The 72,089-nt window shown below is 36.1% G+C and overlaps 3 protein-coding genes and 2 non-coding genes across 8 annotated transcripts; 1 reads left to right on the top strand and 4 right to left on the bottom strand.

Annotated features, from left to right (window-relative positions):
• The first annotated feature begins 261 nt into the window (after positions 1 to 261).
• b3gnt7 (UDP-GlcNAc:betaGal beta-1,3-N-acetylglucosaminyltransferase 7) lies at positions 262 to 4,690 on the top strand. Its single transcript, XM_048169503.1, has 2 exons — positions 262 to 492; positions 2,569 to 4,690. Coding segments are annotated over exons 1-2 (1,230 nt in total). The 5' UTR covers positions 262 to 490; the 3' UTR covers positions 3,797 to 4,690.
• Positions 4,691 to 10,399: 5,709 nt separating this feature from the next.
• ncl (nucleolin) lies at positions 10,400 to 27,608 on the bottom strand. Of its 4 annotated transcripts, none has more exons than XM_048169538.1 (17): positions 27,459 to 27,608; positions 25,804 to 25,899; positions 25,599 to 25,731; positions 25,392 to 25,502; positions 18,292 to 18,405; positions 18,046 to 18,180; positions 17,747 to 17,911; positions 17,534 to 17,623; positions 17,230 to 17,353; positions 16,989 to 17,125; positions 16,647 to 16,773; positions 16,428 to 16,558; positions 16,181 to 16,310; positions 13,410 to 13,552; positions 11,812 to 11,938; positions 11,283 to 11,557; positions 10,400 to 11,034 (listed from the first exon to the last, which is right to left on the bottom strand). In XM_048169538.1, exons 1-17 carry the CDS (start codon positions 27,474 to 27,476, stop codon positions 10,976 to 10,978), a joined length of 2,115 nt encoding a protein of 704 aa, XP_048025495.1. In that variant the 5' UTR covers positions 27,477 to 27,608; the 3' UTR covers positions 10,400 to 10,975. The 4 variants fall into 4 exon arrangements, with proteins under 4 accessions (XP_048025495.1, XP_048025479.1, XP_048025486.1 ...); XM_048169522.1 differs by having other exon boundaries at positions 25,368 to 25,502; XM_048169529.1 differs by having other exon boundaries at positions 25,599 to 25,734.
• On the bottom strand, positions 11,638 to 11,772 carry LOC125263864. The gene has a single exon (XR_007183932.1). It is a non-coding gene; the product is annotated as a small nucleolar RNA SNORA75 (small nucleolar RNA).
• Positions 17,421 to 17,492, bottom strand: LOC125263870. Its single transcript, XR_007183938.1, has one exon. It is a non-coding gene; the product is annotated as a small nucleolar RNA SNORD82 (small nucleolar RNA).
• A 21,854-nt stretch (positions 27,609 to 49,462) lies between the features above and the next one.
• nppc (natriuretic peptide C) lies at positions 49,463 to 53,694 on the bottom strand. Its single transcript, XM_048181712.1, has 3 exons — positions 53,401 to 53,694; positions 51,432 to 51,730; positions 49,463 to 49,933 (listed from the first exon to the last, which is right to left on the bottom strand). Coding segments are annotated over exons 1-3 (393 nt in total). The 5' UTR covers positions 53,494 to 53,694; the 3' UTR covers positions 49,463 to 49,932.
• Positions 53,695 to 72,089: the final 18,395 nt, after the last annotated feature.

Genomic DNA, 72,089 nt, shown 5'->3' on the forward strand with positions numbered 1-72,089 from the left:
TGAATATTAGAGAAATGTTCATAGTTTTAATTCAGACCGCTGGGGTCAAATTTGCACAGTTTAAGATTGAGTATAAACAAATATATCAGATGTAAATCCACTTTTGCATTTCTCTGTTTATATATACTTTTTCCAAGTCATCTCAATCGCAAAATAACTCGGTTTTGCCTGAAGCAACAATATTTTAATTTGAAAGGTTCTTCTGGTTTTGGGTGTGAGCTTGTGGTGGGCGGAGTCATCTATCCCCTTATTTGCATCTGAGGCACGCACGCTTTAAAAGAAACCGGCAGACATTTCAAGTATGTAGTGCATTCACATCTTCACGTGAAACTCCGTGTTTCGGAGTTATTTTTTATCGTCTTTTGTCGCGTTTCTTTTCAATCTGAAACTATGCACCGGATTGTCTAAAGAGACTGTTTCATCTGAAGAGCAGAAGACCTATTTCACTTATCTTATATAAAATAAAACACAGACAAGACAAACTCTCAAAATGTGAGTATATGTTCGATAAGTGTTTGTTTGTTATGTCGTTGGTAACACTTTAAAATACGGTTTAATTTGTTACCATTAGACTACATTATTTCATCATTTACGTATACATAAATATATAAAAAGTTGTGTGTGTTAATTAGTTAGCTAATACATTATGAAGTAACATGAACAAACGATGGCCAATTATATTTAAGTAACATTAACAAAGATTAATAAATGCTTTAAATCTGTATTGCTCATAGTTAGTTCTTGTTAACTAATGCATTGAATAATGTTAACAAATCAGACCATATTGCAAAATGTTAACGTTTTGTTAATATTCATTTGGTTACACTTTATTTTAAGATGTCCTTGTTACAGTGTAGGCTAATTATACGTTTAAGTACCGAGTAATAATAATTAACATGTACTTACTCAAGGGTTGGGGTTTGGTTAAGTTGTTAAAGATTAACGATTTTATTAGTCTTTATATTACCTAAATGAAACTCAAAATTTGCCTAGCTTGGCGATTGGCGACATAAATTTTTAATATTATAAAATTTATGACATAATGGAATATGGGTTAGCAACAGCATCTGTGGTTTGCAATGTTCAAATCCACACCTCATTCAGTTTGTCATTCAGTACTGTAAAATATTATGATATATGTAAATACACTTCATTGAACGCTGTCACGCTATATATATAGCCTATATATACAGTCAAACCAAAAATTATTCAGACATTTTTGATATATTTTTACTAGTGGGTGCAGGACACTATAGTTCATTTATGTAAGTGAGGATAGCAAAATAAAGTAAACTGTGACATATCATACACAAAAATTCTTCATGCAGTGGATTACCAGTAAAATTTATAAAAAATTTGGAACCAAAAATTATTCAGACACTTTGACCTGACCATGTTTTGTTTAAGTGTTATCTGACATAATTAAGATTATTTTAAGTTTTTGCATCAGAGTAAGTCTATCCTAATTCTTTCTGCTGATTCAAACATTTGCATTTCCACACACATAAAGCAATCTTCCAGTAGAGAAGGAGTGTTTGACGCACAACCTTTTGGTAATTTATTGACATACGTCAATTCATAAATCCTGACCTAAGCAAGGTGAATATTAGAGAAATGTTCATAGTTTTACTTCAGACCGCTATAGGACACAATAGATCATTTATGTAAGTGAGGAGAGCAAAATAAAGTAAACTGTGACATATTATACACAAAAATTCTTCATGCAGTGGATTACCAGTAAAATTTATAAAAAATTTGGAACCAAAAATTATTCAGACACTTTGACCTGACCATGTTTTGTTTAAGTGTTATCTGACATAATTAAGATTATTTTATTCTGACACAGTTTAACTCTTGTCAGATCTTGTCATATTTTATTACAATTTTTTTTTTAGTGAATAAACTGTATTAATGAATGAAATGTTGAAGGTGTCCGAATAAATTTTGGTTTGACTGTATGTATGTATATATATATATATATATATATATATATATATACACACATACACACACACACACACACACATTACACAATTGACAAATTTTTAATGTTAATGTTTAATGTAACATTTCAGGCATAGTTGAATTCAAATACTCAGATTTAACTTGAAACATTGTTTTTGTCATTTTTATAACTGAACAAATGATCACATTTGACTCCAGACATTATGTAATGTTATGCAACACTTTTTTTAGTGATTATAGATATTTTTAACTGAAAACAATTTAATTTTCACCATGAACAGTCTGCGGTCAGATCATCTGTATCTGTAATAAGACCGAAACCCTTTGAAAAAACAAAGACAATTATTCCATGTAAAAGAAACTAAATAAATGTTTCCTATAATGCAGCCCATTGGTTTATGCCAAGAACTGTGGTTGTTTTAATGACAAACACTGATCATTTATAGGATAAAATTTCTATTGTTTGGATGTAAAGCTGCATTTGAATGGAATTCATTATAATTTGCTCATGTTTCGAGGCTTTTAATAGGCCTATTGCTTAAGCCGTTTGTGCATTATGTAGAAGGAGATCACATTTCTTGCTTTTCTCGTTTTTGACTCTAGGATGACCACAAGAGAACGATGGAGAGTTTACAAGCGCATTAGCCTGATGTTCTTCCTGGCTATAGTCACACTTACTGTGGTTCACAAAGGAAACATCACCTCATTACAAGACTTCCAGACAGACAGGATCGAGAGGCAAACACGGATGGAGCTCATGGCGGAAGGCGAGCTGCAGAAAAGGGGCTTGGTTACTATAAACTTCTGGAAGAGTATGCAAAGACTGGAGTCCAACACAGAAGGTCCAAGAACAACCCAAAGGCAAAGGCCTACAACCTGGGACGTCACCGCCTCCAACTGCAGCATCAACCTCAACTTCTCTTCATCAGATTGGTTCACAGGTCTCGAAGCCAACTTCAAGCAGTTTCTGGTCTACAGGCACTGCCGATACTTTCCCATCCTCATGAATCATCCAGAGAAGTGCGCTGGAGACGTAGACTTGCTGATGGTCATCAAGTCAGTAATAACACAGTATGATCGAAGGGAGGTCATAAGGCAAACTTGGGGCAAAGAACAAGTGATCAACGGAAAAAGAATCAAAACCATTTTCCTTCTCGGAGTGTCGTCCAACGAAGAAGAACGGGCGAACCATCAGAAGCTTCTGGAATATGAGGATTACATTTACGGAGATATCCTGCAATGGGACTTCATGGATAGCTTCTTCAATCTTACCCTCAAGGAGATCCACTTCCTAAAATGGTTCTCCATCTACTGCGGAAGCACCCGCTACATCTTCAAAGGAGACGATGATGTGTTTGTCAGTGTTCCCAACATCTTGGAGTATCTGGAAGTCAGCAAAGACTTGAAGGACCTGTTTGTTGGCGACGTTCTCTTCAAAGCCAAGCCCATTCGCAAAAAGCATAACAAGTATTACATCCCTCAAGCCTTGTATAATAAGACGCTGTACCCACCGTATGCCGGTGGAGGTGGTTTCCTGATGGATGGCCCTTTGGCACGGAAACTCTACGATGCTTGCGAAACTCTGGAACTTTATCCTATCGATGATGTGTTTCTTGGAATGTGTTTGGAGGTGCTTCAAGTAACTCCAATAAAACACGAAGCTTTCAAAACGTTTGGGCTTGTGAAGAACAAAACCAGTCGACTGAACAGGGAGCCGTGTTTCTTTAAGAGCATGATAGTGGTTCATAAATTGCTTCCGCCGGATCTAATAAACATGTGGAAACTGGTCAACAGTGACTTGATCTGTTCGCAGAAAATGGAATTCTTATAGTCTAAGGCGTTGCTACTGTTTCTAAATCTGAAGGATCTCAGAATTCAATCATAATTGAAGAAAACGAAATGAAGGATCTGCAGAGAGAACTTTGAGGTTACTCAAAGACAAAGTACTCCTTTTTTGAGGAGATTTCTGGACAATATTTTAATTTAAGTTATGTATCAAATGACATACTATGTAAGTTGGAACGTCCAAACCTGTTGGACGTTCTTTCTTCTGTGGAACCCAAAAATATTTTGGTCCATGCAATGAAAGTCAAAGAGGTCTAATATTTTGGACTCCATTTACATTTAATGTATTAAAAAAAGACATAAGGTGTGTGAATGATGGCAGAATTTTTATTTTTGAGTGAACAGTCACTTTAAGTCATACATCAAAAACAAATAGAAGGAAACTAGTCTCTACCTCACCGCTTTTGTTTTAGTCTGCCCCTCTGTGGATGAATGTTACCTTAACATGCTTTCAGAGTGCATTCAATAAATAAGACCATGTTATTTTTGCTGCAATGGTGTACTAAAATTACATTACATAATGTACATATATTTTAATGATAGTTGTTCTTCAAGAGGTTATATCATTTTTAAAGCTTGTTCTTTTCAGCTCTACACATTGGCATTGTTCGATTTGCCCATAGACTTGAGATGCATTTGGTAGAGGGTTTACTTTAAAACTGTGAAACATCAAACTGTCTGGTACATGTACGTTTTGTCTTAATTTATGAAATACCTCCTTGAATCAGAGGGGGCGGATTCTGGTGTATGATATTTAATTGTACTTGAAGGTTACGCAAAACACTACATGGTCTGATTGTGTAAAAAAATGACTAGAATGAACAAACTAAGGTGAAAATGGATTGTTATGTGTAAATAAACATTTATTCAAAAAGAAAAACAGTGTATCTTTTTTGAAGTGTCAAAACTACACATTTTTAGAGTTTAAAAATGAGCATTAGTTAGAATTTTTTCTTTCATTTATGTATTTGTATTTAATTGCAATTCATCAAGATGTTTTTAAAAGCTTTTCATAATGTATATATTTCAACACAATTCAAATATATTTAAAATTTCATATTATATAACTTACAAGTAATATTTCAAATATAAAATACACATTATTCTCAAATTTGATTTCCAAAATTCAGTTTCACATAATGTATATACTTATGTATTTAATTGAAGTATTAGAAATGATGTAACATAGAAGAATATATAATTTTTGTATATAAATGTACAATATGTTGTCTCTTGTGAGTTTTTCATAGTTTTTCTAATGTAAAAATTTAAACACAATTCAAATATATATTTAAAATATAATAGTATATATTTCATAATATTGCATATATAAAATACACAATATATATTTGAAATATAACAATATATCATATAGTTCATATATGAAATAGTTAATTTATGAAATTTACAATATATTTAATATGTATTCACAACATTTCCACCTTCTAACCCTTTGAAACAAATCCCACAACAGTCTATTTTGATATTATTTTGCATATTTTCCTAAAACGAAGATGTACGCAACTAAACAGTGTTGAAGTAGATACAAGTCAAATAGTAGATTTTCTTGAATACTAAGATATTCAAGAAAAAAAAATAAAGTTCACAGTATTTGCGTTTGGGTTGGTACTAGGGCTGCACGATATATTGTTTTAGCATCGAAATCGCGATGTGCGCATCCATGATATGTGCAATGTGGACCAGACAGCATGGTTCAAAACGTAGGCAGGTTGATTCTCTGATTAATTGCAAAGTTTGACCATCAGATGCACGTGATGCAAGTTAAAATGCATTTAAAAGATCGCATATCTTTGTAAACACAATTGATTATGGCTTATGATTATGTAAGAAAACCGGATGTGTAACAGTATTTTGGATCCACGCCGTGCGTTCGGTCTTAAAGTGACAGAAGCCCCTGCTGCTTTCTGTGTCATGAATGTTAATCAAACAACAAAAGACTAAGAGAAAAATCACTTTTGTAGTTTTAACACAGATTAATTATATGTATTATATTATACAATTGATGTACCAGAATACTGTTAGACTTACCTGAAACATTTACATTTACGCATTTGGCAGACGCTTTTATCCAAAGCGACTTACATTGCATTATACTATACATTTGTATCTGAGTATGTGCAATCCCTGGGATCAAACCCATGACCTTGGCATTGCTAGTGCCATGCTCTAAACACTGAGCTACAGGAAAGCATTTATTTTATTTAATTTGTATCTGAGTTCTATTATATTTATCTATGCTTGTGATTTGTTCATTATTTACTCTGCATATTCACTCACCCCAAAAACCATACCAATGATCCTAGAATGATTAATTCTTTCCAAATAGAGCTATTCAAATCATCTGGTGATTTTTTTTCCATACATATATATATATATCACAGAAAAACAAAATATCGCAATGTCAGTTTTTTTCCAATATCGTGCAGTCCTAGTTGGTACACCCAGTAAAAATGGTGTAGGATTTCTTGTTCATTGTGCTTGTTAAAAAGTCAAATTACTGTTGAAAATAACACACAAAAGGACAAAAATGAAAAACAAAACAAAAAAGAAAAAAAACCCATAAAACCGTCTATAAACTACTATACAGAAAGATAGACATCTTGACATTTGACGCCTGAGGGTTCAGCTACCCTTTATTTGACTATGCAGTAACATAGTACCTATGAATGGTGATTCTGTAAACTCAGATCAAGTTATGCCTGATCAAGTTATGTCACATGACTGAGAATTCATAAGCACAATGAATGAAGCAGTACAGGTTTCAGAGTTAACTCGAACTAAAGAGATCTAATCAGATGTGCTACTTTAAAGTTAGTAATGAATGGGTTTGGCAAGGCCCTTTAATTCCAATAATAATAAAAAACAATATTCAAACAGCAACGTGCTTCCAAATTTGTCAATTTTGTAAAGAGTGCCCAATGAGATGCCCATAAAGAGATGACATCTTGGCAATAAAGCTCTCTGATTATGATTGGGATTTTTATTTCCGGAGTCTGGATCAGTGTTGGGGGTAGCTCATTACAAGTAACACGAGTTACGTAATCAGATTACTTTTTTCAAGTAACAAGTAACACATTACTTTTAAATGTACAAAAAGTGTTAAATAATAAATATACTTCCCCCAGCGGTTTTCACAGACAAGTCTTAATAGTCCTAGACTAAAATGCATGATTGAGATGTTTTAACTGAAAGCAACTTGCACTGACATGACTAAAATATGTCAGTGCCATTGTTTTGTCTCAACATTCACAGCAGTATGTTTTTTAGTTTTTTTTTCCTAGGGTACGTTTTTAAAAGCTACTTAAATGCACTAATTGAACTAAGGCCTAATCCTGGCTTAGTCTAAACCTTGTCTGTGAAACCGGGCCTTTATGTATTTAATCTCACTTTATAAACCAATTTCTTCGCTCCTGACCTTCGATGATCCAATTCAAAAATGACTTTAGATAAACATCACATTTGTGTTTAATGTCATTGTTTTTATTGCTGTAAGAAGTACGTCCTATTCTTCTGCAGTCCAGAATGCCAGCACAGCTGAAAGGTTACGCAAGCAGTAATGCAAAAGTAACGCCACACATTACTTTCTATAAAAAGTAACTAAGTAATGCAATTAGTTACTTTTTAGAGAGTAACACATTATTGTAATGCATTACTTTTCAAAGTAACTACTCTGGATTGGAAAAACTTCACTTGTCTGCACCTGAAACCGATAGGAACCCTTTTGGGATGAATTGCCATGTTCCAACATGTAGTAGAAAACCTTTCCAGTATCCCAGAAGCTGTTACAAAGTAGCATCTCCCTATTAATGACACTGGATCTGAAATAAAATACTCATCGAGCAGATATGCATGTGGCTTTCAAGTGTCCACATACTTTTGGCCATATAGTGACTTTTTTTCCTCGCAATTATGAGTTTTTATCTCACAGTTCTAGAAAAAATGTCAGAATTTTGAGTTATAAACTCGCAGTTCTCACTTTTTGACATTTCTATAACTTTTCTAGTCCCTCGTGATTATTTGTTATTGGATAAGTATTTTGTTTTTGTTTTTTTGCTGTGCACATTTTTATTCATATGTCAGATATGCATATTTTTTTAAATATTTATTAATAGATTTCAATACAATAAAAACAGTAACATTATGAAATATTATTACAAATTAAACTTAATTAACTTTTTTTTGAAGGTGTTAAAATGTAATTTATTCCTGTGATCAAAGCTGAATTTGCAGCATCATTGCTGTCTTCAGTGTCACATGATCCTTCAGAAATCATTCTAAAATGATGATTTGCTGCTCGAGAAACATTTCTTATGCTGAAACAGCCACTTAATATTTCTGTGGAAACATTTTTTTATTTAATGCATCCATGCTGAATAAAAGTATTAATTTCTTTAAAAACATCTTACCCAAATATTTGAAAGGTAGTATATATCTTTTTTTAATCAGATATTTTTAATTTTAAATCATTCATTTGAATGTGACCATCCGCACTTTCCGCAGGGCTTATTTATGACATACTGAAAAAACAATTTAAAAGTCAAATATGACCAAAAGTATCAGGTATGATCGCCACGTTGTATTTCAACTTTGCAACATTTTTTGAAGTTTTCAAAAAGTTGAAATTATGACAAAAAGTCAATATTATGACATACTAAGTCAAATTATGACAAAATTCAAAATTATGACTTAGTATAATTATGACATATAAAATTGACATACTAAGTCAAATTATGAGACCAAAAAGGCATGTCATAATATTGACTTTTTATGTCACAAATATGAGACCAAAAAGTCGAAATTAAGATAAAAAGTAATAATTATGCGATTAAAATTCAAAATTGACAAAAAGTCACAAAAAAAAAAAAAAAAAAAATTGTGACAAAAAGTCAAAATTATGACAAAGTCTGACGAAAAAATAATTACTAAATCGTAATTATGGGGTCAAAAAGTCAAAATTGACAAAAACCCAAAATTATAACACTAACTCAGAATTGACTACATATACTCAATAATAATTAATAGATCAAAAGACGAAATTAAGATATCATAATTGATATACCAAGTCGAAATTATGACACAAGTCAATTATGACATGAATATGACATTAAAAAGTAAAAATTATGACTTTGTCTTTCATAATTGTAAGTTGTTGTTTTTTTGTTTTGTTTTTGTTATAACTTTTTGTCTTCGCGTGTCATAACTTGTCACAATTTCGACCTATTATGTCATAAGTATAGCTAATTATGCAAGTGGCCGAAATGGAGCCATACAACACCCCACATCTTATTGAACGTTGTTGTATTAGACACAAATGATTTAAAGAAAAACGGCACAAGCACGAACGTGTTTAGTGTTTGAAAACCAGACCATAAATTATCAGCAGATGCTGCCATGAATAAATCAACAAAACAGAATCTGTGGGGAAATAAGTTTCGTTTACCTTTCAGACAAGGTACAAGGACCATAACAAACCCCATTTTCTTTAAACGTTCAATGTGTCGTTTTTTTTAAATGCATTTCTCTTTGTGATCTTCTTTCTTGAGGAGTCCGCCATCACCTGGCCATCTGGCATTGCAGCAGGTGATTATATGTAATACAACCGTTGTTAAACTTATAACAGGCATATTTTTCAGTAAGACTGTGTAAACTAGTTTTTAATCTTGTCAGTAAAAGCAAATAATTAGCGATGTACCGAATTCCCCAGACAAAAATTCCCTTCCGTGCTTCGAGCAACAGGAGCATTAGCGCCCCCTTGTGTTCGTTCTACATCCTACTGGCAGCTCTGTCAAAGGCCTAACGTTAAACATTTTAGACATACTGCACAAAATAAGTGCTCTTAATTTTAAAGTTCGCGTTTGTCTCATTCACACTCTACATATGTAATATGGATAAGATGTTAAATTAGCGAAAACCATATTGCTCAACGAAAGAAAAATATTATATTGCATGCTTATTAAAACAACGTTAATATAATAATTTAATTAAAGGAAATATTATAGGCCTATCCATTATTTCAGGTTGATATGGTCGCGCAGGTTGTTCACACAAATATAGATGGCGTTACAACATATGATTGAGGCCACGACATAAATGTCATTACCTCGACAAAATGATCTCGTGGCCACGACTAATCACGTTCTCACGAGTTTATATGTCGTCGCCAAGACAAAACTAAGTGAACCGAACATGTCTCCTCCCGGTCACCGTAAGCTTGCTTATTTTTGTTCAAGATAATGATTTAAGTCCACGTTATAAAAACAGGAAACAATGCTAACACCGCTCGAGAGCTCTCGCGCCAACCACATGTTTGCGATGCTGTTTGACAAATGTTCGTTTGAACTATGGTATCTGGAAACACCAAATCGTTGAACTGTTCGACGGCTAAACATGCTTTTGGGGAAACTCGCCCCTGATTGACAGATTGGGAAAAGTTGCCACCGGTTTGGTCTTTAATACATGATAAAATTTAGGAATATATCTAAAAAGGGTCCGATTTCCGTTTGTAGTATTTCCTTATTTGCACCACACACACACGTTGAATAATACCTTAAAATCATGACAAACCAAATAGTTTAAAAACCACATTTAATCAAAATGGTTCTTTACATTATGAAAAATCTGAACTGGAAAAAGAAAAAGCCTTGAGTCACAAGCCAAATTTAATGCATACATAAATTTGACATCCTCACAGAGCTGTTGCCCGTCTTAATTATTCAAATCTTTCTTATAGATTTACATCTCTAAATACTACTAAATAGGCAACAAACTTATGTATACGTTACAATATGCTTTGCACATTAAAAAGGTACTGCACATTAAACTTGCACCTAAAACAAACTTAAAAAAAGAGAAAAGAAAAAAAGAAAAGAAAATTAAATTAAAAAAAAGGGGGAGGGGGGTGTTAGGGTGGGTTTGAGAGTGGAAAAATGCACAACAACAAAAGAAACCAAAACAAACTTGTACAACATGTACCTAAACCAGCAGAGCATAATTACAACATTCACATTTAATTTTTACGCGGATGGTCGGGACATCTCAGAGGGGTCGGGAGTCACTGTACAGTTACTGATGCTTTCTGGAATGTCCTAGAAATGCTCTGACAAAGTGGACTTAAGCAATGAAAACAGTTCATTCAAATACAGATTTAATTATCAAACTTAATCTTCTTTCCTTGTGGCCTGTCCCCAAATCCACCTCGTCCACCTGATGGGGGAAAAAAAAAAAAAAAAAAAAAAAAAAGATTTTAAAATTTACAACTTAATTCAGTAGTTATAATGCTAAAACATTCAGACCAGCACACTGCCAAATTTGAGAAGTTACACAAGACTACTAAATTTTGTACATGAAACTTTGCTATTTTGGTGCTTCAAAACCTTATTAAATAATACAATAGTGTTAGTTTTTCCATTACAAATGATGTTTTTGAATCAAATTAATCAGATGACACCTACCGCCTCTCCCTCCTCTGAAGCCACCGCCCCTTCCTCCTCGTCCTCCCCTGAAGCCGCCTCCTCTACCGCCTCTACCGCCTCCTCGGCCACCGAAACCCCCCCGTCCACCACCTCGTCCTCCAAAACCTCTGCCTCCGAAACCACCCCCTCGGCCGCCCTCACCCTTGGGCTTAGCATAGTCCAGTGTGACCTTGCTTCCATCGACCTCTCCGTCATCCATGGCTTCTTTGGCCGCCTTGCAGTCTTCTTCACTGTCGAAGTCTACGAAACCGAAACTGAGGGAGAAAACCGTATTTGGTAAACATTCAGGAGGACAAACAGCAGCAGCAGCAGCTTTCTAGATCTAAACTGCTTAAAATGTCTCACATCAGACATGGGCATGTTCCAATATAACATCTGGAAACACCTGTTTAAGTGTGAATTTGAATCTACTTCTCTTGCGAATCCATACACCGCCACTGAACTGACAGAGAGGAGCTCATGAGAAGCAAAAAAACATGGTTTGTGAGAGAATCAAACATAGCAGTACCCTTTTGACGATCCAGTTTCTCTGTCCATGGCAATTCTGGCAGCGATGGCGCCTTCAAAAGAGTCTTTCAGAGTCTGATCTGTGGTCTCTTCTGACAGACCTTTGACAAACAGGGTTTTTGTAGGTCCTAAATAGAGCAGGTAAAAAATAAAAAATAAATCAGTTGGCACTTGGGGGCAAAAATATTTTTTTTTTTGTTGCTGAGGTCACCGTTGGCGACCATACAAATTCACATGTTATGACTAAAATTTGCATGTTATTTGTGTGTTCTGTGACCAGCAGCCTATCACATCATTTGCTGGGTTGACAATTAAACAAGATGCTGCGTGTGAATGTTTCACTGAGTTAGAGCGCTGAAATATGAACAGGTAGGGAAAAATTCACACCAAACAGATGCCAAAGAACTAGAGCTGATGAAAGCTGACTGTGTTGTTGCCTCGCCTGCGTCGGTGCAAAACGGCTGCTTTTGAACACACCGTTCTGCTCCTGCATTAAGGAGACAACTGCCTATTTCTCCATAAATTAGTCTATATTCGTCATTCAAAAGGGGAAACCGGCACTGCAGATTCACAATGCAGCTCGTGCTTACCGTTTTGAATATCAATCATGCTGATCACTTTCATTAATCCACTCTGCTCTCATCAGAAATTTAAACTTTAGTGCCTTAAATAGTATAGCAAGAGTATAAACGATCATTTTAAGGCGTGCTATATTTTGTGGCTGGAAAAACAAGTTGTGATACTCCCTAATGTGATTATTAATTTCATTAAATAAATGTGAGCGCTGCATGTTTTAAAGTCAAAAGATGGCGCTGTTGCGTGTTCAGAGCAGCTCGCATTCAATTAGCGCACATTTGTCAACCGATTGCTTATGAACTAATGCTGACCAATTAACAAAGTTTACTTTATATTATATTGTGTTATAAACCGTTGTAGCAACAATTTAATCCTCATCTGAACTTGAATGAGCAGCAAAAGTAAAGCAAAGACATTTCAAAGTAACCAAAGTCAAGCAGTATGCATATCAATTTCCCCTGTTATTTGTAATTTTATACATTTCCATAGATTTATATTTTTATTTGATTCAAATTAAACTTGTAGCTTCAGGAAGGAAGGACTAAAGAACATTTGTCATATTCAATATAAAAGATTACTAGCATTACCAATTATAATTAACTAAAACCATTAAAAACATTTTTATTGCTCAAAATAAAATACTAAAAATGTATACAAACTGTTTAAAAACAAAACTAAAAATAAAATTTTAAAAAATGAAAGCAGAAAATATAAAAATCTGATTCAAAATATTAACAAAAACTATAGTATTAAATGAAAATAGTGACATTCATTTCCCAGAAAAGTCACAAGATGAAAAATCTGAAACACTAAAACAAACAGGATGACTAAAAGTAAGTGATTTAAAATTTTAAAGTTCATTGTTGTGTGGCTCTTAAAATTATTTGGCGCCTGTTTTTTTCCCCCTGTAGGAGCCAATGGATCCTTAATGAAGTTTTTTTGTCTGGGGAACTGATTATATATATTTATATATTATATTACATTATAATAAGATAGAACTTCAGTCAAAAGCAATCTACAAACCAGAGTTTCCTCTTCCACCGCCTCGCTCTCTCTCGTTCTGACTGAACTCTAATCTGATGCTTCTGCCCTCAATGTCTGTGTTGTTTAAATTCTCCAGCGCCTCCTTGGCATCCTCCATGCTCCCAAATTCCAAAAACGCAAATCTAGAAAGATTTAAAAAAAAAAAAAAAAAAAAAAAAAAAAAAAAAAGACATTAGACCAGTCCAATAAGCAGGCAAAAACATCCAAAATGTGCATCCAACTTTATGGCCTGTTCACTCCAACATATCTGGTCCAAACTTTGATGCAATAAACATTTTACTTGAATGAATGGTTGCTAATGAGTATTCAGACAGACACGAAAACCTGCATGCATCAATACATTTCTTTACTGAAAAACATTCTTAGCACTGCGAAGAAAACAGGCCAACCAATCCACCATATTTATTGTAAGAGTAGTAGAGGCCATTTTTAAGTTGAATTTGTCTGGCTTCCAGTGTCATTTGCTTTTTTTCCCTAAAAAAAAAAAAAAAAAAAAAAAAAAAAAAAAAAAAAAAAGGACAAACCACAACTTTATGTTGCTTGACATTGCAAACTGGCATTTCACAATATTTTAACTTATAATTGTAAACCCATTTTACAATGCATATGGTTTCATTTTTATACTTTGTTATTCAACCAATTTTTTACCTACAGCAGCTGATGAAATGGAAGTCTAGCATATGAAGTGTTAACAGCAGTATGAACTGACGGCATATCTATGTACTTTCAGGTAATCAGCGAAACCACCTAGTTCACATTGTTATAGGCATTTTATTCTATTAAATGTGTGAAGAAAAATGAAAAACTTAATATCAATCTGCATATGTGGGGGACATCGGTTATGCTCATCTTTGCTTGCTCCTTTTAAGTTATCTTGCTTTCAAATTCAACTTTCAATTCAAACATTTCTGTGCGCTTTCATACACTCCCGTGCGTTGAACACTGCAGCCAATCACATTCATAATCATGTGAACAACAGCCTAACAGGTGTTTATGAATCTGGTCAACAGCACTCAAAGGGTCACATTTTTAAAATTTCAGTACCAACTAAGTATTAACAATGACATGAACCCTTCAAGACATTTGCGCGTCTCTTTAAGAGCCAATAAAAACTGAACACAGGTTGTAGAGGTTGACCTATTTGATCGTCTGGCTGACATATCGGGCCGATTTTTGGCTTTTTTCACTTCTTTTTTTGGTCCTTTATTCCACCGGCATAAATTACCAGTTATACTTAATTTTCTGCGTTCTGCTGCATCTCGCGCAGTTGAGCACGCAAGCCTTTCAAAGTATACTCCTTTGCCCGTGAGCACGGAAAAGGGATTTAGCGGACTGCTGTTTTGAAGCTCTCAAGTCACACACATGCCCTGTTGTACACGCGGATCATCCTGCACACGGACAGGATGTGCGAGCCTTTAATCAGCTGTAGTTTAGGCTACAGGTAGGCGCAGGTACCAAAACCTGGTAACAAGCCCAGCAGCTAAATTATTATACAAGTCAGCGTTATAGATAAACTCTGACGTTATCAATTCTGTTTCTGTACGTTACTGGAGAATCTCTCTCCCTATGAGGCTGCGTGTGAGATGGAGCAACTCACTCTGCAGCCGTGCCTTTTTGACACAGCTTCAACGAACAATGGCAGGGGAAAACACCGTTTTGAAAGTAATTACATTGAAGCCTACCAGAATTGATGCCGACCACGTTTATCTTAAGTGCAACAAGTTATTTGCATGTGAAAGTAGAAACGTGCAATTCAGACAAAACTTCTGGCTAAAACGTGCATATTAACTTTCCTCATTAAATGGGTCTGTGGATCCGACACATAGCCTCCATGACGTCATCATTCGTGGCCAATGCACTCTATGCAGTTATGAGCAGCAAGCTGTGTAAAATGGGTGAACTCTTATTTGTTATCACTTAGATTATAGCTATTTGACTTACAGTATAGAAGCATGCTTCAGAATATAGTTTTGAGAAGGTTCTTAAAAAGTTGAGCCATGTTATTACTATGAATTAGGCTACTAAGTTAATTTGACAGTCTAGATTTTTGATTACCTGTTTTGTGCATTTAATATTTAACGTAGAAATTATTTTTAGTGCACTGATTGGAGAGGCTTGTGTTCAATAAATGTTTAGTTTAAGCAATTTTCTGTATGATTTATTTCTTAACTGTTAGATTTCATGAGACGAAGGGAAAAAAGAAATCAGCATTATATATCTGCCATCGGCTGCCCTGATTTCTAAATATCGGTCAACCTAATAGGTAGCACAAAATTCTTTTCGCATACAAAACCAGAGACTTTACACATTCAGATCAAGCCTCCGACATGCTTCTCTTGTGTTGTTTTCACCCTGAGTAATATGCGAGAGTCTGAGTAATATGCATTTGCAACAAAAACAGCACAGATGCTAACTGAATACAAATATGTAGATTTCACGTGCTCATAACTTCATGAAAAATGCACAGATCATAGAAAAGGGTACATTTAAATCAGATTCTCATGATTAAAATGAAGCATCACCCAAAAAAAAAAAAAAAAAAAAAAGAATTCTCTGATCTTATTGCCTTCCTGAGTTATTCCATGTCAAATAATGGGGGGAATAACTTTGCTGATAAAAGATGGGGGAATAACTCAGTTTCTCAGCAAGAAAATGTCCAAATGTAATGCAATTTATATTTTCTAAAAATTTAGGGGGGACCACCTCTAAAGCCTTCAGGTCTTAAAGGGTTAATGAAGCAACTGACGTACCCCTTCGGCCTGCCATTGTTCTGTGGTATTCTGATGGACACTGCCTTCTCAAACACACTCTGGAGGGAATCTTCAGTTGCGCTGAATGCTAGATTGTTCACGACGAGGACTTTGCTTGTAGAACCAGTGGCTGAAAGGGATAGAAAACAAGAGTGGCCTTAGCATTCATGATAAAACAAGGACAGATGAGAACTAAAAGAGATTTAGTCTAGAGCCAAACTGCAGGAACAAAGATTGCATCACTCACATCTCCCGCCCTGCCGACTCTTTTCTCCTGTGAAGTCTACCATGATAGGACGGCCCTGAACATCTGCCCCTTGTGCCTCCCCCAGCATCTTCTCAGCAATTTCCTCTGTCTTGAACTCGATGTAGGCGATTCTGTCGCCAAAGCAGAGGATGTCAGTGAACCATTAGTTTGAAACCATATGCATGCGTTATAACGCAAACAGTCATGGCTGAGTCTTACCCTCTGCTAGAACCGTTGTTGCCCATTGGTATTCTAATATCAACAGCCTGGTCAAAGACTTCCTTCAGTTCATCTTGCGTCACGGAGTACGGAAGGTTCTTTACAAACAAAGTGCGTGAATCTCTCTCTGAGGAAAAAAAAAAAAAAAAAAAAAAAAAAAAAAAAAAAAAAAGATAAAACGTTGGCTTCTGCAAGCTCAATGTTAACACACAACATAGTGATGGATCCAGATCAGTACTTGACCATCTTAATTTCCACATAGGAGTTCAGGTAAGTAATAAGCTGTCATCATTTCTAGACACTGTCGGATTAACGTTCAAAGAGGCAGCTGTAGGTCGTTACCTTTTTTGTTTTCCTGGGAGTTCTCCTTGCTTCTTGCCCTGTCGAGTTTCAGTGGCTGACCCAGCAGCTTCTTGCCATTGAGCTCTAAAGCCTTCTGCACCTCTTCTTCTGATGCTAAGTCAACGTAGCCAAATTTCCTTCAAAATAAATTAGGAAGCTTCATTCAGGAGTCAAATCAACATCCCCAATGCATCACATAACAAATTTGAAAAAAAAAAAAAAAAAAAAAAATTTCCCTTACTTGGTCGCACCAAGTCGCACATCCTGAATTTCAAGGCCTTCCTTTGAGAAGAACTTGGAGATTGCAGATTTAATTTCATCAAAGTCTTTATTTGGGTTCAAGTTGCCCAAAAAGACACTGAAACCTGAAAATTTGAAACCAAGGTAAGATCGCCATACCATGACAAGGAAATCCACCTTTTTTCCCTTAAACAGCATCAGAATTTACAAAAAGGTGACATCACATACATCAGTATTAAGTCCCTTTTGATCATCATATGTAGTTAAATGCTAAAGAAATAAAGTACATTGAACTCAAGTCTCACCCTCGCCATCAGTTTTAACTTTCTTAGCTGGTGGTGTGCCCTTCTCTTTTTTAGTCTCTGATTTCCTCTTCCCTGCAGTGACGGGAGTTTCTGGAGCACAAAACCCAGAACACATGAATTTTGCATTTGCAAAACAAGCATTTGCAGGGTCGGCAACCAAGTATGCCAAGCACCAAAAATACAAAACACCATGAAAGTATAATTAAATGTTACCTTGTTCTTCGTCGTCATCATCGTCATCGTCATCATCGTCGTCATCATCATCATCGTCGTCGTCATCATCATCTTCTTCAGATTCCTCTTTTGCTTTCACCATTCCTGCCTTTTTGCCAGAGGCTTTGGGCGCAGGAGTCGTGTCCATTTCCTCTTCTTCTGAATCTATGATGGTCAATAAAATATTTGAAAAACGTAAAAAAAAAAAAAAAAAAAAAAAAAAAAAAAAAAAAAAAAAAAAAAAAGCTAAAAAGGTTTATTAAAAAAAAAAATAAATAAATAAATAAATAAATAAATACCATCGTCATCTTCATCTTCATCATCTTCATCATCTGATTCCTCTTTGGCTGCGGGTGCTTTTGCATCAAGCGCTTTGCCTGCAGGTTTAGCAGCAGCCTTTTTAGGAGGTGGAGCTTCTTCCTCTTCAGATTCATCTACAATGGAACGCAAGTTTAGACAGTCATTTACACAAAAAGCCATTATCACAGTGAAGATAACTTGATTTAAATATGACCTCTTTGGTGTATAATTAGAATATTTTGTACCATCACTGTCTGACTCGGCAGAAGCAGCTTTCTTTGCAGGAGTGGCTTTCTTCGACGGTGTGGCTTTGGCAGGTGCAGCCTTCTTGGGTGGTGGTGCCTCTTCTTCCGATTCATCTATACAAGACAGAAAATGAAAATAGAGTTGTTAGAATGTTATATTGTCTTAGGGTAGTGCACTGATCAATTTCAAGATATGATTTTTCTTCAATTCCAATCTTTATTCATTTGGATACATGATGCACTGCGTCAATTTCTTTTTTTTTTTTTTTTTTTTATTTAAAATTAAATTGTGAAGCACTTTGGACAACAAAGTTGTTTTTCCTCCCCTGTAGAGTTAATTGTTCTTGCTAACTTGCCAACTACGGATACTCATTTTGGTAAATTGTACCCCATCTTCCGACACTTTCTGGGGGTACTCCAGAAAGCAGCTTGTGAGACATACAACTTATGTTCAAGTTTACATGATTAATCGCGGTCACAGTCGAGTACTCGGTCGCTGTTGCACGTCCCTAGCCAATATCGTGATGATTATTTGTAATCAATCTAGAGAAGCAGATATCGTTATTGCGATTAAAATACGATTAATCGTGCAGCCCTAGTGAGAGGCGCCTTTTTAAAATTGTTTTCTATTGGCAGTGAGCATTTTGCGTGCCATTAGGGCTGGGTATCGATTCAGAAGTCCCCATTCGATTTTCGGATTCGATTCTTGATTTTTTTTTTTTTTTTTAAATTCAATAAATTCAGTGGCCCGACCACAAAAATAAAAAAAAAAAAAAAAAAGTTTGAGACCCATGAATAGCCTGCCTATATTGTAATAAATACGGTTATGACACCCAACATTTTAGATACCAGTGAAATTTAACTATTCTTGATTCCATTTGAGAACACAGCTAAAACTGCAAATAAAATTTCAAAGATTACAGACAAGTAAACTCAAAACAAATTAAACTACAAACATTAGCACAGATAAAAGTTAATCTTAAATTTACAAAAACATTCAGTGAATATCAGAGTGATTCTCTTTAGTTTGATTAACATTAAAACACAGACAGCTTCTGGAAATTTAGGTGGCTGTCACTTTAAAACGAATGCACTGATACATACAATGACGCATGCGTTCTTTCTCTACTGCTTACCATAACTGTACCTAAGGATGGGTACCGAAACACGGTATTAAATTGGCCCCGGGGCTAAAGTATAAAAGACTGGTGTACCGATAAGCTCATACATTTTAACGGTTCTGCTATCGGTACTGGGGAAATTATGACACACGTACAGTTATTGCTATATAGACATTATCTTGCGCATTCCATCTCGTCAGAGTCACCAGCTGTGTCTGAATACAATATTAGGACATTTGTCTGATGCATTTTTGCTTTCGCAATCCAGGAGAGATCGCGCTCACGCAGAGGAGCTACAGCACGCGCAGTCGCTCACATGAATGCCCCGTTTAATGGTGATGAATGACGATGGAGAGAACCAAACGTATGCTTGCACTTTAGGCCTGTGATAAGCAAATTTTATTTTTGATATCGATTTCGGCTTCCAAGAATTAGAAAGATATCTGACGTAAAACTATTAAAAAGTAGCCACGTTTTGTCTAGAACACCTTCATTCTATTCACAGCTGTGCGCGTTTCTTCCTCCCTAAACCCAAACTTAACGTCAGAATCAGCATAATCGGCGATTGTTGTAAAATGCAGTCTTTACTGTTGCCAAATTGCAGTAAATGTTTGATTATTATTGTTGAGAGCAGCTGTTCCTCATGCTGAATTGTGTGTGCGCGCTCCAAAACGGAAATTACATGTTGGGCTTCAGGTGCACGTCCAAACGATCAAATACACAAAAATGTTAAAACGACCGGACCATGTTTAGCTACTTAAACGCAGTTTATATCGTAAGTGTACATGAACAGCTGGGAGAAAATCCGACGCGTGTTAATATCTATTGTCTTAAAGCGACAGCAGTCACCTTCTGACAATTATGCCAATGTTAGTCAAACAAGAAGATGCAAAGTGAAAGTCACTCACAGCTCTTCGTCTGAATATAGTTAGCTTTAATAAGCATTAATCTATTAATTTATACTGTGAAAACCATGCAGTGTTATTTTACATTTGGTTACTTTACTTCGATTTCTTTTATAGGCTAGACCTATATTACTTACCTGAATACACAAACAAATGAAAGCACTTCATTTCATTTCTATCTTATCGATCCAGTACTTTAACGTAAAGTACTGGATCGATAAGCAGTATCAGTAAGTTATACAGTTAAAACCTTAACGATACCCATCCCTAAAAGTAACTGACTATGTTTACCGAGATACTCACAAAGGTGGAGATTAAAATCAATGTGTGAATTTGTCTGTTTAGGCGCAAGGGGAGGTGAAAGAATTCATTCTTATTTGTGGCTCTCGCAGGTTACCCGGAGTTGCAGGACTTCACAAACTGCAAGTAAATACGACAGTTTAACAGCAAACCAAAGAGCGCTCGCACTACACTGACAGGACAACTGATTCAGTTGTTGCTTAGCAACAAACCGCAGCGCACTGCCCTTTCTAAAATCTACCAAAATAGGGCAGTGCGGTGCGCCTCATGTTTTCAGACCTGAAAAACGCGTTCTGTCCGATCGGGGCCTTAACGTCTCTCCAGAGCAGATCATCTTCCAGGGTTAGTTTGATTAAGAGGTATTCAGACGCGTGTTAATTAATATAGATTTATACTACAGGGCTGTTGAATGCTCGAATCGGATTTATTTTCAGGGAAACGCACGGATAAGGTAGTTCTAGCAGGTCTTGACCGCACTGCAGTTCCATATCACTTCACAAAATGTCTTCAGATATTTCAATAGGTCCTTATAAATTGTGATGGTTTTTGCCACAAAATACGTTTAGTGTCCTGAAAACGCATACTCACGTGCGCTCCCTCTTTCAAGCTAGAGCTGCACGATTAATCATATTGCAATCGCAATCGCGATGTCAAGCTTGTGCGATTATATGACGCAAAATGCTACGATTTTATGAAATAAAATAATAATAAGTTAATAAATAAAAAAAGAAAAAAAAACATGTGTGGACACAACAACCCATTATCTGAGAGCTGTTTGCCCATTTTATACACCACTAATAAAAAGAAGACCAGTCAGTTTCAGTTTAGGCATTGGCATGTGTGGCGCGCATGGTCATGACTTTTCCGGTGTGCAGCGCAGAGAACGGGTAAAGATGGATGCGGAGCAAACGGTCACTGAACTGGTGGCAAGAAAAAACGCTACCTCTGTTATATGGCGATATTTTGGCTATAAGATTATAAACCCAGATAAATAGTGGTTGAAGAGGAAAGAGGATTTAATTCGGTATCGCACGCAGCGCTGTTATCGGTGCGCACATGACGCACATGCAAGGCTCGCGCGCACAGAGAGAGAGGCGCGTTATAGCTCGCGAACTCCAAATTGATTTCTCTTTCGCGTCCTCAGTGCACTTGGATGGTCACATACACGCATTATGTCAGTCAAAATACCCCTCTCAGCAAGTATTCATGTGAACACATTCAGTTATGTCTTAATTGAACGAGGTGAGAATTCGGATGTATATCTGTCCGATGTGTGCGTGCATGTCTTACTCTTAAAGTGACAGCAACCTATAAATACCTGCTGTTGTCTGTCATGTAAATCAAACAACAAAACACAGCTTTAACAAAGATTAATCTATATTAAATTTATACAATGAACAGTGTCATTTTACATTTAATTATTACATTTCTGTGCATGAAAATTAATACTACAGTTAGACCTTATACTTTATTTGTAACTTTATGTAGTATTTATCTATGCTTGTTGTAATTGGTGTACAGTATTTGTTCTTTTTACAGTCTGTTCACTTGCCTTTAATAATGTATTATTTAGGCTAGCAGTTATGCTATGGTATCAGAATAGTTTAAGTGGGCTAAGTAATAAATGCAAAGTTAAGTTACCCCCATCCAATTTTTTATTTTTTTTTGTGCCGATCCGAAAAATGATCCGATCTGTGACGTCATAACCGTGATGTGATCCGAACTTTGAGTTTTGTGATCCGTTGAACCACTACAGATTAGTAAAGAAACAAATATCTTAAATGGGATTATAACAAGTTTGCAGTAATGCAAAGATGTTATTTAATTTCATAAAAATATATTAATTTGAAAACGCTGTGCATTTGTTTGCTGTTGTTGCTAGTTTGAGTTGAGAAATACACATTTCAGCATTATCAGTAATCTGTGTGTGTATTTTCATTGAGAACCAAGCAAGATGACTCATGATACTATTTGTTTATTATATCGCTATCGCAAATCGCAATCGCAATATTGACCTCAATAATCGCAATATGACAGTTTCCCCAAATCGTGCAGCCCTATTTCAAACATACACACATAACTTACTGTATAGTATGGACACACACTTGCACAGAAACGTTTGGTCAGCGTTGCTCTGACGAATTTAGTCTAGCAAATTAAGATACATGACTTACCAGCAAGGTAATAATGGTGCGGTTCTTGAGATTAATTTAGTTTCTCTATTGGTAGAGACACTGCTGCCGTTCGAGACTCGCAGATCAGGTAGGCCAATTCACAGATGCTGCTAATCCTCTCTCTCTCTGCGTTAATAACGATCAACTATTATTCTGCTATCAAGACTCAAGCCTTCGTTACTAGTTCTGAAATTGTGTTTTGGAATTAGTCCCACACACACGCTAACGCTGTAAACTATATACAGGGAGGGAGCACTTAATTTCTTGCACATTACTATAATATTAAAGGTTACAATTAACAGAGCCCACATTCTTAAGTTGCCATTTATTTTTTAGATATAAACTCAAATTGTATGCAAACATGTAAATTGCATAAAAGGCAGTTTTTGCATTAACTTCTAAATCCGTTTCTACTCCAATTCAATGTTATAATATATTAATTTACACAATGGCCCTCATAACCAGTGTTTAGCAAAATACATTTCAGTTGTACTCAACATACCCACAGATGTTCATTTTAGGTTATTCTGTAACTAGATCGCGTTCATTCTCGCTCCAAGCTGTCGCTGATCTGAGGCACCTATACAGTGATGCGTCACGCCACAAAGAACTTCAAAATGGCATTAATGTTTGAGTTTCATGATTTAAAAAAAAAAAAAAAAAAAAAAAAAACCACGGAATTTGAGGGATAAGACTTTGTTTCTTATCGAAGGTAACAAAACAGAGCTTGAGATTGGTGGTTAAAGGGCCACAACTCTGTATTCATTGGTACACGTGTACTGAACCAAAAGTCACAACGAAAATTTTTGGTACGAATGCTTGTACCATTACACCATTAATAAAGTGGATCAAAACCTTTCAAAGTTGTCCTAAAGCCTTCTTTGGAAAACTTTGTTCGTAGGATAACTCTGAAGAACTTTGATTCACTTAAAAAGTTGACTACTATATATCACTTATAAAGCAGTAATATTTAAATGTTTGTTCAATTCTAATACATCCATTCATTTTACTGTCATCTCACACATGGAACCAGTAGCCCCTCACTGCACAACACATGAGATCCAGGGGGTGGAGACAGGTAGGTTAAGGGATATGTAAAGTGGGAGGAGTTGGATCCAAATCCAGGGGGTGGAAATGGGTAGGTTTAGATCCATGGGGGAGAGACTGTTAGGATTAGGGATATGTAAAGTGGGAGGAGTTCTTATTCTCAGTGGATAAAGATAGGCGTGTTCGAGCTCATGCAGCGCCGCACAGGCCGATCGGCGGCTGACTTGAAGCAGTGCATGCTGGTAAGAAATTTTGTCTGACTTCAGACAGCGCTGATCCCATGTGACTGTGACGTATGGCTTCAAAGTACCACGAAATCGATTCGAGATCAGCTGCCTGAGGCAGCCAGCACAGTTTCTAAAGAGGAGCTGCACGAGCTCTGATGACGACACAGCCGTTTCACGATTGGCCGGATTCACCGCATTACAATGATCACGTGTGTTTCGTGTTTGTCACGCCTTCAGTTCCAGTAATGCTCAAAAATCTGTATTTTTATAACCGTTAAAGCTCTTTTCATGTAGTCGCAATGTTATATTGTGTCACGTTTATCAAAATAAAACTGGAAAAAAAAAAAAAAAAAAAAAAAAAAAGTAAACCCCACTACATTGACATTTAAATATATGCTTATGTTGAACTTTAAGTTTGTAAAAACAGATGCTGTAAGCAGTACATAAAGTATTGAATGAAAATGTCTCTGAAACATTAGTGTATTAGTCAAATATTGCATTTATTTCACTTCAGCTGTGAAAGTATGCAAACGCAGCGCGAGCGTCACTACGGGAAGCAGAAAGTGTCCGACTTCATGTCTCCGTTTTCAGCTCCTCCCTGACTGCACGCACCTATTCTCGCCGATCGGTTACATCCGGCCGCAGCCGATGTCGAACACATCTGATTACTTGAATGGAGAAGAAAAAAAAAAAAAAAAAAAAAAAAGTGCACATCGCCACCTATTTGTTGGTTGTGCAATCAAGTAGGTTATGTAAACTACCATTAAACAAAAGTAGTAGAATGGCACTTTTTTTAGCCCCCATTTCCACGGTGAACCATCGAATCGCTCTGTTGAGAATTTGTGTGTTAACCGGAAACATACTCTGGGTTGGCTAAACTTACACCCGGACGCCTTTTTGGAACCAGCATACCTCGAGTAAGCAAGTTTTGGGTTAATCAACCAAGAGTTCAGGGTATATGGGACAGCAAGTTAACCAAGCTTTCTGGAATACCCCCATGATGTTCTTTCATGTTTAGTTGATGCTATAACTAGTAGTAAAGAGGAAGAGATGATTGATTCACGTGCAGCTTGAGATTAGGTGCTATAGCGCACCAAAGATAATTATGAATTTAGAAACCGGAGACTGATTCATATCAAAAGTAAACAAAGCTTGTTATCTATTGGATGGAAGGTGCGCAAGTACTGTGCACATAAATGGTCGACCCAAAGAGGGGGAGAAAAAAAAAAAAAAAAAAAAAAAGACATTCTTGGAATTTATGATTTGATATTGGTTCATCAAAAAGAGAATAGATTAACATACTATTCTGCACCAGAGTTTTCATACCATCATCATCACTAGACTCCTCAGCAGGTGCTGCTTTCTTGGCAGGGGTTGCCTTGGCAGTGGGTGCTGCTTTAGCAGGCGTGGCCTTCTTTGGAGGAGGAGCTTCCTCTTCTATTGGGAAGAGGAGAAAAACAAATTAGATTAACCTTCAGATTAAAAGTATTGCATTGAGAAAACAATCATGAAAAAAAAAAAAAAAATGCTTACCAGATTCTTCATCATCATCGTCGTCGTCGTCATCATCATCCTCATCTTCCTCCTGTTTGGCGGCGGCTTTTCCATTTTTTACTGCTTTTACTGGAGCTGCATTCTTCTTTGCTGCAGCTTTGACCGGTGGTGCCTGCTGAAATTTAAGTAGTTTAAATACGCAACAACTTTATTTGCAACATAACCCATTTAATCAACTCCTAACCTCTTCCTCTTCATCAGTGTCCTCCTCATTGGATTCCTCTTCCACTTCTTTGGGAGGTGGAGGAGCCTTTTTCTTCAAAGGCGTTTTTTTAGCTGCCTGCAAAAAGACAGAAATTGCAGAATCCATTCATAAAAATGAAGTTTACTGTATACATTTGGGATGAAATGTCTCAAGTCTTCAACCAACATAAAAGTTCAGCTTAACTTAAAGAAATTGTAACAGATTTATTCCTGTTTTAGAGTAGAATGTACCTCTCAAAAGTAATATAATATTAAAATATTAAAAGTATTTGACTAAAATAGAATATACATTTGCTTACATTATAAAAATGTAAGTTAATTTATGCCTTTATTAGATAGACAAATTAACACTTTCTGAAAAAGTGTCAGTGTCCCATTTGTGTATAAAAAATTAAAGTTATTAATTTATGAATAAGATTAATTACACATGCTTTTTGATTATTAAACCATTAAAATTGAACCCAGAAAAAAAAAAACGAAGAAAATAAAACAGGGGAAGTTGAGAAATAACACTTCATAGGGCCCTAAAAACATTGTTAAATGTTTAATGAATTGAAAAATGGTAAAATGTTTCATGACTCCAAATAATTAGACATGCTTTTTGATTACTAACATTTAACTGAACCATTAAGTAACATTTAACCAACCATAGAGTACCTTTTATATTTTTATATACATGAAGTCAAAAACTTTTAACTGAAACGCATACAACACGAACAAAATTGCCAAAACGTGGAGATTTGGTGGATAATTCAAAAACCAAGAGGCATTCGTTTTGGTTTTTACAAATGTCTGTGCGCGTTTTACAATGCATAACACATACGCAAAACGAAAAAGTAAAAAAAAAAAAAAAAAAAAAAAGTTAAAGTCTGGGACTCGAAAGGACGAGTCAAAAAGCAAAGCACTGCGCGTGAAACACACCGCGTGTACAAACCCACGTGGGGTTCACGTTACACGTGGAAAACCCACACGCTTGCTAACCCAGAAAAGTAAATCTAAAGCCTTTGGCATAACATGCTGGTTTAAGCAATAATTGCGTCGTGCTCACACATTATACTCGTGCAAATCGTACAATATGCATTAATAATACAATGCGGTTCCAATGCAGTGTGTTAAATGTCTGCTCATTCACTTCAAAAAACCAAAATGGAGGCGTTTAGCATCGGGCTACTTTGCTAAACGGTACACTTTGCAGATACACGAGTTAAAGCAAAACCACGACACTCTAAAAGCGCCACAAATCTCGCTAACCAGCCCGGATTGGGTTTTTTCTACAACACAACAAAAGTGTCAAATTAAAACTTAAATATTCTTAATGCGTGTCAGCTGTGGCCTACTAAATGGACAAGCGTGATAAGCCCGCGTTAATGGAAGAAAAAAAAAACACAACAAAAACATATTACATATAAATTAGCTCATTTTAGACGAAACTATTTAACATTAAAAAAACAAATTTGCAGTTTTTTAGTTTACATAGCAACCCTATAAATATGTAGGATCGAAATACATGTGTCGCACATGTGGGCCTTCCCATTACAGGCAATAAAATGAAAAACATAAAAATTCGTATTTTGACCCCCTTTAAAACTTTGAGTGATACATTAAATTGTTAGACTATGTTTGCAGATATCTTACCTTAGCAAGCTTCACCATGACTGAATGTTGTTTTTACTGTAAAGTTGTTAACTGGGAGAGTGGCGCAGGTTATAACCGTTCAGTCACACGTGGTTCTCTCTACAGGACAGAAAAGAGCGCTCGGATACGCTTTAATACGTCTAGTGAAACTCCGCCCAATGACGTTTCCCGTAGCAGCGACTGGAGGTCCGGTTCGTTCCCGCGAATCGGTTCTTTTGAACAGTCAGTTTCGATTCAGTGATTCTTTTAAATTACGTCTTGACCTAATTTTGTCATATATCGTGGCCCAAAACAACATCCTGGCGTGCTTGGCATGAATGAATGAATGAATGAATGAATGAATGAATGAATAAGATAGACATTTACATGGACTTATCTAATTAAACGATTAAATTAGATATATAAGATTAATTATATATAAATAATAACCGACATTTATTTTTTATTTTTTATGGAATTTTGCAGTATTTGTTATAGATGATTTATCTTTCATCTAAATAAAACTTCCCCTTCCTCTAGCAGCGATATCTTTTCTGGTGAAGTGTTTACTGGCACGAGGGCGGGGCAACGTGCACTGACTCGCATGAAATCCACCAGTAGCAAACCACAATCATCCAACCATCCAATCAATTCCCCAATGACAAAATCAAGCCCCGCCCTACATTTTTTCATGCAAAACAAATATGCCATCATCCCTGCATCACTCTCTAGAGCAGGGTTTTTCAAACTGGGGTCCGGGGACCCCCTGGGGCCACAAGGGAGAGAAAAATAAATAAATACATAATTTGATAAACATAAACATAAATAAAAACATTTGATTAAAATAAATAAATAAAAATTAAAATAAATACACTTTGATTTACATACAACCCCATTTCCAGAAAAGTTGGGACATTTTGTAAAGTGCAATAAAATCAAGAATCTGTGATTTGCTACTTCTCTTCAACCTTTAGGCTATTTAACTGACAAATGTACAAAGAAAATATGTCCAATGTTTTCACTGACCAACTTGATTGCATTTTGTAAATATAAACAAATTTTGATTTTGATGGATGCAACACACTCCAAAAAAGTTGGGACAGAGGCATGTTTACCACTGTTTTATGGGTGATCTGCCTACATTCGTTCAGGCTGCAGGATTGCCGAATGACTAAAGAAACATTATCAGCAAATGGTAGAAAACTGTACATTTCTTGTCTTGTACCACCCACTGCTACTTACAGTGCAGAAAGTATTCACACCGCTTCACTTTTTCCACATTTTGCTGTTACAGCTTTATTCCAAAAGGGATTTAATTAGTTATTTTCCTCAAAATACAAACAATACCCCATAATGACAACGTGAAAGAAGTTTGTTTGAAATCTTTGCAAATTTATAAAAAAAATAAAAAAAAAAAAAAAATCACATGTAAAAAGTATTCACAGCCTTTGCTCAGTACTTTGTTGAAGCACCTTTGGCACTAATTACAGCCTCAAGTCTTTTTGAGTTTGATGCTACAAGCTTGGCTTGCCTATTTTTGGGCAGTTTCTCCCATTCTTCTTTGCAGGACCTCTCAAGCTCCATCAGGTTAGATGGGGAGTGTCAGTGCACAGTGATGGAGTGGCTTCCGTCTGGAAGAGTCCTGGTGGTTCCAAACTTCTTCCATTTACGAATGATGTAGGCCACTGAGCTCATTGGGACCTTCAATGCTGCAGAAATTTTTCTGTACCCTTCCCCAGATCTGTGCCTCGATACAGTCCTGTCTCGGAGGTGAAAATAAACGTGAAATGGCCTGTTGCTATACAACACGAACGTGCATTAAACTTTAAGCTGTTGAAAAAAATAAAACCATTAGACGCAACATTAAATATTAAGAATGTTTTGCTTCCCTTTTACCTGACATTATCTGTCATTAATGCAACATGAAGCATTGCATAAACCGGCCCATTAGTTTTATTCTTCTAAAACACAGACAGTTCCATTCATTGGTGGAAAAATGTGAATGTGCAGAACTGCTTGTGTTTCCGTGTGTGCAGATGGAATATAATCATCCATAACGTTCCTCTGCCGATTGTCTCTGCACATGCAAAACCATGCAAAATTGTGAAAAGTGCTATTGAATTAAACAATAGCCTATAGGCTATTATCAGGTATACCTGATATTCAAAGTGTGAGCAAATTATTAAAAAAAGGTAAAGGTCATAATTATAAAACTTACTTATGATTATTTTTTGCAATTCAAAACACATGTCATGTAAATTTTTATATAGGCCAATACTATTTTTTAAATAAGTAGAACTCAAATACTGTTCATTGAATTGGACATTTAATCATAAAAGATCAACATATTGTTACATACAGAAGGGGACGGAGACACAGGTATAGTACAAATGATGTTTATTGAACTACCAAAGATGGCAAGCAGAGTGCAGGTAAAAGAATGCAGGTATTATTCGTGGCAGATGGTGATCGTGGATCTTGATACTTGTCTTTGTTTTCCCAGGGATCGTGGATGGCAGGCAGACATGGAGCAGATGAGACACAGAGACACTCAGAGGAGACGTGGAGAACGCTGGAGACAGGTAAGTAGCCGTTAAAGGAGTCCTTGAGGTAAGCATAACAGGTAGGTATGCGTTAACGAGACCGGACAGACTGTGTGTGTGAGAGTGCCTCTTGTAGTGCTAGTGATGATGATGATGATGATGCTGATGCGTGACAGGTGTGGATGATTAGTACTCTGGTGAGGGAGTGCGCTGTGATTGGTTGACTGTGGAGCCTGGCGTGTCTGTGACACTTATTCAACAAAAATAAATTACTGAAGTACTTAAAAATGTAACAAATTAAATCATTTTATTTGCAAATTTCTCATGGTTATGTCTGAGCTGTAGGCAAAAGTTGGATTTGAAAATTCTGCCCTTATAATCAATTAGCAGAAACAAACAAGATGTTTCAGTTCATATCTCATGTTTTCTGTGGTTTGCACAAAAAGAAAGTCGCATCTAAAAAATTATATAGCATCATCTAAAAATAATTCTCGGAATTGAAATACATGGTGAGACTTGTGTCTTTAGCTACAGTGATTTTCTTTGGGGGTCAAGGTTTAGCTTCAGCAGTTACAGTGTTTTCAAGTCATGTCAGAAAGAATGTATTTAAAATGCACATGAACATCAGCACAACTCATAATTACGAGTTTAGGTAACTCTGGATTTCCTTGTTTCCGAGTTAAGTACGTGACGGTGAGAAAACATGTCAGAAGCAATGGATGCCCTAGTGAAAAACCCTACCAAAATGTATTTAAAATAGGCCTACATTCATTTCACACTAACTAAAAAACCATTAATATACAGTAGTCAGCATTTGAAGTGGATCAATAAAGTTCATCAAAGTTGACCTTAGAAGAAGGTTTTAGGACAACTTTGATGAAGGGTTTTGATCCGCTTCAAATGTTGACTATTTACGGACATATACTGACATAAATATTTTAATTAAACTTTATTTGCAGTTCTTCTTTATTGCACAATGCGTATTTCTAAATATTAAGCCTAAAATGTGTTTAATATCACTATTAGTAAGGTTAGTATGATCACTGTATAATTTGAATGCAAGATATATATACTTGTACTAAAATATACTTGCAATAGTTCCACTTTAGCATAATAAAATATACTTAAGTATATCTTTAGTTGGGCCTCAACACAAAAATACTTGTTCCAGTTTAGCAGACTTTAAGTATACCAATTTAGTACACTAAAAGTACAATTGCAGGGTATTTTTATTAAGTACATGCAAATGTAAATGCAATTGTAGTACACTTAGCATAAAAGAAATGTATTACAAATAGATTTTAGTATAAATATTTTTCACTAGGGTCTGTATATGTGATTTTCTAATTTTTTATTTTTAATAAATTTGCAAAGATTTCAAACAAACTTCTTTCACGTTGTCATTATGGGGTATTGTTTGTAGAATTTTGAGGAAAATAATAATCCCTTTTGGAATAAGGCTGCCATAACAAAATGTGGAAAAACTGAAGCGCTGTGAATAGTTTCCGTATGCACTGTATACCAACAACGAAAATAAGAGCAGTTATAATAGCAAAATATGTGGGAGAGCATTGCTATAGTGTGAAGATATTATATTGCAATGTGTAGAACATTAATGTTAATACCAAATAAACTAGTTAGCCCATCATTTGTAATTGGGTTTGATGACAATATCTCGTTATGGTTACACTTACAACCATGTCGGAGACCATGTGACTGAAACCCAAATGTGAGACATAGATTAAAACTTTAAAACTTCCCCCACTGTATAAAGGTGTAACAATTCGTAAACCCCCAATGTACACATATCTTGGCCTATAGGCCTTGATCACTATCAGCACCTTTGTGCCTTCCAAATGGCCCTTGTAGCAAGAGAGAGGGGGTTGAAACAGCAATGCAAACGTCATTGTTCATTTTAAAATATCTTTGGATATTTTCACTCTAACAAAGTCATATTTACTTTTCTTTTAATTACACTTTTTAATCATTTGGGATTTGAGGATACTAATGTTGCAGTTTTACAAGTGGAATATTGACCTAATCTCACCTGATACAAGACAGCTTTTCAACAGTTTGTGGTCATCGTTGTCTGATTCTCCATACATTTTCAATAACAGACAGATCTGGACTGCAAGCAGACAGTCACGCGCATCCACTCTATGGTGTAGAGTGTCTAAGAAACCACTCTGTTGTAGCACGTGTTGTAGCAGGCCTGGCATTGTCTTGCTTCCCAGGAAAGATGTCATCAAGATAGCCTCACCAACTCACCTGCTAATTGTAGACTTTTTCAAAAGAGTTTAACTTGGATATTCTATTATCTTTTCACTTTTATTTTGCCACTGTACCAACATTTTTGGAGTGTGTTGCAGCCATCAAAATCATTTTTTTATATATATATTTACAAAATACAATTAAGTTGGTCAGTGAAAACATTGGAAAACTTTTCTTTTTACTTTTGTCAGTTAAAAAAAGGTTCAAGAGAATTAACAAATCACAGATTGTGGATTTTATTGCATTTTACAAAATGTCCCAACTTTTCTGGAAATCAGGTTGTAAATATCGCAATCGCAAAGCTCTTTCCCGTTTTGGATGTGTTTTTTGCTGCATTCACTGAAAATTAACGCTGCCACTTTTTGCCACTAAGTGGGCGTAAGAGTAGAGGAGGTAGAAAGGTAGAAGAGACTTAGAGATGGAAGTGCTTCAGCGGAAATTCAAATAGAGTTAGAGAGACAGAACTGTGAGTTTTGGTAATTTGTAGTCAATAAATGCATTGGTTTACAGTATTTATAATATACAATGTAGTATGTGTATGTAGCTACAGCAGTGTTGTTTTTAAAGCCCGGAACACACCAAGCCGACGCCGACAAACTAGTGGCGACAAAAGCAGACTGTGGGGTTGGCTCAGCATCTGGGTCCAAAGTTGCCCTGACACACCAAACCGACAGTCGACAGTCGAGGGCCAAGTAGAACGTCCGTTCTGCGCCTGCGTAAGAAGAAATGCCTTTCCATATCAGCAGGTGGCAGTAGCTGAACAGTCAATCAGAATGATCAGATGGCCCAACTGACCAACGAGCTCCGCCGCTGATTCAACATGTCGAATCGGCCGAAAAAAAGCCAACGAGGACCAACTTTAGTCGACGGTGTGGATCACACTGAGAAAACTTAGTCGGCCGATGAACAAAAACTACCCGACGGCCGACCGTTGGCTTGGTGTGTTCTGGGCTTAAAAGATAAAAATCTGCTAATATTTGAGGAATAGTGTGGTCAACCAGCATTACCTGCTTTGTTAACATATTTCTGGCTAACGTTACCTTGGTTAAAGACCGTGATGCAGTTGTTCTGAAGTATTTTTATGTTCTTAAACTTGTATGTTAGCTAAGGGACATGAGACCTGCAGGTGGCAGGTTATTGTCTTAAAAAATCCATTGCAAACAAGTGAAATGCAAAATTTAATTAAGTGAAATTTAATTATCCTTAATGTTTACAGTTCTTATGGGCCCCATGAAATTATACAGAACCTCTTTAACAACAGACTTTGCTCAGGCCTTACAGAGTGACTAAAACAGAATTTTGGATGCTGTGCAACTAGATGGCTGGTTGGTCCAGTTCTGTCGTACCATCACAAAGTCACATATGTCTTTTTTCATAAGTGCTTCCATCATAGTTTATGCGTATGTTTTTGTGCCGCATAAAAATTCATCCGACTTAGTTGAGCGCATACGTTTTATGTGCATTTTTAGAATTATCTTGGTGTTTCCATATAGCGTTTCTTTATATGATATCCCAAAATGCGCATAAAGTATGAGAAAACGTCCCATCAGTTAAGCTTTTTTCATAAGTTAAATACGGAAGGCGTAGCCCATTATCTAGCGTAAGTGTTTTGAACTGCGAAAGGTGTTACACTTTTCTCATAAGTTGAATACGGAAAGTGGTCTGGCGGAAGCTAGATATTTTACTTCATAACTAAGGCTATGTCCACACGAAGCCAGAGCTTACCCTATCCAATCTTTTTTTTTTCCTTGTCACAAGAAATATCTGCGTACACACGAAACCACTGAAACGACTCAAAACGATGTAGTATACATGCCAGATCAGTATGTGGCGCTGTAATTCTGCCACAGAGATACACTTAAAACAGAGAATAAGACTTGGAGTTTGTGCATAAACCTTGCGCGCTGTATAGAAACTTTAGTAAAGCTTAGAAATAAAGCTTTATTTTAATGAAGCTTTAGGCGTGGTAGCTTCTGCAGCACAAACACAAGCATGTAGTCCGCTATTTTTGTTGTTGCTGTTTTGTGCTGTTAGCGGTGTCTGACTGGGGTCGACACATGGGGTGATGACATCATCGTTTCACAAAATATACAGATTGGCTGTACACATGAAAATGCAAAGGCGGCATTTTCAGATTTATCCACTCTGGGACCCGGTTTCAAAAAATAGCAGTTTCATCTTCTGAAAACGCCGGATCCGTGTGGACGATACACAAATTACACAAATGCATCGCTTTGCTTCAGAAGGCCTTTATTAACCCCCCCGGAGCCGTGTGAAGTATGTTTATGATGGATGGATGCACTTTCTTGAGCTTCATACTCGTTGGTCCCGTTCACTGCCATTATAAATCTTGGATGCTTCAGGACATTCAGTAATATAATTCCGATTGTGTTCATCAGAAAGAAGAAAGTCATATACACCTAGGATGAATTAATCCTTTAAATGATGACAGAGTTGATAAAATGATAAAAGCTTGATCGTCAAGGTATTCTTTTTTGTAACTGACCTATAAGAAATTTTATAACTTCTGCCACTCTACAAATCAATGATCTAACTGCAGAAATGAAAGTAATAATTACATTTATGGTGACTGAAAAAATGTACCATCAAATCATATAAATAGTATATTGTGGCACTGACCACACCAAACATACAGTAGTGGACAAAAGTGATGTGTGAAGTTAAAAAAAAAAAAAAAAAAAAAAAAAAAAAAAAAAAACAAATGATACCAGTTTGCTTAACCCATCAAAATATGAAGAAAATATATTTATATTTTTTAAATATTTTAAAATATGAGGCAAGAACAAAAAACTAAACTTAGTGAAGGTATTTATCTGACAACTTTATTTGGCAAAAAAGGCAAGCTACAGGTTTTAGAACAACAAAAAGCTCACTGGAAAAAAAAGTGTTTTTTTGTATGACAGCCTGGCAAAAAATGATGTCGGCACAATTTGCCTTCTTTCATTGAGTTATCACAAATAAAACAATTGCCTCCAAGCACAAACGCAATATGCTTACAAAAATGGTTCACATGTGTTCACTTTACCTTAAGGTTCACTTTCACAGGTTATTAATGTTTATTACTCTTTAATAAATGGTTCACATGTGTTCACTTTACATTAAAAGAACACTCCACTTTTTTTGAAAATAGGCTCATTTTCCAACTCCCCTAGAGTTAAAGAGTTTTACCATTTTTGAATCCATGCAGCCAATCTCCGGGTCTGACGGTACCGCTTTTAACATAGCTTAGCATAGTTCATTGAATCTGATGAGACCAATAGCATCTCGCTCAAAAAAATTACCAAAGAGTTTAGATATTTTTCCTATTTCCTACTCTTCTGTAGTTACATCATGTACTAAGACCGACGGAAAATGAAAATATCATTACGCCTGCTGCACCCATGGTACGGCAGCAACGTTCCTCGATCATTACAATGAGGGTATAGTTCCTAGCCATATCGGCCTAGAAAATCGCAACTTTTCATTTTCCGTCGGTCTTAGTACACAATGTAATTACAGAAGAGTCAAGTTTTAAATAGGAAAAATATCGAAACTCTTTGGTCATTTTTTTTTTTTTTTTTGAGTGAGATGCTATTGGTCTCATCAGATTCAATGAACTATGCTAAGCTATGCTAAAAGTGGTACTGCCAGACCCGGAGATCGGTTGATTCGAAAACGGTAAAACTCAACTTTTTATCTCTAGGGGAGTTGGAAAATGTTAAAAAAAAAGTGGTGTTCACAGGTTATTAATGTTTATAACTCATGAATAAATGGTTCACGTGTGTTCACTTTACCTTAAGGTTCACTTTCACAGGTTATTAATGTTTATAACTCATTAATAAATGGTTCACATGTGTTCACTTTACATTATGGTTCACTTTCACAGGTTATTAATGTTTATAACTCATGAATAAATGGTTCACATGTGTCCACTTTTGAGCAATGAATCGGTCCTCCAATTTGATCAAAGGAAGATTTTACATTTTGTTAAGATGGCTCTGATAGCAGCAAAGAAATTTATAGCTATACATTGGAAACGAGAAGAACCGCCCAGTCATGCTGAATGGTTTAGAGAACTTTTGTCCTATGTGCCTGTGGAAAAAATAATGTATAATTTAAAAAAAATAGTCATCAATGCTCAAAAAGATTTGGGGCAAATTTATTGAATATTTGAATAATTTGGATGTTACATTGATTGAAAATGCTGATGTGATAATGTAACCCTTTAACTTTTTTAAATGTGTTTATATATTTATTTTATTATTATTATAATTTTTATCTAACACATCAGCTCAAGGTCTTGTAATAATCTCCACGCAAGTGTTCTATCTCTTGAGGGGTGGGACAGGGGTGAGAGGGTATTTAGAAAAATAGTTTACTGAACTGATTCTGTAAATTGTTAATGTAAAAAATAATAAATATATTGTTTAAAAAAGGTTCAATTTCATCTTGATAAACAAGCTGTGGATAGGCATCATGACCTTTTTGGAGAGTATCATGGGTAAGACAGAAACTTCTGATAAGCAACACAAGAAAAGTGGCAGTCATGAGATATTAATAAGAAAACCACAAATACAACACCCTTCAGTCTAATTATGATAGTCAATTTTTGCTACATCATGAAATAAACCAGGAATCTGGTTTTGGGTTAAATAAGTGTTAATAAATACATTTATTAAGCATTTATAACATGTGAGTTAAAAACAGCTCACTATTTGGAAGGTATTGCATTAAAGTCGCCCTTTTTATTCATGCAGTTATAATGACTTATTACTCATTAACAAACATCTTTATAAACCCTTTACAAAGGGAACCTAAATGTAAAGTGTTACCCTAATTTTTGATAATTTTGCACAATGCAAGGATTTAAAAAAAAAAAAAATATATATATATATATATATTAATGTTTCAGTGTTTTAATTAAATCATTTTATTATAATTACTTAAAATGATTGGTGTCATGCTGCTGTGACTTCACACTTGCAGGCTCACTATTGGTTGATTCAGAGGTTAAGGGTGGCCATTTTGGGTTGACATCATTGTAGTGCTTAAAAGGGTCATATAATGCCACTTTTACAAGATGTAAAGTAAGTCTCTGATGTCCCCAGAGTGTGTATGTGAAGTTTTTGCTCAAAATACCCCACAGATAATTTTTTTTATAGCAAGTTAAATTTGTAACTTTTTGAGGGTGAACAAAAATGCTCAGTTTTTGTGTGTGTCCTTTTAAATGCAAATGAGCTGCTGCTCTCAAGAAGAGGGCGGAGATTCAAGAACTCGTGTTAGCAGCGCTGATTACCTCACGCAGATTCACTTAAAATGTCAGAAACTGTTCAGCCTTTTATGTTCAAACCGGAGTCGGACAATGAAGGAGAGACTCAAGAAGAAGTGACAACATGAAGAATGCAACAGGACGTTTCTGAATGATTGATTGAATGATTATGAAGATTGATTAATTTATGTAGCTGATGTGGAGTTAACTGTATTAAAGACATTGATTTTAGCATATTCTGTCATGATAATCTATAAATCGCTCCTGTGTAAGATACCTACAGAGCCAGAGAATATGCTGCATGAAGATAGAACAGGTATAGTTTAGTTTAATTACGGTTTTAACTTATGTTGTCATCTTGCTTTTATGACATGCTATTGCATTTGCTTTAGGTATGTATTGCAGTAACATGGCCTCACCCCTTTGTTTAGTGTTCTTGGGGGGCAGGGTTTATGTAAATTTTAGGGTTAGTGATGTCACCAAGCCGGGAAGAAGTTCATTGTAGTCCCTACCAGCCGTTTGTTGTAGTCTTACGGAGCAATGTCACAAAATCTGACGTCATTGTGTACTACCGGCAAGATCCGGAGTGCTGGTTGGCTCCAAGTATGGGCTGGTCGAACATGCTGACATCAACAGTTTCTGCATTTATTCAATCCAATCATTCAATCCAATCACTGCGCTGTAGTATGCATAAGATTATAATTGTGGTATTATGCATGAGGAAATCACTTCTCTCGCCTCGGTCTCCTGCCATTCAGAGACATATCGTTGGTGCCCATTTCCTCAGTGCTACAACACAAAAATGTGTTTTCCTGCAACGCGACCAGAGCAGAAGTTTGGGTGCATGTGGATTGTTTTGCTGTAACACTCAAAAAAATGATTCTAGCTGCTTGTTCAGTTTATTTAAATAAAATAAGCTGAACCAACACAAATCTTTAGTTTTTTACTTAATTGGCATTTGCACTCAATTGTATTATGTTAAATGAAATTAAATTTGCAAAATGTTAGGTTAACCTAAACCATTTGTGTTGGGACGACATGAATCATTTATGTTGCACTGATTGAAACTGGGCAGTGGATTTCTAGTTCCCAGCATGCTTTGCGTAGGGAAAGATCAGGACAGTAAATTATGAACTTAAGTGCTGTTTAATGTGTTTTTAGTAAAGGGAAATACCTTTTAAAGTTTGATGTTCAGTTATATTTGACATTTAAAAGAGTTTGTTATGTCGATTTTTTTTAGGTTACCATTATGCTGAAGTGTAGACCTTGTGGTTAGGCTCTGGGTGGCTGCATGAAATAAATCTATGTTGTTCTCAACAAGCTTTAACTGTGCTAAAGCCAGTGGTGAGAAGTTCTTTACCTGATCATTACTTGCATGCTATAAATGTTACTTAGCATATGAAAAAGTGATATTTTAGTTTAGTTTTTATAGAAATATAAATAAATTAGTTTGAGGGCCAGCACATAATTTACACAGTCTACATATGGTCATCAGCTTTATCCCTCTCAATGGTCATGAAACATGTATGTCTGTGTACAACAGCTATTCACAACCTAAGCACAAGCGCACATCTTCACCATGATGGTAACAAAAAATGTTTCATATATATACGCTACAAACTCTTTTAAATGTTCAAAATAACTAAACATTAAACACTTAAACACTAACAGGTCTTTCCATTTCCTTAAAAGTGCAGAAAACTTGAGCAACACTGCACAAGGGCACCAGTCTGAATTGCAATAGCACTGGTTGGATCAACAAGAATGAATTATGTTCAGGAAACATTCACAGAATATGTCAAATGAAACTGGTGTGATCTCATTCAATTAGCATGAATTTTACTCATCAGTACAATTAACCTATCTTATGTTCAAATAAATCAGTTCAACTGTGTGGAAATAGGTGTCATAATTGAATTAAGTTAGACCAACAAGTTATTTTTTTGAGTGAATCTACCAGCACAAATGGAAAATATGTTCGCATAAGATCACATTACAACGGAAAATTCAAATGTCACAAAAGTGTGGCTCATTCTCCTCTGGGTTTGGACACATGAGCAGTGTGTATGTTTCCCTCAGCACAGCAAGCACATGAGTGTTGTTTGTATTTTGCCCGCGATGTGGTCAGAACTGGAGTTTGAATACGAACACATCAGAAATACAATTGTTATGATATACACGCGGAGTGCGCATATGATCGGTTTCAGCACGGACCTCCGCTTTGTGTTTAACAACACTAGCCACGTGGCTCATAGCTCATACAGAGTAAAGTATCCGTGTTTAAAGTTTTATAGATGTATTTCACACATTCTCCTGCACCAAACATGAACCAGCACAGTGTATGCACACATATTTCATCAAGTCTTCTTCAAATGAAATATATGTGCAAACTGGACACTGATACAGTGGTGTATCTGAACACAATGACAGTTGTGACATTATTCTAATATAGACAAAAGACTGATTTAGATCGAAAATTCAAAGCAAAATGGACAAAAAATAAACTGTCTTTATTCTTTCTGTGTTCAAGTATTAAGTATTGTTTATCATGAGACTGCAGTGCTCATAAACGTAATCAAAGTAGCCTATTATTAGCCCTTTTAAATATTCTTTCGCATTTCTCCCCTGGGAGTTTGTTGTCATTTTCTCCATGCTCATATATTAATTCATTATTCTGTATAATGGGTGTGTTCTATGTCTGTGCTTCATTGGTTGTTCTCTCCCCTCTTCCACCCCCTTCTACACTCCCACTTTTCCAGAGCTTTACACGCCCATTTTAGCAGACTTTTTGAGCTTTGAGGTGTGAATGACCAGGCTAAAACAGGGGGGGGGGGGGGGTTTTCATGACCCTTTAAAAAAGTTTTGGCTGTCCCAGACGAAAGATTGCCATCATGAAACAATCATGGCGATTTCTGTGATCGTGGCTCTTAATCAGTGGTCCTATATGTCGTACAGTGATAGAGGTTCAAAGGCGGCTGTTTTCCCGGTCTTGCGACCAAAGATAGCCTACGATCATTTTCTGACAGTGTCAGAAACAGTGTGTGTTTGCTGCTACGACCTACGTCTACTGACCAGCCAATAAAAATGCGACATGAAATCAACACGACATGGGGCTAAAACTTATAACTGTTTACCTCAACCTCTTTTCCCTTGTTCTTTTGCCACTTTCTTTTTTTTCAGCACACATAAAAATTACAATTGCCAAAGTGTGATTTAACATGGTCTTTTTGTTAACCACTAGAGCATGCTGATGATGACATTTTATTCTTCTATAGAAACTTGCATCGTACCCTACGATTCAATAGGTGTCATCATTGTACAGTCTACATGCATGTCGTACCCAAGTTTAACAGATCAATGTTGCACAGTGTGATAAAGTAATGATATTATAGGATTGCTAAAATCGTGCGGTGTATCATGGGTTTAAGAGTCAGTCTTAGACTTTGCTGAAAGTTGCTTTAGCCTCTTTATAAAAGTCTCCTACTCTTAGACAAGTTCTACTTTTTACTAAGACTTTTTTGACAGTTAAATAAGTCTATTCTTAAGAGCATTTCTGAGAATTTTAATACATATGGGCCCTGGGGCCATATTTACAAAACATCTTTAGAGTAAAAGTAGCTCCTAACTTGCTGATTTAGAAGAAACTCTCAAAAATAATGGGCGTGTCAGTACTAATTTTAGGACTCCTAAATTTTTGCTCTAAGAGTATTTTACAAAGAATTTTAGCACTAAAACCAGCTCTTAAATCTGTGAAAATTTAGGGGTAGTCAAGAGGACTCCTAATGCTGGGTACACACTAAAAGATTTTTAAAATCTTATAAGATTTTCAAAATGTGAGAGACCACAAACATGAGGACAAAAAATGCTAGATTTAACCATTTTGCTCCTATAACGTGTGGTGTGCCATGATGTTTTCATCAGATTTTCAACCAGAGTCCCGACTGTGAACACGGTAAATCTTGCAAAATCTCTCGAGACTTCAGAATAAACATTGCGGAAGATAGGCAGGAAGAAATTGCGATGATAGTGTTTGGAATGATTTTGACAGAAAATTCATGGGAAAAACGAAAAGGGTTTGAGTCATGGAGACGGCGGGAACATGGTGTTTACTTTGTGCTGCGCCATGACTGGGTTTGTTGTGCTTCCGTCTTCTGTCAGCTGATTGGATATTAATTCATTTCATGAGATAATCTCCAGAGCGTGCATGCTTTTGTCCTCAGGGTTCCCCCCACACATCAGGATTTCTGATCGTAAATATTCAAAATGTTGAATATTTACAATTCGCGATCGGGGCGGCTCTGACGTTCTTCCGAGCAGATTCAGTCACTCTTAACACACCTCACACCACAGGAAAATCTGATAAGATAATCTGCAGAACCATCAAGATAATCGGAATATATTACCTAGGATTGTCAGAAGGGGAGAAATCAGCCTCATTATCTTGTGGTGTGTACCCAGCATAAGTCACTAAGACCAAATCGCAAACAAACTTAAATGGCTGTTACCGACAATCTGCCTCAGCAATCCACCCAAAGACACTGTACACCACTGAGGCAACAGGTGATAGAGCCTTGAGTGCTGAGCCTTTTCTTCATAAATGCAATAAATAACATAAAGGTTCATTTATGTACAGGCAAAATGTATTGAATGATGGAGAATAAAACATTGCAATCAAGTTTAAAATAATATGCTATAGTCGTCGCCGATACTCTTGTGGGCAGCTTGGGTTAGCCGAGTTCAAGTTCCGGCTCGTGGACCTTTCCTGATCCCCCATTTCTCTCTTCCACTTCGCTTCCTGTCTTCTCACTGTCCTATCATAATAAAATGCCAAAAATGCCAAAAATAAATAAATAAAATAAAAGAGAAAATAATTAACTGGTTAACTGTGGCAGTTGTTTTTACGAGTTCACACTTTCAAATGATTATTAGTGACACTTCAGCCTACATTTTAAAATCTTAAAATATTTGAATGACATTTTTATTTTTAAATCTTTATTTGAATATGGCAACATAATAGCTCCTTATACAATATTTTTGATTAATGTAATAAAGTATGATAGCAACGACTTCGACCCTTTCTCGATGGGGGTGGCAAGTTTTGCGTGTGATCTACTGACGCACAAATTAAAGAACACAGACACAGTCAAATCATTTACATAATGACCAACACAATCTACCAAGAGCAGTGCAAATTAGCGTTGGGTCGCAAATAAGCAGAGCTGATGCTCATCAGGTGCGGGTCGACACAGGCTCAACTTGTTACATGTAATCTGACAAACACGTACACACACTCAAGCACACACACACACACACACACACATATATATATACCAACATGGCTTGGCAAATGATATGTTCGCATAATGTCTTCCTCTGGCATTTCAAAGAAATTAATATGAGTGGAAAATATTTTCTCTCTTCTACCACTATGTTCTCTGCAGTGTTTGTTCCTAGTAGCAACAATTGCAGCCATTGCAAAATGGGTTAAGACATGTTTTTTGGGCGTTAAATAATGGTGCAAATAGCAGTAAATTGACTAGCACAAACATTAGTAAATCGTGTTGCATGATTCATTTAAATATTCTCCTCCCATGAATTTTGATTCTGAAAGGGAAACTCCTACAACTGCATATAAGGTCAGCTGCAAAAACAACACAGTCCACACCTTTTCAGTTCTAATTTTGTACTGCGTGTCTTTAGTAAATCCCAACAGTAGTTTAATGCCAAAATAGGGTTTGGGCTGGCGCAAGCTGTTAGTAAATCTGTCCCTAAGTCTTCTCTCTATTTTTTAGAAACAGTTTGTCTCAGCAGCTTTGTGAATAGGTTTTAAGAGAAAACCCTTAACTAAGAACTTTTACTACACTGTAAAAAATTACCGTGATTTTAACAGTAAAAGACTGTAAAAAAGCTGCAGTGAAAAACTGTTAATTGGTTTACAGAAAGTTTCCGTACTATATACGGTGAATAACTGTAATAGATCTAACGGTACATTTAATGTAATTTTACGGTAAAATACCGTTAAATTCACAGTTTTTGAAAGTGAAAAATAACAATTCATTGTAAAATTTACAGTGAAAAACCGTAAATTGACATTCCCACAATTCCCTGCGTGACACTTCACATTTGATATATTTTTGTTGAAATAACTCTGTTTCTTCTTAGTTTTTCTCATTTTTTTCTAATCAGTTATGTACATTAGGGTTTTATGTTACATCTAATGTTGTTAAATTAATGTTTATTGCATTTTTAAAATTTCATGCATGTTACCATGATGGTGTTTAGTGTGTGTGTGAATGACACTGTGTGCACCTTCTATATATTAGTATTGTCCTCCTCAGCTTGTGGAAAAGCTGCTTGTGATGAACTTTGATTCATCATGTGACTCTTATCACCACTGTGTTTGGTGACTGTCAGTGTATTATAAAGATACAAAACAGATATTAGTACTTCATTAGGTTGGTAAATTAACATTATATCAGTTAATGAAATATGTTATTTTACTGTAAATTTTACTGGGATTTTTTTTACAGTGTACTGAAATCCAATGTTAAATATACATATTTAAAATGTAAAATACACATGTAACTCCGTAAGTATGTTTACGGTTTGATGTCATTTTTACAGTATTGTTCTGGTAACCACAGCTGCCGGTATTTTTCCGTAGAAACAACGGGATTTTTTTTTACAGTGTACTATTTAGGAGAACTCTTAGTAGTAAGACAAAATGTTTTGTGAATACGGCCCCTGAACCCTTAAAAAGCTAATCAAGGGCTGTGCTCGAAATTGCCCCCTATACCCTTAAATAGGGCAACTATTTGAGGGAACAGCCATTTGTAGTTGTGTCCAAAACCATAGTGGACATTATTGAGTGCACTCATTCAATCCCATAATTGCACCGCAATAACAAGTGTACAACTGAAGTACACTAAACGACTAGAGAATTCTTATAATGCAGGGATGGGCAACTCCGGTCCTGGAGGGCCAGTGTCCTGCAGAGTTTATCTCCATCCCTGATAAAAACTCAATTGCTATAACTTTCTACTAATCCTAAAGACCTTAATTAGCTGGTTCAGGTGTGTTTGATTAGGGTTGGAGCTAAACTCTGCTGGGCAGTGGCCCTCCAGGACTGAAGTTGTCCATCCCTGTTATAATGCATTGTGAGTCGAGCTGAATGAATTACCATGTCTGACCAGAAGATGGCGTCTGCAGATGGATTATCTATCCATTCATTTCCAAACCGCTGGACCAATGTGGCTACAGCGTAATATCACACAGGTATAAATTCCTTTTTAATTGATTATTAAATAGTTTAATTAAGGTTTATACATTCTAGTTTCCATGACAGAGTTCAAGATAAATCTTTTCATTACTACTGCAGCTGCCAGTTGGCTAAGTTTTAAAATGATTATTAAATGGTAAGCACAAACTATGCAAATACGGCAATTCACTCACTCATTTTCATTCACTCCTTCAACTGGAATATATTAGTGGGCTAATTTAGGGAATAGTGAATGAGGGTATAGGGAGCGATTTCACTCCTTCAACTGGAATATATTAGTGGTCTAATTTAGGGAATAGTGAATGAGGGTATAGGGAGCGATTTCAAACACAGCCCAGGTCTTACTAGGCATAGGCTACTCATAACTTACAGGCAGGTGTGTTGATGGAGGTTGGAGCTAAACTCCGCTGGACACGCTCTAGGTTTGGACACCCCTGATATAGAGCCTGCCAAATCAACATTACAGCGCCATCCTCAGGCTGAATTATGCAAGGACACTAGACCTCTGCCAAAAGTGTTCTGCATGTGTTTAGTCATTTGAATGTAAAACTTAGGCTACCTGCAGTTAATCATAGGTTAGTCATAGCTTATGAAATGACATAGAATCTGCCCCCACTTAAATTTATGGTCAGGAGCCACTACTGAGTTTAGATCATGCTGCTTATTGAGGAGAGATGTACTACTCATTTTTTAAGCAATTAGACATGTCTAGTGGACAAAATCCCAGTAACCACTCTAGTAACCACATAGTAACGTGCTAAAAAAACAGGTTTTGTTGCAATGAGGAGATTGTCAATAGCCACAAGATGGCAGCATTGCATTTTAATTGGCAATTGAAGCATGCTTCCCAGGACTCCCTTGAACACTTCATTAAAGGTTACAGCCTGCAGATGAAACATGTAATTCATCATATACTAACATTCTGTATGTTTGTAGGTGGAAAGTTTAATCTTTTTTTTTTTTTTTTTTTTTTTTTTTTTGTAATCTTTAGTAAAGACTTTACATTGTTTTAAAACATTTTTATTTCTATCAAAGAAAATGTTCTTTTGAACTTTTTATTCATTAAAGAATCATGAAAAATGCATCATGATTTTAACAAAAATATAATAATAATCAGAAATGTTTCTCGAGAAGCAAATCATTATATTAGAATGATTTCTGAAGGATCATGTGACACTGAAGACTAAAGTAATGATGCTGAAAATTCAGGAATAAATTACATTTACAATATATTCACATAGAAAACTACTAATACCCTCTAAAAGGATTTGCTTGTTTTAAATGGCTAGGGTTTAAAGGGGAACATGATCATAATTAGGCAATCAGATAATCAGATAATTAGTCCACTGGTATCTGGTACCTCCCGATCTCCTGGATCTTGCGCTCAGTCTGGCCGTTGGTCTGAGGATGATAACCGGAGGATAAACTGATGGTGATACCAAAGAGTTTAAAGAAGGCTTGCCAGACATGGAAGATGAATTGTGGCCCTCAATCTGATACTATGTCTTTGGGCAGATCGAAGTGGTGGAAGATGTGTTGGAAGAGTGCTTCGGCTGCTTCAAAGGCGATAGGTAGACCCTTCATAGGAATGAGCTTGCAGGATTTCGAGAATCGATCCACTACAATAGAGATGCAGGTGTGAGAATCAGAGGGTGGAAGATCTGTCATGAAATCAATGCCGATATGGGATGAGGGACATTGTGGTACGGGTAGAGGTACTAGTTTTCCAGCAGGTAGTTGACGGGGAGTGTTGGTGATGGCACAGACTGAGCATCCCTTGATGTACTGGGAGATATCCTGGGCCATGGATGGCCACCAGTAGCATTGGTTGAGGAGCAAGAGGGTTTGCTGACAACTTGGGTGTCCAGAGCCTGGAGACGTGTGAGCTGAGTCCATGAGAGGCAGGCAACAGGTGGATGGAATGTAAGTTCACCCCTCAGGACCTCCCGGCAGAGCAGGTACAGTAATGGTGGCCTGACAGATCTGATCGTCGATGGACCATTGGATATGTCTGACTACCATGGCTGGAGGGAGAATGGTTTCAGGAGCTTGGGATTCAGGATCAGGATGGTACAAGCAAGAGAGAGCATCGGCTATGATATTCTTGTGCCCAGGTCGATATATGACAATAAAGTCAAATCTTGTGAAGAACAAGGCCCACCGGGCCTGATGGGGATTGAGATAGCGCTGATAGCGCTGAAACCATCTGACCGAACACCTCCATGAAGTGAGCTGTAAAGGCTGATAATGAGATGGTGATCTGAGCATTCGATTGCCAGAGTGATTGGGTCCACTGTAAAGCTCGACCATAGAGAAGGCTGATCATAAACGCCACTCGCACTCTGTCAGAGGTGAAGAGATTGGGCTGCATGTCGAAATATAGTGAGTATTGTTGGAGAAACCCATTGCAATCCTCTGCCTCACCGGTGAAGGTCGCTGGTCGGGCCATGGGACCGGCAGAGGCAGCTGATTAAGGAGAAGGTGTTGTGGGAAGTAGTGACTGACGGACTGCATTAACCAACTCAGCAAACAACTTCTGTTTGTGCTAGCTTAAAATAATAGAGTGTATGGAGGCTATTTTCTTCATCTGCAGCTTTACCCCGTTCAGTTGGTATCACTCCTTCGTACAAAATCATGCTTTGTACTGTCCAAGGTTGAGAAAGCACTCTGGCTTGAAGTGTTTAGAACACACAAGCAGGTTTTTGCTTACTGTTTCTGGGGTATTTCCATTGAAAATAAAATAAATTCACTGCTCTCTTGTCTCCTCTGAGGCTGGGACTCTAAATAGTGTTCTGTGCTTGTCTGTGCAGCCAATGACAGTTAGCATGCTTTGCTCGAACTTTTCCCATGGCGTTAGACTGGTACACCGTTGTCGCATGCAAAAACAAAATGGCAGTGCCGTGGGTGTAAACATGAAGATTAAGGGGCGATAATATTATTATAATAAGATCCCCTTCCTACGTCACTAGGGGAGCAAAATCTTTTCTGGGTTGGTAGATGCACCGGGTATTCGATTATAGCACTTAAACATGGAAAAAAGTCAGATTTTCATGATATAACCCCTTTAAACATTATAATTACAAATATAAATAGTTTTATGTTTTTATGAATTGATCGTGCTTGAAGCCTAAACAGACTCTTGTTCTTCCAGGTTCTTTGGTAAGTTCAATGAATGCTTTTCTCTTCTTTTTCCCCCTTTTTTTAAACTGGATTATCTGTCACAGCGTCCCTTCCTTTCCTTTGCAATAAATAGACCCAAATGACCCAGTGTGAGTCATATGAACCCAGCTTTCAAGGACAAAACAGTTTTTTTCTCTTTCCTTGTGTAATTCTCCTTTAAAAGCATATATAAATATATACAGCATTAATTCAGTGTAATAAATCTGGTACTTTTCCCACTTAGTGGGTCAAACTTAATTGTAGCAAGCAATGTTCTTGAACTCCTTTTTGCCATTTTAGATTTAGTTAAAATTCTGCAAAATGCTTCCCTAATGTTTCAGAGATTTATCTGAATGGTTGCCAGAGCCTCAGTAAGCTACTGCCCTCTGATGCTCCTCCTCATTCATTCTAGCGGTTTTATTAATCAAATCTTCAATTTAGAGGGCGTAGTCTTTTATGGCCCTGTTTCAAATGGCACACATCATATGCACTTTGTAGACTTACAAAGTGATTGTGAAGTCCACTAGATTTAGGTTTCAGAAGTGTGCTCACAAGCACCCCTTTGCAGCCGTTATGCGCCCTCGATATGCACTTTTGCCGAGCCATACTGAAGCAAGCACGTCAAAGCAGCATTGCATCACAAAAGTGCAGACTCTGCAAGTGTTTAGGGTGCCATTTGGGACAGTCACAGGGCCTTACTCGCTTTTCTCAGAGAAAATTCGCAAAACAAGATACATTTAGCCTTTTTTAGCGCGAGTGTATTTACATGATTCTTTTCAGAGAATATATGTTGTATTAAGTAAATTGGCATTAAAAAACAAAACAAAAGATATTATAATTTAATGAGGTTGATGCTTACAACAAGAGAAAATGCATTCTTAAATTCTCTGAAAACAAGTAGTTTTTACACAATTACACAATTTTGATTCTCACATAAATTGATCTTGTTTTAAGGATGTTTAGATATTTTCACAGGAAGATGACAACAATGTTTTGCACTTGACCAGGGATGTGTGTGTGTGTGTGTACAAGTTTTCTTATCCCAGTTGGGACTTCAACCTGAATGCACACAGACTCATGGGGACTCGTGTCACTGTAGGGACCTCAATTAAGGTCCGCATGGGGAAACAAGCTTATACAAGCTTATAAATCATACAGAATGAGTTTTTTTTTTTTTTTTTTGAAAATGTAAAAATTTCTTTGATGGGTAGGTTTAGTGTTATGGGATAGAATATACAGTTCCCCACAAGGATAGTAAACCAGATGTGTGTGTGTGTGTGTGTGTGTTCAGTCTCATTTAAAGGATTAGTTCACCCAAAAATGAAAAACTCTGTCATAATTTACTCACCCTCGAGTTGTTCCAAACCTGTATGAAATTTTGAGTTTGTAACCAGTTGATGTCAAAATATCTTCTTTTGTGTTCAACAGAAGAAAGAAACTGAGTAAATGATGAAACAGTTTTCATTTTGGGTGAACTATCCCTTTAAGTAACATAATCTGTTATTCAAAAGTAACATTTTGTTGTTGTTGTTGTTGTTTTTTTGCATTTGTGCATTTTTTTAATGATTTTTAAAACATTTACAACTATTAGAGACAAAATAGTTACAAACAGAATTGACCTGCAGTTTGCATTCATTTCAAAATGTTACATAAATAAAACTCATATTTATAAATATCTCTTTTATAAACATATAAATAGTTTTTAAACATAAATACATTTATGCGCAAAATGAAATACATGAATGTACAGCAGCAGCAACAATATACAGCTTTTATCCACATCATCCGCCATTTTTTTTTTATTATTTTGCACATAAGTTTTATCCATTTATTTTATTTCAATTGTACGTTTCATTGTCCTCACAAATGGTTCTCGTAGTGGCTTCGTACCATTAGTCCGATTCTTTATGTTCTTTCGCAGAAGAAGAGCAACCAAGTCTGTTCTGTCCAAAATCCATGACATCCGTGATACGCTCTGAAAAAAAGAGGGCATATTGTTAGATGGATTCACTCAGACATCTGTCACGTCACTGCAGCGTTGTACGCGTGTTTGTGCGGCTGACGTCAGATTCTTTGACAACAGTCCTGCATCACAGAGTCACATACTGTTCTCATCAATTTGACACATGACTCATTCAAATAAAATCAATGCTTTATTGTTAGTTATCTAGTACACTACAAATCAAATCTATTAAAACAACTATTTCAGAAGTCAAATGAAGTTTTACACAATTATAAAGCTCCCTGTAATCATTCAACTCCTGTTAATGTCATGTAAAGCCTTTGGCATTGAGAAACTCAGTAATTTTCAGGCATTCAGTGCTTAATATGATGATACATAGCATAGACATAAAAAAGAGGATAGCCATGCAACAAATGCAAAGCCAAAATTAGGAATAGTTCACCCAAAAATGAATATTCTCTCATCATTTATGACAGAATATCATCATTTATTCATTTTTTTCTTCTTCTGCTGAACACAAAAGAATATATATATATATATATATATATATATATATATATATATAAAAAAGAATGTCAGTAAACAGACAGTTGATGGACACCATTGATTTCCATAGATTTTTTTTCCTACTATAGAAAAAGTTGATGGCTACCGCCAACTGTCTGGTAACCAACATCTCCTTTTGTGTTCAACAGAAAAAAGAAACTCATACAGGTTTGCAACAACTTGAGGGTGAGTAAATGATGACAGAATTTTCATTCTTGGGTGAACTATCCCTTCACTTTGTTTGAGTTCATCCATTTGTTTAATTAATTTGTTTAATTTGTTTAATTAATTAGTGAAATTCCCAAAAAGAGTACACCTACAAATATATATTTATTTACTATTTTAATATATATGTTTAAAACACAATAATGTATAATTTATATATTTATTTAAAAATATTTAATTAAAATATTACATCTACTAATATAAGTTTTAGACAGATACTCAAAAGGTTTTTTAAAATAAATGTGAAATATATATATATATATATATATATATATATATATATATATATATATATATATATATATATATATATATATATTTGATTACATTGAAAAATATTTTTAATCACAATTTAATGTTTAATATTTAATATTTTGTCAGTGCTAATATTTAATATTATTTTATTTTTTAATTTATATATATATATATATATATATATATATATATATATATATATATATATATATATATATATATATATATACCATTACAGCTATATATTTTTAATATCAATATTAATATAAATTTTATTATTTTATATATTGAATAAAAATATAGCTGTAATCATTTAATTGAAATGATATTTCCGGAAAGAATATATCTACAAATATGTCATTTGTATCAATATTTATATTAATATTGATATTAAAAAATATAGCTGTAATCATGTAATTGAAATGTAATTCCCCAAAAGAGCATATCTAAATATGTAAGATGTCTGATCTCTACAGACACTCACCATGAGAGATTATTCACGGAGGGGTAATGAGATGGTTGACAGCCCATTCCGCTCATGGTCCCTATCCTGTCCATCTTGTGTCCGAAACATCCGCTCCTCGCTGTTGTTCCTCCCTTCTTAGATCCGGCTCTGTTTCTACGTGAGCCGGGCTGCTCATTCAGGATCCGAGCCCAGGGGCCCTTGGCCCGAGTATCCATGCGGAGGTCCCGGAGAAGACGTACTCTGTTCTCCAACCTCCTCTGACTCTCATCTGATGCCAGGAACTCGGACAGCTCCTCTCCCAGCAGCATCCTCAGGGACTATAAGATACATGGATGCAGAATTTCAGGAATCGAACACAAAATACTCTCACCAACGCTCCGAAATATACTATTCAATTTTTACTCAGTACTCACATTTGTCCTCAACTGACCGACTATTAACAATTTACTTTTTATTAAATGTCAATACACTGTAAAATTCTAAACTGCTAACTTAAAGTGATATTTCTACATGTTTCCAGCCTTAAAAATGTTCTTTTATTCACATAAACTAGGTGGATTCATAAGATTTTTTTAGGTTACCTGACAAAATGTACCTTCCTAAGAAGCAAAATCACGCATTGAATTTGAGTTCCTTGAGGAGGAACTTTAAACTCTTACACGAAGATCCATTTCTACATTCTAAAATGATCTATTAATATCATTACAGAACCCTTTTCATAAGTTTTAAAATGTAATGTGTAACACAATCTTCAGTAACAGAGTAACACAAGCACAGGTTTGTAACAGGTTTGGAAAGTCTTGCAGTCCAATATACTAGACTACTAGTTTATTTTATAATGTATTAATCTCATGCTACAAAGTATTTATTAAGGTTTCTAGGCTGTTAATTTAGAGGTTAAGAGATTTAATGGAATTCTCATTTATGTTTAAAGTAAATAGCCTATACGCAAAAAATCATTCTTAAAAAAAAAAAGATTTATTGGCACTTATGGTTCCATGAAGAACCTTTAACATCAATGGAACCTTTCTATTCCACAAAAAGGTTCTTTATAGTGGAAAAGGTTTTCTTTATTATCTTTCTTTTTTTTAGATTATTAAAATGTTCATCATACTGAGAAAAAAAAAAAAAAAAAAAAAAAAGTTCTGTATGGAGCCCAAAAAAGTTCTTCCAAGGCATCGCTATGAAACCCCCTTTATTTTTAAGAGTGTAGGAGAAACTAAAACGACACAGATAAATCAATAGTCTCATTTGATTTCGATATAAGTTTATATTAAGATCTTTTTTTTATATTAAGTTTAATTGCAAACTTGGGTATCTTGGCACATTCGAGCTCTGTTTTACGTTGTCTTCTGAAACTTTCCTCAGAAACGAGAACCATCTGAAAAGTATGAGACTTAAAAGTTTAAATTCGCTTTGAATTGAATCTAGCTGAATTCTATAAGTAACAACTAAGATATCAAAGCGAAGGTTGTATTTTTAAGTCGGTGCACAATGCGTCTTAAAAAGCGCGCTCACTTTTTAAATGTACTTTTCTTAATGTCTGAGAACGAGAACCTGTTGATATGCCATAAATGTAGCTAAATAAAAAAGTCATTTGCTAAAGAAGTCTGGAAATCTCCATCTTCTGCGATGTAATAATGCTCGAGTTGCTGATGAGCACGTACTGATAAGATGAAAAAATCTAAATTGACCTCAAGGTGATGTTGTTTTTTTTTTTTAATCAAACACTTGTAGTTTTATGTAGGCTACTACATTTAAACCAAGCATGCGTAAATTTGCGCGTAACTGCATGTCTAAGCTTTAGCGCGTCTTTTTCCACAAGTTATAAAGATCCTGTAAACCCTGTATAAACTTTATATATATATATATATATATATATATATATATATATATATATATATATATATATATATATATATATATATCTGTCTAAATATTAAACAACCTGTATAATTTGTTATAAACATCTATATACCAGACTCACCCTCTGTTCTTCCTGCGTTAATGGTTTTGCCTCCGCGCTGACTGATATAAGAGTCAGAATAAGTCCACAAGCCACTAAATGCGAGATGATCATCGTGATGATGCTTCAATGCAGTTGATATCAATAGAGAAGATCGGTTGTTTAAATATGTCAAACGGAGAGCGCACAATCACAGCCCTTCATTTACTCCCAGATGTGTCGAGCTCAACTCTTACTCGATGCAATTTCTGCTCATGATTTTATAGCCAATATGACATCACTCCGGTGACGTCACGACGGCTCCCCTCCCTTCTGTGGTTTATCTTGCCAGATTGTCCGCTGGGTGTCTGCGTCACAGGTTACCGTTCATTATCTGAGTGACCAATACAAACCAATACGCTGTGTTTTTGTAACTGACCAGAGGATATTCGTACTGGATGTTTAGTTTAGTCATCGTTTGCAGTGACCTCTTAAATATAGGTGGGAAAAGAGAATCACATTTAAATTGATTCATGTTAATCACCGGTCAGGACTAAAACAATAACTTTTTAAAGCAGAAGTAACGATGTATGAAACGACTTTGTTTTTGAATGCCATATGCAGTCGTGTTACATTTATTTAATACATTAATGTAACTTTTAATAAGCAAATAGCCTATCTATCTATCTATCTATCTATCTATCTATCTATCTATCTATCTATCTATCTATCTATCTATCTATCTATCTATCTATCTATCTATCTATCTATCTATCTATCTATTCAGATAGACAGGAAGAAAAACTAAGTTCAAATAAACAAGTATGTATTATGTGCATATGGTATAGTAAATTGAATTAAAATATTTAACTAAAATAAAATGTAACAATTATAATAGATTAAAATGCCTTTTTAAGAGTACCTGACATAAAATGTTTATTTTAACTTACCCTGGAGGTCAGCTGGAGGTAAAATGACACATATTTCATTAAAATATTATTATTATTAATAAGTATGATTATTACTGTATATGTGTTATCAAAGGATGAAGGCATATAGAGCATCAGCAGCGTAAGTGAGAATCTGTGACTGAGGCACATTCTGATTTGAGACACTGTGTGGCAGTATATGCTGACTTGAAATGGTTTCAGCAGCAAATGCACCGCTCCATCAGATTTCAGTTTGCATAGCTAGGATAATCATTTACAAATAAGTATTTTAAAAAGAATGCTCATACTCTTGTTGTGGTGTGAATGAATGTTCAGTTTTAACACAATAAAAGTACTATGACATTTAGACAATATTCAACTATAATTAAGGTAGATTAAACCAAAAGATAATCTGTGTTCTTAATGTCAGAAAGTTGCCACATATGGAGTTGGGGAAAACAAACAAACAAACAAACAAACAAACAAACAAAATTACTGGCAATTCATCTGATTTGTGATTTTCAAAAGTTCAGCCTACCAATAATGTGAGGGTCCCAGAAGTTACATAGCCATCACATTCTGAAAGAGGAAAGAATTTACAAAAAAATGATTTCAAACCTTCTTTCAGACCATCTACATAATGTGTTTTAGAAAAAAAATTAAATGAAATGTTTACTTTTTGTAAACTTGGTATACCAATGGAGTCAGTGATGAAGCATGTCCTCTACAGAAACAGGTCAGTGAAATGCAAGGTGCCAGACAACCATACAAAAGAGATGGTAGCATTTTGTTCGGCGGTCTCAAATGGATGATTTTTGGGGAATCTATGGGGTCCACATACACTACATAAATCCTTATATTATGAGCCCTGACAGCTTATAATGTGGTGTTCATAAATGTGCGCACCTTTTTTTTTAATCCAAAGTGAAGGTCATTTCTGTGATTTTTGGGATACAGTCTAACTGAGGGGAAAAATAGAGATATAAAGCTCTGCAGTTCACAGGTCACAAGTCTGAATGAATACCTCCTGAGGCAAACACAGAGGCATTTATGATTGGTTGTCTGTTGCTAAACAACTCATCATAATATTCTACACCAAATTGTCTCATATTGTGTTGTGTTAAATCTGTTACTATTTTGGATTTTTTTTTTTATCATGACAACATATCATTGCAACTATCCATTTTATATTAGCAGTTATTGTTATAAAAATAGAAAAGGAACAAAATATGGCTTTTAAGGATATGATCGTTTCCTTTCATAAAATAGTTACGACTAAGTCCACTAAAATTTGTGACCTTTCGAAAAAGCCGCTGCCTTATCCGTAAGACAATTTCCCAGATGTAAAAGGCGGTAGAAGCTTTTCTACAGTTTCAAATTGGAAACACAAGAAATTTGGTGGTCCTATTAAACAAAAGGAAATCATATGGGTCACAGATTTTATGTTAAACTGTCATGATGTGAAAAAAATATCAGCTCACTTCCTCAGTTCTGTAGAAATCCTATCAAGCCTGACTGCTCTCGTATTCCATGATGATAATTATCCCTAAACAACATCCAATTTAACATATAAGAATGTAAAATGCAATTACTTTATTTTAATTAAAAAATATATATTATTATTAAATACAACTTCATGAATTATTAGCATTTTTGAAGACCAGCAAAAGCATTTGTTGATGATGTAAACTATGTATGTATATAATATTAAATATTAAAAACAATTATGATAAATTATATATATTTTAGTTAACATTTATTTCAAGTGACAAAAATATTTTATGTAGTTTCAGGTTTAGCTAACTATTGACAAATTTACACAGGTGGTACAGAAGCGACATTCATAACTTCTGAAGTGACATTTAAGTGTCTACACAGACTGTTTAATGCTGCTCAGAGGTGGCATAAATGCATTTATGGAACAATTTTAACTGCATAATATGCATATTGTTATACTAGGGGCTGAGGTGGGTCAGAGCAGGCATAATTTAGTTTGGCTTTTATGCTGCATTGCGTCTTTACACAGAATTTTTTGCATCTTTAATCTTGAATTACTTAATAATTAATATTAATATACTAATCAATAAAAACAATATATATATATATATATATATATATATATATATATATATATATATATATATATATATATATATATGTATATATAAGCAATAAGGTACAAGAGGCTGTACCTTATTGCTTAAATAAAACGGTTACCACAATACAAATATTAAAGCCAAAAAATATCAATGCAACTTTCATGAAGTAAACTTTCACTAAAGCCTTCCTTATGCCGGAAAAAATAGTCCCTGACCGTGAACAGCAACAGAAGTTACATTATTACGCCATTAGATGGCGGCAAAGACTGTCTTTATGAGTGTGTCAGATAGTAGCGAAGATTTTTACATTGAAAAGACTGAATTGTTGTGAACACGGAATAAGACGCAACTGACAAATGATATGACTAGCGCTGTCAGTCACGGGAAAACCACTTAAAGTCGTCATGAAATTGACACTATTTACTTTGTTAGCGCATATTACTAGTCTTGTGGTGAGCAATTAATCAGTGCAAGTTAATACACAGAAAAAAATGTTTGTCGTGGTAATCTTTAATCAAAATCTGAAAAGTTACTTCTGGTCTGGAATGGCGTTCCTTCTCTGATGACGTCAGTTTGATGGATTGGGTTGAAAATGCTTAAACCACTCCCCTCCAACTGTTAGTCTGCTATGAGTGAGAGATGGAGAGGAGGAGCGCTAAAGTAAAACCCTGCCCTCTATTCAATATTCCGTTTCACTTGGAAATACGTCACAACACTGGAGAAAAGTTGCTTGCAACTTCTGGTTCATGGGGACTTTAACTGTTAAAAGGACAGGATAATAGATCAGACATTTAAACAGATTTTTTATTATGAACAAAGGACTGACCTGAAGGAAAATGCTAAATCTGAATGCAGGTAATAAACTCGCTCACTCGATCTTTTACAGTACGCTTCAATGAACAATATCAATTGAAAACATACATTTTACGTTGCTAAGAGTTGTTGCTAAGGGTGTTGTGTAGTGATACACAGAACCGTTAGGTGAAGCGGTCATAGCCGTGTTTTATCGTGAATAAGACACAGCTATTAACCAATCAGAATCAAGGACAAGAACTAACCATTAAATATATTCATATTTTTTAGTTTTTATGGACTTTCAGTTTTGTTTCCTGCCACTCATCTGTTTTCATGGACACTAACTCATCATTACAGCTGATCATCATTTAGTTTGCCACCACTGTGTATTTAAGTCCCTCCTTGTTCACTCTTGAGTTGTCGGTTGTTATTTGTGTTTATGCAAGCTGTTACGCTCTCTAGCCTTTTGTTTCAGCAGAGCCACAACTTTTCAGAGGAGTTTTTCCGTCTCGCCATCATATGCCCCTTCAACAATGAGACCCTTACAATCACCCTGTGGACCTCTCAGACACCTCCGGATTAAAATGGAAAGAAACCATTATCATGTAACTGGAGATTGTCCGTCCCCATTCCAGGACACAGCCAGACCCAGAGCCTGAATCACCACCTTCGACCGCAGAGAACTCGTGTGTGCCCCCCGCAGACGGAGAGCTACCACCCACCGCAACACGTCAGCCTGAACCTGAGGAGAAGAGGACAGAGCTGACCCTCTCCCAGAAAGAGGAGATCCCACCTGATACCTTCATCATCGCTGTTTTTAGACAGCACTAATGACTGTATGAACTATGAATTCCTAATTTCATCGATATACATGGACTGTGTTATTTTCACCGTCTGTCTGTCAAGTCTTGTAGCACTGCGAAGCTCAGCCAGTCCTCCATTTCCACTGCTGCTGGATGCTTGCAGCCCTGCAACGTCTCTGGGGATGCCCTGCCGGGACATCTAGCATCCACCAGCAGAGTCTGTGCAAGAGGATCCTGCGGCTTCGTATCTGGCCTCACCTCTCTTTGCTCCATCTCGGCCTGTCGACCTGTCAGCTCCATCTTGGCTCCTCCCACCTTCGGCTCCACCAGAGACACTCAGCCTAGTGGCTCCTCTGGGTTTCCTTGTTCTGCTGGCTCCCCCTTGGTCAGTCATCACACCACTTCCACTACAGACTTACGGGCCATTCACTGCACTCCGTCCCTCCACCCCTATGGCTGCAGCAGGTTCCTTCTTCCTGTCAGCCTTGCCTCTGTTCTCGGTCACACTGGCATCGCCCCAGCCCTCGGGTATACCATGCCGCAACATTGCCTGGGTCTCCAGAACCAGCAATGCCGCTCAGCTCCTCCGACCCTCTGTCTGTGACATTGGATCCACCAGCTCTGTCTCCGTTGGTCGTCGCCCAGATGACGGGAGCCAAGCCAGCAACATCTTGGCTCTTCCCTCCCTCGCCTCCACCATGGGCTGTCGACACTGGAGAGCTCTGGGTCTGTGCCATCTAGGGCATTACATCTTCACCGCCGGGGTCTTGTTGTCATCCTCTCATCACCTGGATCCTTCCACCGTCGTCACCTCCCTGGACTTTTCTGTTGGACCTCCTCCTGGTCATCTGCCCACCTCCAAAGACGCCTCCTACCTGTTTGTGCCATCCCTTTGCCAGCCCCTTTTTGCCAGCCCTTCGTTACTTCCCCATCCTCCTCACCTTCTCTTCACAGCGTGTGGACATGCCTACCGGGAGGGGGCACTATGTCACAGTTATGTTCCATTTGTTTTGGATTTTCAGTTTGTTTTCTTCAGTCACATGTGTTCCTTTGTCTTTGCTTTCTGCCACTCATCTGTTTTCATGGACACTAACTCATCATTACAGCTAAACATCATTTAGTTTGTCACCACTGTGTTTTTAAGTTTCTCCTTGTTCGATCTTCAGTTGTCAGTTGTTATTTGTGTTTATGCAAGCTGTTAGACTCTTTAGCCTTTTGTTTTATGAACATCATTCATATTTTATAATCTGTCACACCCCTCACAGCAAAAGAACTCCGCGGTGGATCGGCTGCAGAGGTATCGCGGCCACAGAGGTATTGCGGCTTCCGGAACGTATCCGCGAACGGACCCGTATCGGCGTCTACTTGCGCGCAGTGACGGATCCACAACAAAGACAAATCGCGAACCTGCCGTGGCTCCGCGCTGCATCCACTCCGCATCCGTGATTAAAACCTTACCTCCGCGGCAGGTCCGTTTGGGACCTGCAAATTGATACAACTGTTACAGTAAAGGTGCGTGCGCGTCTGCATAGGAGTCTCCTGCTGTGTGGGCCATCTTCTTTAGACCCCATGTGACATATATGTTATTATTGTTTAATTGATAAGTATATTAATATATATTATTAATTTGCAAAAGCATTTGCTGATAAATGTAAAACTATATAGTTATAGCAAACCCCTTTCTTCAGTACACTTTAAGTACTTTTTTAACCAGCTTTAGAACTTAGCATCACAGCACTTCTAATGTAATTTTCCACTCAAGACTAATCGCTTTTGTAAATCGCTTTGGATAAAAGCATCAGTAGATGTAAATGTCTTCAAGGACACTGGTTACACTCAGAAAGATTGTGGCCATTACTCTTGGTAATGTAGCTTTTTCAAAGCATTGTGGTCGAGCCCACTGGAGCGTCTGCAGAATTATTTTTGAATGGGCATTTGGAGAGATCCAGGAGGTCTGTAATACCTGGAGAAAGCTATCCATTAGCATTCCCATTCACTGGCAGTTGCCTGGCCATGAATACACAGGAAGATGATGTCATGCCAATGCTGATTGGCTGATGGCACCGCAAGAATGTGCTCAGTCACAATCCATTCACTAGTGACTGGCCTGAGCGGTGACGTCAACGGGAGCAGACAGGGAAACATATATATTCATTTCATGCTGGCTAAAGAAGCACTTGCTACACATCTACTATAATATAATTAAATGTTTATAATTTATATGTAGCTTATTTCACAAAATACACATTCTTTTGAATGGTCGTCAATTGAGAAAGAGGCCTTTTGACAGCAGAATGGTGCCGTCGCAAGTCGCAACTTGCTAAGTTGATGTCAGAAGTATCTAGGACATTCACATTGCAAATTAAAGAGTAATTAAAGAAATATATTATTTCAGTATATCAGTTATGATGATGTGGTTTTGTGGTTAAAGATCTTGTCTGTGTCTGAAAGCTTGGAGGTTCAAACCTGCAAGGTTCAATAGATTTTATTGTTTTCCCTTTGCCAGACCCAGATTTTTAATTTTAAAATATGAAAATCCATCAAGTACAGTATTATGTCATATTAACTATGAAAAAGCTAAAGTAAAAGTCAAACAAACATAAACTATTTCACTATTTATTGTGTGAAAATAATTTTGTGTAAATAATAATGAGTGTTGTCACATCATTTCCACCAAAACTAACAATTCTGACTCTAATAAAGTTTTTATTATTTTCATTAATTAGTGTACTTGGTTAAAAATGAGACAACAGTGTCACTGAAGACTGTTTGAGATTTTTGAAATGAGATATTTATCAATATAATTGTCAGTTGAGAACAGAATATTTGGTTAATGTGCATCAATTCCAAAGCTTTAATTTCAATGATGTAAAAAATGTAAAGAATATTTGTAATTTTTGTATTTATTATTTTGTATCCTTTGCCAGACCCAGAATCTATATATATAAAAAAAAAAAAAATACAAAAAAAAAACCACTACAAAAATTACAATCTACAAAAAAGCTAAACAAAAAGTTAAACAAACATAAACCAAAAAAGCTAAATAAAAAGTTAAACAAACATAAACCATTTCAATATTTATTGTGTGAAAATAAATTTGAATTTAGTGTGTAAATAATAATACATTTCACAAAAATGACTGTTGTGGCATCATTTGCACCACAACCAACAATTCTGATAACTTAATAAAGTTTTTTATTATTATTATTTTCAAACATTAGTGGACAATAGTGATACTTTTTTAAATAATTTGATGAAACTAAAGAATATTTTGTAATTATTTGTATTTAGGATAAGAACCATAAAACTTTTGATGCGTTTTGGACGTAACAGCATTTTGGCGGCCTGAAAACGCAAAGTTTTGAAAACAGGTTTCAAAGTGAAAGTTTTTGAAAACATCACTGTTACTGTCTCTGTGTAAACTACAAAAACGTGAATTTGTGAAAACGGTGGTGTCATGCTCATTACGTGTTCAGTCTATAGGCACATAGTATTTCTTTACAACTAGTGGCCTGGCATGAATAATGCAGCATTTTTAGTCATTTTCATTAATGTCAGTAGGAATCTACATGACTGGAAATTTCATGTTTGCAACACCAATCTGTCGACTTCTGTGTGAGCTTTTCTTCATTTATCGCAAAACTACAGACAACAGACATTGGACCTATTTTGCCTGCAAATTTTTGCCGAATTGTGATCTTGAGTGAATCAGCAAGTTTTACTCCAAAAATATAAAAAATGTATTTTTTATCAGTGTGGTTTTTATTTACAAATGTGGTGGAATGACACTATGGTGGAAATTTTCATTACATACATAACAAAAAAAAAAAAAAAAAAAAGAATTGGCATTTAAATTACATTTATAGTCAATTTAAATTTTAGCTGCTTCTAAGTGCTCGAGTACAAGTCCTGTGAAACACGTCAAGTCATGATAAAAGAGCTTCTTTTACCATGACTTGACGTGTTTCACAGGACTTGTACTCGAGCGCTTTGCATCGTAAGTGCACTGCTGTACAAGGTGAGCTACAGAGCAAGTTTACTATTCAAAAGCCTGACATATGGAGCTGGTTATGTGATGCAAACATCAAAATGTATTAGTTTACAAATCATGCAAGTGTTTTGAGGAACATAGTATTGTGTGAGGAACCACACAAAAATAAGTCTATTACTTGATAATCTGCCCCTGAATTCATAATTTTGTGTGAAAGGGAATAAAAGTTGTTGGTGTTTTACTGAGGCACGTTTTTTCCAATGAGCCTGTTTTGCTAATTTCCATTACAAATGTGGTGACATGGTGGGAATTTTCATTATGTTCATAAAAGTAAAATTGTCCTGTGATGTACAGTATGTGATCTGTTGCACATTGTTGTGAAAAAAATTCAATACATTTGTAATGCTTGCCTGTTGGTGGCTGCTAGTATGTTCAATTCAAAAGAGTCTAAAAAAAGTTTCTTCAATATTCTAGTCTTCGGATTTTTTTTTTTTAGGTTTTAATGAGCCCTAGACACTTTTCTTTGCCATGTTGAAAGTTTGGCATAACAAACTATACTCCTCATATTCTCATACATTTAATGATGTTGTAGATTTTTCCCAATGACATCATAAAAAATATCCAAGAACATTTTTCTGCGTCTTTTTTAACGTTGACCACAAAATGTTATATGCCTAATTTTTAATATACTTTTCAGCTTTCATGTGGCGGAAAAAGCAGAGAAGTTTAGATCAGTAAGCATGGAGGATGTGTGCCGTTGAGATCCATGCTAAGTGTTTCAGCAAAGACCGAGTGACTGTGCTGCCCGTTTGGAGCCAGTTCAAGACAAACTACATGTCTGTTTGAGTCCTATAAATAACAGTTTTATTATGCCTCTTTTTGAATGCTTTTCGCAAAGTGTGTCTCTGAAGGCTTTCACATGTGGGATTGTTCAACGGCCGCTGCGTTCAGTGATGTAAGGGGTCAGCACAGCGGTTGCGCTGTACCAGTGCTGAGGATATTTTCATAGTGTGATACAAAGCACATGGACATCCCTGCTTTACTGCTATTCACATCACTATCACAAAGTAAAGGTAACGGATGATGTCATGCCTGCATTGAATAGACCGACGTTGACTTGCTTTAAAATCATATAATATATGATAATCATGATATTTCGGTAGTGTTCTCGAACTAATATGGAAGATTTAAGTACCAGAACTGGAACATTTCTAAACATAGTCGACAACTGGGAGATCCACAAATGAGATGAGTTGTTCAAAACATCCAGCTTTTTGCTCTTTATTGTATTTCCGTACCAGTGGTTCTGAAAAAATCTGTAAAATCTGTAGAAAATATATGATGCATTTGTCTGTGCATAAAACACAGTTATAATGCTAAATGCTAAGTTTTTCTGGGCAGTTGCAAGGGCGTTGCAGTTTAAGTCACCATGAAATCAAAATGGACTAATGCTTGTTTTGTTTTGTTTTTTATGGAATTTTGCAGTATTACAAATAATTTTTACAGGTATTTTTTTTGTTTTTTTTGGTGCTCTCATAACCTTGAATCAAAATGACTCCCCCCCCCTCTTGCAGTGACATATTGGCTGCATCTGAAATTGCATACTTCCCTACTATATAGTAGACGAGAAACAGTATATGACAAAAGAAGTATGTCTGAATTCACACAAAAAAAAATGAACTTTCACTGTTGTTAGTTTCACTCAAACCACCCTTGTTCACATTACTTAAAAAACTCATGTAACTACATGAACGTAATTTAACTGTGTTGTTTCTACTAAAATTGAGTATTGTCAGCTTTACTTAGTAAGTGTTTGTTTAGTCAACTTAACATTGCTGTGTGAAACGCACACATTATTGTTGACATAACTAACTGTGCAGTGGATCCGTAGTTCCCAGCATGCTTTGCAAGGGACTGCATTAGGAGAGTAAATTTAGGGATTAAAGTGTAATTGTATGTGTTTTTCAGTAAAGGGAAAGATGTTGTTAGTTTATATTAGTGTTTAATGTTCAGTTATGTTGGACATTTAGAGTAGTTTCTGTAATGTTTTTGAATTTTGTGGTTACCATCATGCAGAAGAGTGTCGCCTGTGTTTAGGCTGTGTACACTCATGCATGTTTATAGGATGAAATTCCTGCTCTCAATTCAATTGAGTTTGTTCAATTAGTTATTTTTTGAGCGCACTTTGGGGAGAAGGACTGCATTCTGATATGTTGTATCCTTTTTATTTAAATGAATATTCAAAAAAAAAAATGTGTTCACCTTATGTAATCAACATAACATTATTAAGTAAACTGCACATATCAATATTATGTAACTGACACTCAAATGATTTGTATTTACTCAAAGAAATTTTGACAGCTTTACTTGAATTTCTTTTGTTCATTCAACTAAATAGTTTTTTGTACAAATTACTATTAATATTGTTGCGTGGAACCACTTGAAACTTATTTTTTAAGTAAATCCAACAATTCATTTTTTTGAGTGTAGGCAAAAAGTACCTGGATGACCTATACTTCATTCGAGATTCTGAAGTGTGCATACGATGGACACTACTATCCCATGAGGCAACGGAGAGGATTTATGAGGAGAGGATTTATGAGTGGAAGTGAAGCGACGCAACTGACGCTGGTAGGTCACATGGTAATGACAACATGGCAAATGTAGTACATCTGGATTATACTCATACTACACACACTCGTACTATATAGAACGTACTTGATGGCATCTCATCTTCTATCAAGGCGTGAAGGCAGCATAAACTCGTTGTTTTGGTTCAAGAGGAACTGTAAAATGCGGCTGCTGTTTGTTTTTGTCGCTCGTTGACTGTCTGTCTACAGCGAGCTGATAACGTGTGATGTCTGTGTGAGCAGGTGAGTGGATGTATGGCAATACACAGGCAGGTAGGACATTGTATCATTGCATTCGGACCAAATGCAATTATTGGACAAACATTTTTTGGTCATGAGGCTTCCACAGAAGATATACATTTTTAAATATTTAGACCACTTCTATTATTGATTACTATCAGGATGTGAAGAGAGTTTCAACCAGTATAACAAAAAGTGTTTAGAAAAAAAAAATTGCCTAAACTATCTTTAAGTGTGTTAAGTCATGAAATATACTTTTAAGATATGAAGTACACAATTAGTGTACATTCAATACAGCTAATTGCCCTTCTTTTTCACAAGGGTAAAGATTTGTACAATTGATCAAAAGCTTTTACATTTTACAGTTTTTGATTTGTTGATACTGTATGGTTCAATCTGCCCAAAACTTACAAAACAATTGTGTTCCTTTAACAAAAAAAACAAAAAAAAAACAATGTTTGAACATTTTAACTCATATATTTTAAAGTATGTGAAGAATAGGCTAATATTAGAATATTAGCCTTTGGATATTGTTAAAGTCATTAAACTTTGTGTTATGAACAAATACTTACTTCTGTTAGTGTTCAGCTCACGATTTAATGAGGTGTTTCATTGATTTGTCAACCGAACTTGAAAAACGTCACCACATGATGAAAAACTGAGGAACGCTTAGGTCAACAGCTATTCCAGGGCAAATATTAGTTTGCCTGCTGCATCATAAGAAGAGCTGCCTGGTTTTAATATTAGTGTGGTTTGTGTTTAGCAGTTTGCAATAACTGTAAAAGCATCTGTTACAGCTAACATGGCTGTTTTAATGCAAATGGTGTCGAGAAGTACACTAGGGAAGTACCATCAAGGCTTCAATTTTAAATAAAATGTCACAGCCAGTTTTACCACATCATCATTTACCCTTTAAAAAAAAAAAAAAAAAAAAAAAAAAAAAAAAAAATCGCATTACCATAGAGCATTTCGAGTTCGGCATCAAACAACCCATATTTTCGAGGTTTGGGTGAGACATGTTGTTGTAATTGCAAATGCAAATGGAACATTTTCGAGGATGTATGTCATTGCAAGTGAAGGAATGCAATAATGTGTTTCATGGTGATATAAAAGTCCCTTTTTAGAGGGACAAGACTTTGCTTACTCACATTCAAATAATTCCACATGGTGCTGCGGCCTCATGTATATGCTATAACGACAGTGCAAGGAAAAACATTTACTTTAGTGGTTGAAGTAGCTGAAATGATCTAATTAACCAGTGGCTCTCATAGGGTGCTTCTGTTTCTGAGCTTCGAGAACTAGACAATTAGCATAAAGTCTGGTGCATAGTGTTGCATATTCTGACCAAGAACCACCCACTTTACTCTTTCCCTGCCATTGGCAAGATTTTTTCATCATCTATGACAAAAAGAAAGTTTTCACTATCATATGGTAGGGGGCACTGTTACGGATATTCTAAAGTACAGCATCTCCGGATACAAAAACAAGCCAAGAAGAAGATCTGCGTAAACCAGAAGGAGCAGATAGGAAGTTGCTTATGCACATTTTTCATTCAAAGAACCCCTGTTGTGAGTTTTTAAAGTTGTTTATATGTCTATATGGTGTTTTTAATATGCTTTAATACAAACCATGTGCAAATATATCAGTCAACAATATTGCTGAGTATTTTCTCCTTAAAATTGCAATGTAACAAAGACACTCTCGAAAACGAGGTTTGAAACCACCCCTGTTTCCTACCATCACAAACAAGTAACCAATCCTGTCAACATGCAGGGCAGGGCTTTAACAGCACACAACACAAAAACAACATTAAGAAGGGACAGGAAAATCAAGTATATATAGCAATATAACGGGTGAATTATGCACATAATGTGTATTACAATATTAAGATAAACTATATGCCTTTCTTCAATGACTTTGTGATGTTCAAAATGTTTTCTAAGGAAGGCAGATTTCTGACTCTGAGATAGTGAAAGGGAACATGGCTCGTGTAACATGAGTGTAACCCCTTCGGTTGTACTCGCCCCGTTAGTACAAACTAGCACTTCTGGCATGGGAGGCAGGAGCACTAACAAGGACAGTAAAGACCGCTGTCTTTAGTGTCTGTCGCCAGTGTACTTCTTGAGGCCAGGAGAGTGAGGTTTACCCACCCCCAAAACCTCACTCCCATCTGGGTCACGGCTCCAATGTAACCCCTGGTTCACTCACACAGCTCTAACTTGCTGGCCTCCATTACAGTTAGCAACAAATTATTAGCTGTTTGATAATGTCGTCAAGCCAGAGGCTAATCATATCAATTATAGCTATTTGTCCTACATTGTAGAAAGCGATACATAAAATGCATTACCATTGTGATGATACATCAGATTGTAGGCGACCCTGTATAATTTGCTCTTCCTCTTCTTTTTCTTAATCAGTTTCTGGTTCAAACATATATGGCTGACTCCACTTGCTATTTTGTAGCGTGTTCTACAGTTCACCAAGTGGTAGTCTGAGCTGATATGATTTAGTGGAGGTGGGGGCTAATTTGCATATTCAAATTGTATATTCAAATACACTCTCCAGGTTTTATAGTAATTTCAAATCCAATCATTCAGTCCAGTTGACCCAATCAGTATCCCGCATTATGTAAGTATGGGTTGCATTGACTTAATGAGTAGTAACAAAGGCTTCAGCCCAGCTTCTGAAACTTCTGTTTCTAATTTATGTTACATACACAAAGCCTTGTGTGCAGTCTGAAATCTGCATACAGTCCCACGCAGAGCCTACACACAATCATAGAGATCATACACTGCGGTTTAGTCAACATAAATATTTGTACTTGTGTCAGTCTGCCTTGTGTGATCTTAATTCATGTCACGCTTCTGCAGGAACCAGTGAGGTTTGTTCTCGCACATCAAATATGCACGATTGACCTTCTGTTTACCATATTTAATGTACTCTATGTATTTGTGTTGACCAATGTTTAAATGTGAATAAAAGCCTAAATTAAATCTGTTTAAGCAATCATGTCTCATCAGAAGACTTGAGTTAAACTGCTCGATTCATATGGATTTATGAATGTTTTGAAGCTTGAAAATGTTGATTATTTAGACTTCCAATGGATGGCCAAAAATGATGAGAGAATGTCAAAAATAGCTTCATTTTTATTTTGAAGATGAACAAAAGTCTTATGGGTTTGAAATGACATATGAAGTAAATTATGACAGAATTTTCATTTTTGAGTGAAATTATCCCTTTAACAAAAATTAGGAGTTTGCAAAAGGCTGAGGGTTGTGCTCCAATGTTGATTGACAGGCTTTAAGTACAATACACATGCATAGAATTGCCTTAGCAGCCAAAAGTTGTTTTAAAATATTATAAGTTGTGGAGGAATTCCAGTGAGGAAAGTCATGTCATTTCTCATAGCAAATATAAAACAAACACAACACTAGCCTAGCAGTGTTGGGGAAAGTTACTTTTAAAAGTAATGCATTACAATATTGCGTTACTCCCTAAAAAAGTAACTAAATGCATTACTTCGTTACTTTTTATGAAAAGTAATGCGTTACATTACTTTTGCGTTACTTTTTTTCACTGGGGCTGAGCTTGCTTGTTTGTTTTTTAATAACAACAAAAAAGTTATATTTTTGGCAAAAAGGCCCTTTCACACCAAAAGTGAAATGAATAAGCCTCAGGCTGAAGGTAATGCATATTTACACCTGTACAGTAGAGGGCGCAGCTCAAACAAACCTTTCAGCTGTGCTGCCATTCTGGATTAAAGAAGAATAGGATACAGAAGAAGGAAGTTCTAGTTCTTATTTCTAAATCTAATCTAAAGTATTTTTGCTTATTAGTATGGTTGAATTAGGTACATTGAAGGTCAGCCGCAAAGACATTGGTTAATAATTGAGATTAAATGCATAAAGTATGTGTGTAATTTAATATAGTTAATTATTACAGGTTTGCATAAAATTCTGAGATTGCATTTCACTGTTTTTATTCATTTTGAGGAATACTGAATGTTTTCGTGCAAGTGAGATGAGTGCATGCATGTTCACATTTAGTCTAAAACTACAATACCCATCATGCTTAGCGCACACAACACCCTCTGCACTTTATTTCTCTCAGCATGGGGACAGGAGATCTGTCAGTCAATAAATGTGAAAAGTAACTTGCGTTACTTATTTGAAAAAGTAACTTAGATATTTTGTTGTAAATTGAAAAAGTAATGCGTTACTTTACTAGTTACTTGAAAAAAGTAATCTGATTACGTAACTCAAGTTACTTGTAATGCGTTACCCCCAACACTGTAGCCTAGTATATAAAGACTGTTTATACAAGCACATTTAGACTAAAGGATTTATACTTTTATTAATTTGATACGCTAGTCCACATAGGAATAAGGGTTTTACGCAAGCTAAGATGAAAAAAGGAGAACAGCCAAACATCTGCCCCAATGGCTCTCAATTAGAGTCTGCTGTAGTTCCACTTTCAACCTCATATTTTGTTTTTTAAAATTGTGGGGAGCTGTAGAGCTGGGGAGGGCTTAGGCACCCGCTGGCCCGCTAAGTTTACAACTTAAAGGTGCCATCGAACGTTTTTTTTACAAGACGTAATATAAGTCTAAGGTGTCCCCTGAATGTGTCTGTGAAGTTTCAGCTCAAAATACCCCATACATTTTTTTTAAAATAATTTTTTAACTGCCTATTTTGGGGCATAATTAGAAATGCGCCGAATCAGGCATGTCTAATCGCGTAAGTACAGTGTTTATTTGGATGTTTACATTTGATTCTGAATGAGTTTGATAGTATGCTCCATGGCTAACGGCTAATGCTACACTGTTGGAGAGATTTATAAAGAATGAAGTTGTGTTTATGCATTATACAGACTGCAAGTGTTTAAAAATGAAAATAGCGACAGCTCTTGTCTCCGTGAATACAGTAAGAAACGATGGTAACTTTAATCACATTTAACAGTACATTAGCAACATGCTAACGAAACATTTAGAAAGACAATTTACAAATATCACTAAAAATATAATGATATCATGGATCATGTCAGTTATTATCGCTCCATCTGCCATTTTTCGCTATTGCTCTTGCTTGCTTACCTAGTCTGATGATTCGGCTGTGCACATCCAGATGTTAATACTGGCTGCCCTTGTCTAATGCCTTTCATAATGTTGGAACATGGGCTGGCATATGCAAATATTGGGGGCGTACACCCCGACTGTTACTTAACAGTCGGTGTTATGTTGAGATTCGCCTGTTCTTCGGAGGTCTTTTAAACAAATGAGATTTATATAAGGAGGAAACAATGGAGTTTGAGACTCACTGTATGTCATTTCCATTTACTGAACTCTTGTTATTCAACTATGCCGAGGTAAATTCATTTTTCAATTCGATGGCACCTTTAAAACAGTCTAGAAATATATATATATATATATATATATATATATATGCTGCAGAATGCTGAACACATTTGCTATTTATTTTTGATTCAGCTTATATAGAGGTCTATATTTTGGATGAATATTTTGCCTCTGTCCCATCTGCCCATACAGACGAGCTGCGGCTGCCTGTAATTATTAATATATTTTCTATGGGTGTTCAAAATACTTAGTTTTGTGTTTTATATTGTTTAGGTCTCCAGCTAACTGTTTAACTCACATCATTACTGTCTTACTGAAATAATTCTGATAATCTGCTGTGGGCCCACTATTACATAAAATTGTGTCCATTAATGCAGTTTGTCTGTCATTCTTTTTACTTAGTGTAATGATAAAGGATGGAGTAAGATTTGTTTTATAAACTTTATTGTTACATCAGTCATTCATGTTAGTGCTTGGCTAACGTTATGTGCCGTTATTGATACAGTTAATGATACAGTTCCCATATGTGCACTGCAATAAATTAGAAACATGCTGATGTAGAGGAATTACAGTTGCAACACCTCATAATGTACAACAAACTGAGTAAAAACTTATCACTGAGAAATGTCCTACTCAAGTTGTTCTTGCAATAGAGTTTCGGGTTGAATTACTCTTCAAGTGTTTCATCATCGGTCTTCCGGGCAATTTAATAAATTCATGTGACCTAACAGTGTGCATGAGCCTGTATGTTGCAGGTTGAATGTGGCACTGGAATGGCATTCATGAAGATGAGAATAGAGTTGTGCCTGTTGCCTAAACCCCAATTTTACAGTAGGAAGGACTGAAACATCTGGAGGTTAACCACTATGCTGGGATCACCAGTTAAATGGTGGCAGGTCTGGGCCGTGGTTCAAACCCGGCATCTCTTGGCCCCTTTTCTGCACAGGGGTACCGGAGCAATTGCATGGAAAAGCAGTTAAAGTGGCAATGGCAATAGTGATGAACAAGTTTCCATCAGGTCTCCCGAAGAAGATGGTTGTGTTGCCAACTTGTAGTTCATTGAATCAGAACTCAACATGACCTTTTTTTTTCCCAAGAAAAACAGGATCAGGATCCCAATGTTAAATCCATTGTTCAATCTTGCGGTAAACTCAAACTCTGCAAAGCAGGTTGTTTCTTAGGATGCTTCCATTCACTAAGTAGTTTTCACTCAATGTCAAAGTTTTGTTCACCTCAAAGCTGGATTACTTTGCATCTTGTAATGCATTTAACATCTATTTTTGAACATCATACACCAAAGAATGAACTCATTGGATTGTTTTTTCCGTTATTAGTGGGGCTGGGAACTGAGAACCAGTTCTATTCATATCCACTTAAAAATGCTTCTGCTAGCTGTCTCTCTTGTGCATTGCTCCACTAATTCTGAATGAATACTCAGATACTTTAAGTTTCTTGCAATATTTATTCAACAGTGCTACTGAATGTACAGAACAGATAGTACAACCAATGTAGTCTGATTTCTGAATGAATGACTCTAATGAGTTGGTTCTTATTAATGAATCAAACGCACAGCTTTCAACTAACTGACTTCTGGTTAATTCTTATGACAACATGCAGCTAAAGATACATATTACTTATAAAATACACATACAAATAATACAAATATACAAATACAAATCAGAGAACAGATAGGATGAAAGCCCATGGAAGAGTCGATAAAGGAAGGAGTCATGATGGATAAATAGCTAACGACATCCAGGAGACGGCCAATAGAGATGAAGCTGTTGGAAGTGTAGCCCTTGGAACAGACAGAAAGCCAATGGGACCTAGCAACACTGATGGCACTGGAGACCTAGGCAGAGCCATAGCGACGAGTGTCCAAGGCAGAACC

This window comes from Megalobrama amblycephala, linkage group LG2 (genome assembly GCF_018812025.1).
Source record: "Megalobrama amblycephala isolate DHTTF-2021 linkage group LG2, ASM1881202v1, whole genome shotgun sequence".
Lineage (NCBI taxonomy): Eukaryota > Metazoa > Chordata > Actinopteri > Cypriniformes > Xenocyprididae > Megalobrama > Megalobrama amblycephala.

Coding starts and splice junctions, on each gene's coding strand:
- ncl (XM_048169516.1), bottom strand. Junction 18,181..18,291: donor TGCCGAGTCAGACAGTGATG/GTACAAAATATT, acceptor GTTCCATTGTAG/ATGAATCTGAAGAGGAAGAA. Junction 16,559..16,646: donor AACAACGGTTCTAGCAGAGG/GTAAGACTCAGC, acceptor CTTTGGCGACAG/AATCGCCTACATCGAGTTCA.
- nppc (XM_048181712.1), bottom strand. CDS start 53,493: ATGATCATCTCGCATTTAGTGGCTTGTGGACTTATTCTGACTCTTATA. Junction 51,731..53,400: donor TAACGCAGGAAGAACAGAGG/GTGAGTCTGGTA, acceptor TGTATCTTATAG/TCCCTGAGGATGCTGCTGGG.